A 72,089-nucleotide genomic window follows, 5' to 3' on the forward strand; every position below is an offset into this window, starting at 1 on the left:
CAATTGTGTAGTACTTGCTATTAATATGACTGTTGCATCACATATGTTGTTTTAACATAATGTACACATAGCAGATGCATACGGTGAGATACATCTGGGAGAGTATACACAACCATGAGGTTTACACATGACAGGAATATGGATATATACATATAACAGGTTGATATATGTCTACATGTACATACACATGTATACTCATGCATATGTCTGTATACACATCTGTATAGTGCAACATATATATGGCCATGTTTACATCTCTTCATATGTACATATATGTATATGTATATATATATATATATATATATATATATATATATATATATATATATATATATATATATATATATATATCTTTGTATATGTATGCACATCCTATGTTTACAGTATGCCAATATATATAGATATATGTGTAGATATCTATAACTATATGTGCATACATATCTATTCTAATATACCTATTACTGTCAATATATATGTAGATATCCATAAGTATATGTATATATGTGTCTCTATCTGTGTATGTGTAGACATATATTGCTGTGTATATGTATATATCTGAGTGTTTATATATATATATATATATATGTGTGTGTGTGTGTGTGTGTGTGTGTGTGTGTGTGTGTGTGTGTGTGTGTGTGTGTGTGTGTGTGTGTGTGTGTTCATATACATATCCATGTATGTATGTTGATATGTATATGTGTATATACCTATATAGATATATGGATAATGATATATGCATATATGTCCACCATATGTCCTGAACATGGAGTGGAGCCCTACCTGAGCCCCAATAGTCCCAACCTTTTAGTACAAGGGGATGTCAGGTATGTAGTGCAAGTATATATGTAGACTATTGTTACTGTGATAGGGGTTGTCTTCACAGATGTGCGTGTGGGAGGTCATATCTGCTTTTAACATGTGCACCATTGGCTAGTGACAGTCATCCTAATGACATCATAGTACAGTACCACTGCTAGCACAGTAATGATCCTGTGGACTACAGCAGAGATATGGCCAATAAATGTGGACAGTCTGACACACTCTGGTCAGTCCAGGGGTATACACAGAACTCCTTAGTGCAAGACATGTGGACCAAACCTGACAATGTGGATGTTAACAGCCATGTAGATGGGTATAAAACATAAATACTGGTATACATTTGCCCGCATAGCTTATGCATTTACACACCCCTGTCTGTCCTAACACATAATAACTGCTGGTACAGAGGTGCCATGGCCACATACTTCCCACTTGTTAGTGACATATATCTGTACAGCATCCCACTGCTTTGTCTGACATACATGACTGTTATGGTGGCCTGGCAGCAGTACATCTGGCAAGTTTCTGGACATAACATCACACTGAGTAAGTACACTAAGCTGCTAGGCAAGTAACAAAGCACTGTGCAGGCTACAGGCAGACTGCCACAACACTGGGCTACATTTCTTATGAGGGAATACACATGTACCTGCATATATAGCAGGCTCTACAGGCAAGTCACATCACAGAGTAGCAGACACCTGTGTGAAAGTGCATAACCTCAACCAATGTGAACACAGCCACATATGGTAGCTAGCATAATATTACAGTATATGGACTATCTGATCAACACCATATTAATGTGTGCCACTCATACACTAACCCTACATATACTGGGCCACTACACAGTGTGGTCCGATGCCTGTCTGTGGTATGGGACATGTGTCTGTTTGGCCCTACAAACATGTAAGCCGATAGGATAACATACAGTGGAGCAGCGTGTAACATCAGATAGAACAGGACCAAGAGCAATGACATCTACCACAGTCTGTACCCAGGCTGAGGTACATATTCACAATACACACACTGTCGGCAATCACCAAAAGTACACAGACCTCAGTACTGTACACATAACCACAGTATGCCCAGGTTATGTCCTCAAATAGAACACCTACTATACATATCTTGTGTCGCAGTCTGATATCCCACTGGCCTGTTATCAGATATGATGTCAATAAATTATGGTGTACAGGACATATGCACCTCTTGCTGCATGACATATGCACACAGGTTGACAGAGTTGTGGCTGGAGGCACAAACACAGGATCAATACTGATATGTTACTGTGATAACCTCATACATTTACTGTTGTAACAGGGTTTGTTGCAACATATGTCCTATGAGGGATATGAGGTCAGTAACTCTCATGTCTGTCACCATGTACTGTCTGCAATCTTCACACTATGCTTCTGCAGTTTACAGATAGCTGCTCTGTGGGTAACACAAGAAACAAAAGGCACCACACACTGCCCAGTCTGCAGATGACCCTACAGATGGGAGTTTTCTCAGAAACATAGCACTGTCATGACAGGTATTAAAACATGTAGAACAGCCATATCCACACACACCCTGTTAAACCAACATTACTCCAAATGCAGAATAGCAACAATTACATTCTGTAGTCATGTCAGACACATCCCCTACAAAGTGTTGACCTGTTTTCACAGTGTATGTTGTTAGAGGTAAATCCCCAATCCATCTGTGATGCTGTTTGACAAACAACAGATCTAGGTCCTGCTCACAGTGAATGAAAAGGCCCAACACCAACATGATGTTCCTAGATATTGGAGTGTGTTTCCATGCAATTGGCTATGGGAATGTTACCACAGCTGTTGAACATGCAATCACCTAGAAGAGGGCTGAAATTTATGCAGAGGCCATCAGCTGATCATGAGCATCACTTACAAAACACATGCTGGTGTCTAAGCAAAGCAGGTGTAAGTCTCCACATCCACCAGAGAAGGAGTGAGAGAGGCAGACAGAGGCAAAGATAAGTCAGGAAGGGGTGGGAGAGTAAAACTTAAGCACGTTTGTGTCACACATCTACCAGTACAGGGTATCAAACCCCTGATTGACTATGTATTGCTATCACATGTCTATGCACTTATTGGATGTGCCACATATGTTACATGTTGAGGAGCTCTCCAAACTTATATGTGATGGTGAGTGACATCTGCAACAGTGATATGGTAGCTATATGATAGGTGTAGTACACGTGCCTGTCCTCATGAACAGGTATCAGTGTCAACACAGCCATACTCTCTCAGGAACCCACACAAATATTGTCACACTTGGCCTGGTCAGGAATACAGCTCACTGGTCAGTTTGCGACAATACAGTACTGTGCAGGTATCACATGCACCACAGGGTTTATCCGGAGGTTATATGGGCACAGTGTATGTGGAGGTGTCTGACATCAGACAGCATGCTTCAGTATGCCAATGGAGGTTGTAGTGACTGTGAATGTGGTCATAAGCATCATACACCACACACACAGACACAGGGTGTCAGTACTGACATGCATGGGTGCATTGCTTCACGAGTGTGTAGTGGTTGACTGTGATAGAGGGCTATACAAGGCTAGGTGATGGGTATACCTTGGCAACAGGCCACATGACAATAGTCTGCAGTGTGGCTCAAGGGTGTAGTGTAGGGATTGGCCCACATAGGTGAGTATTGTATTCACCATCCAGTCACCTGGGTAACTATTGTGTGTGGCCATTGCTCTGCATTGCTTGCCATGTATGTGTTTTTTAGTCCATGACATGGACAATGTCTGGGATGTGCACACATCCCACATGCATGTACAATGACATGTGGAACTGTACCTGGGGTGTCCGGTCCATGTTGTGTACACAGATTGTTATTATCAGATGTGCCAGTCCTGGCCTCATGTGGTGGGAACTGGTAATGGACAGCAGGTTGACCCTGCACCTACATTGATAGCATGATACAGGTATTCCCTGATGTCAGTGGCATCTGTCCATACAGGGCAAGTGTTTAAGGCATGGCATGTCCTTTGTGGGTCACATTTGATGGCACCACATGTGTTGCAGGTGTCCAGTGGGGAACAGAGTGAAGGTGCACTGTCTGCATGTAAGTGCCTATTGGACTGATGGACAGGGTGTCATGCCCTCTGTAGCCCTCTGCAATCACACCATGGTTACTATCTGTGGGCAATATGCAGGGTATTACCAACATAGCGGTAGTTGCCTAGGCAAGTGTGTTTGCGTATGAGACATGGGTTGAGAGTGTTCTCTGGGTAATACAAGGGTTGCTAACTTTGTTCACTAAGTCTTGATGTCATATGTAGGGGTATGGATTGACACCCCAGCCTCTCGGCTATTTCACATCTGTTATCCCTGCAAGGTGGACATTGTGACATATACTAGGGCCACCATATAAGAAATTTGCAAAACCCACTCCACAGTGAATGCAGTTGTTACACACTCACAGTCACCTCCACACAGGATTTGAATGACAAACACATACACACACACACACACCTGCCATGTCTGGGATTAGAACTCCTACCTAACTAGTTTATTACAGTACAACACTACACAGTTAGAGCGTACACCATGGCAATTACTGGTGTACTCCTTCCACAAAGTTATATTTCACAGTGAATGACATCAGCAGGCTTAACAAAGTAGGACATTTGATCTGTAGTGAGTGTGACTAGCCTAAAAAGCATTGCTCTCTACACAGACAGAGACACATACAAACACACACAGTTGCCATGTCTGGGATTAGAACTCCTACCTAACTAGTTTATCACACTACAGCATTACACAGTTATAGGACATGCCACAGAGATTACTGAGCTACATCTTTCCGAGTGGTGTATTTCACAGTGAATGACATCAGCAGCCTTGCCAAAGTAGGGCATTTGAATTGTAGTGAGTGTGACTAGCCTAAAAAGGCATTGCTCCCTACACAGAGACACACACAAACAGTTGCCTTGTCTGGGATTAGAATGCCTACCTAACTAGTTTATCACACTACAGCAGTATGCAGTTATAAAACACACCACAGAGATTATGGGGCTACATTTTTCCCAAAGGTGTATTTCACAGTGAATGACATCAGCAGCCTTGCCAAAGTAGGGCATTTCAATTGTAGTGAGTGTGACTAGCCTAAAAAACATTGCTCCCTACCTAGACAGACAGACACACACACACACACACACACACACACACACACACACACACACACACACACACACACACACACACACACACACACACACACACACAGTTGCCATGGCTGGGATTAGAACTCCAACCTAACTAGTTTATCGCACGGCAGCAATACGCAGTTATAGAGCACACCACAGAGATTACTGGGCTATGCCTTTCCCAAAGGTGTATTTCACAGTGAATGACATCAGCAGCCTTGCCAAAGTAGGGTATTTGAATTGTAATGAGCGTGACTAGACTGAAAAGCATTGCTCCCTACACAGACAGAGATCAACACACACACACACAAATACACACACAGCTGCCATGTCTGGGATTAGAACTCCTACTTAATTAGCTTATCACACTTCAGCATTACACTGTTTTATGACATGCCACAGAGATTACTGTGCTAGCTTCTTCCCAAAGGTGTATTTCGAGGTGGATGACATCAGCAGGCTTGTTATAGTAGGGCTATGGGGAGGGCAGTGTATGTGCATGGGCCATAACCCATTCTTCTAGAAGTTGACACACCACATGCAGGCTCATGCAGGGTTATATTCCACAGGTACGTGTATACATGGGCTTCATTTGTTTGTGTGTGAGCATGCCCAGTTTGATCTTTCAGTATGTTGTTGTCTGGCATTGCCTTCTTTTCTCTAAGTGTGTGAGCATACCCAGTATGCCCTTCTGTATTGAATGTGTGGATCCATTCCAGGTAGTTTGTACTCCAGTGCAGACCTTTGTGCTGTGCACCTACAAGTAGAAAACTGTTGCTGCAGGGTATCCGTAGATCATTTTGCAATATGGGGGCAAACTTTGCAGGGGTAGTCTGTACTGTAGGTGATTGTGTCTGTGCTGCTTCTGCTACATGGTACAGGTGTTAGCAGAGATATTCGGCCATGTGTAATGTTATACACTGTGATGTTTTATGTCCTCATATACTGTCAGTTGGAAAGGGTGACTGCAGCTGTGTCTGGTATTGTGGGCAGATGCCTACATATTCATGGTAAGTTATGCCATTCTGGAGAGGGAGCTGCAGACAATTGCTGCTGGGTCTGTGTATCCTGTTCAGCACCTTAGTACGGTGCTGGCAGAGGATCCCATACTTGTACATCCATCAACATGACAGTATGGCCTTATCTTGCTGTGGCAATACCTCACAGCTGTACAGATTCACACAGGTTACCCAGAGGCAGGGGCCATGAGTCAGGACATTACCCCTATTGTGGTGTACAGCAGGTTTGTAGCCACCCATGTATCTGTTTGCAGCCAGGAATAGTTTGTGCACACAGCTGTGTGTTGGACGTTGCACATTCCATGCTGCCCGTGCTCCCACCCCCCCCCCCTATTATTCTGTCCTCTTCCATACATTATGCATACATTCTCTGATACTTTCCCTAAGGTAATCACCTCATCACAGCTGTGTTTTAGTGTTAATCCACAGTTCATGCAGTGGGACATGGTGGACATGTTACTGTGTTTTTTTCCACAAGGCCTTGCATATGGCTTATGTGGAGTGTGTTATGTTGTTATTTGGCATTGGCAGTACGTGTGAGACACAGGCCTTTGCCAGAAGCCTGTAAGCCATTTGGTGGTGATGCGGGCCAGCTGTGGCAGGCCTTTGCATTCTGTCAGTCCTACAGTCTCAGACCATCATGCAGTATATTCCCCAGGTGTTCATGCCCAATCTTTCTATCAGTCTTGATCAGGTGGTGTGGATGCTGGCAGGGTGCTACCTATGGCTAGGGAAACACCTGCATGGGACACCTGCACTGCATCCTGCATTCTTTCGCTATTGCCATATACAGGTGGGGTCATATTGTACCCATTCCCAACAGCAGGGATACGTCCAGAGAGGTACCTGTGGGTGGTGTTTGGGTGAGTTGGGTGCATGTGTGCTATGGACACTACTTGGATCTGATGCACAGATATGCATGGGGCATTCCAGTTATGCTGGTATGTGCAGGTACATCAGCTGTTTCCCAATATATCAGTCCTACCACCTTTGTGATCTGCAAGTATTCGGGCAGGTATTCCCCTACTACAGGCCCAGATAATGTGATGCATACCTGTATGTACAATTCCAAGGGTGTGTCCATTTCACAGTTACACATTATATACTGTATGTCTGGGGTACTTTCCCCAGTGTACTGCTTGTATATCTAGCCCAACAGCCACGCCATGTCAATCTTTCAGATGGTGACACATATTACTACCATACATTTACAGTGGCTTACTGCTAGCATGTGTTATACTGGTGGGAAATGTCTTTGGCACTGCAGGTATGAGGCCTTGGCCCTGTCATCAGCACTAGTAGGCAATGGCCACCAGGTCATACCGCAACTTGCATATATACTGTCCACTCTCACACAATACGACACATACACCAACCTAACACACACATAGCTGCATATTGTGCAAATGCTACAATCTATCCTGCTAACTTGGCCACCTCTAGGCATCTGTGCTCCACTGGTATTATACATACACATACATGTTACTACATTTCTACATAGGATTGGGGGAGCACACCTGACTGTTACTATATTTCTACATAGGATTGGGGGGGGCACACCTGACTGTTGCTACTTGTCTAAGTAGTGTTGGGTGGGGAACACCTGACTGTTACAACATGTCTACATGGGATTGGGGGGCACACCTGATTGCTACTACATTTCTACATAGGCTTGGGGAGGCACACCTGACTGTTACTACTGTCTACATAGTATATGAGGGGACACACCTGACTTTTTCTACATAGCTACACAGGATTGAGGGGGGCACACCTGACACTTGTACACATTTGCTATGACTGTACTGGTATGTGAGGTACTCCATTTCATTCTGTTTTCAAACCTATTATGCTGACTAAAGGCATGTCAGTGCACAACAGGTCTTACATTTCATTGACCTACATATTAGTTTCTGACTTCCTACCCTTCAGAACTAACATTCCACTACGTGACCTGATGTAGTCTGTCTGTATAGGCCTGGGGGAGGTTACCCATAGGCATCATTCACTGGCCTTAGCACAGCCTTTTTTATGTTTGTCTACACCTGTTATGCTGGCTGTGACTGTTCTTGGGTATCCTAGTTGGCATGCGTGTGTCATATGGACACACATGTGTCCCAGCACATTTCCTGCAGTGGGTTTTGTCACCGTGTATAGTACTGGCTACTATGGTGACACCCGTATTTGTTACAGATCTCATGCTGCCACTATAGATGTCTACTATCTGCTGGCATCACATTCAGCCACCCAATTCCCTTGCATGCTCACATCCATACCATAGATACAGGTAACAATGCATACTACTACATTTGGCAATTGGTAGGTTGAGTGACTTACCTTGTGGGTGTGCCAGTATTGAGGGTGGTGCTGAAGGGCTGCCTATGTCAGATGCACATAGTACACTCCCTACACATGGCTGAGCACAGGTAGTGTCATGTTTGGCATCCCTTTTACTGAATGTGCAAGTCAGAGAGAGGTGCCATTCCCTGGGTCACTCCTGTGTCAGTGTATCTGTTATGTGTTGCCTCTTTGCCATGGCCAGGGCATACTGGGCATGCCTCCTTCTGTCTACTGGGGCAGGCTCAGGTTGTTCCTCCTCTGAGTCACTCTGTGCCTATGCAGGCCTTGGCAATGATGGGGGGCTGTGTGGCCCTGCCCCGTGCTGTTCCTGCTGCAGCTGTTTCCACAGGATCATATTGTGTAGCATGGCACACACGACGACAATTTGGGTACATGTAGCTGGTGAGTACTGCAGGGCTCCACCGGATGTGTCCAGGCACTGGAACCATGACTTGAGCATCCCAAACACATGCTCTATTATAATTCTGGTTTGTGCATGTGCCTCATTATGGAGTTCTTGTTCGGGTGTGTGTGAATTTCTGATGTGTATCATCAGCCATGGCTCCAGTGCGTAATCAGCATCCCCACTAGGTAACCGTAAGGGATGTCCCCATAGGCAAATCTCTGGTACAGCTGCGTCAGATGCCAGCTGTGGGAATTGTGATAGCTTCCAGTGCAGCCAGCACACACATTCATTATTATGCTGTGATCATCGCACATGACCTGGCAGTTGAGGGAGGGGAAGCCCTTGCGGTTGATGTAGACTATACCCCGCTCACCAGGTGGTGCTTTGATGCATATGTGCTTGCAGTCTATAGCACCCACTACCTCAGGGTATTCTGCTATTTGGTGGAACAGATGCATATTGCTGGCCAATGCATCGCGGGTGTTGGGGAAATATACGTGCTCACCGGCATGTGCTGACATGGCATCCAGGAACTGGTGGAGTACCCTGGATGCTGATGCCTGTGAGATCCCCATCATATCCCCAGTTGGTCTTTGGAAGGTACCTGTAGCTAGTATTCTTAAGCCTACACATACCTTGATATCCACTGGGATGGGTTCCCCTCTATTAGTTCTGTGTGTCAGGTGTGGCTGGCCCAGCTCAACAATTTTCTGTAGTAGTTCCCTGTCCACCCTATAGCACTCCACTATCTCCAGCTCATGTCGCCCCTGGTAGGATACCCTGGGTCTGTACACTCTTCTCCGTCTCCTCACTGTGGGTTGGTTGACAGGATTCACATCCTCACCACCCTCAGCCTCTTCCACATGTTGTTCTATGATAGCTATTGCAGCCCCTATCATTTTGTTGTTTTGTTTGTTAAAAGTTCCCTGCTTGTATACACTGGTGGTGTAAAGTATGTGGGTAAAACCAGATGTAAATGTGCTTGCATAGTTTATAGCAGTGTTCTCGGCTGGGCTTGTCTGCTGCCTGTGTAATTGGCTGATTCTGATACCTTTCACCTTCCAGCTATGCTAGTTCTCCTAGATTACCTTCCTACTGCTGTTTTCCCTTCCCATTGCCTTCCTGTTTAAGCCTGGGGGTGCACCATGCAAACATAGTGCTCAAATGTGCACAGAGCTGCTATTTCCTGGTTTACTTTTTTTTTCCCCTTTAAAACCTGGTGCACAGCGCACACACCTGCTTAGGCAATGTAAAGAGTGCTAGGCAGTCTCAGACACACCCCCTTGCTTAGCTCTGCTAAGCTAAAGGCAAACCCAAGCCACAGGGCTCCAATCTGCTTACAGTATTCCTGACACCCCCCCCCCCATGATGTTAACTAACTATTAGGCTTGCACCAAGCTATTCCTGCTCTTACACTGTTGGGTGCTGACTAGCATGCAGGGGAAATCTGGGATTCAGTATAATTCCCCTCATTTGCATAGGATTCCCTGCTGATGCATAGTTACATGTCCCAAACTGAGCCTCCCCCCTTAGCAACCATTATCCACTGGCCATGTTGTCTTCTGCCTGCCATTGAGTATAATGGCAAAATAGCAATTTTGGTTACAATGCTTATTTTATGTTTTTTTTTCTTATTTTCCACCCAATCCCGTTTGCGCGCCACTGCCCTACCCTTAAACAGCCTAGATCGGCTAAAAAAAAAGTAAAGGTTGATTTTTTTTATTTTTGCAAATGTTTTTCTTGCCAATGGCCTTATAGTTGGCCATTTGCATGCTTTCTACATGATATTCACTCTTTATTTGGAGCTGTCATGGCTCCGTTTTGTAGTTTGCAGAAATGTACTCCATTACTGATGGAGTACATTTCTGCAGATTACACTAGTCCTGCACAGCCAGTTTCCAGCTTTCTGGATCTCAAATTCACCTCATTTGCATGGATTTCTCCTGCAAATGGGGTAATTTGCATACAGGGGCTGAGTCTGTGCAGGACTAGTGCAGGAGCGCTCGTGCATATCCCTACAGGTTATTCGTGGATTGCACAACAGACATATTGCAGGGCTTGCTGAATCCGGAGGCATATTTGATGTGGGGAATTAAGACCCTGTCCATTATTCTTTGTAATTTGCAGTGATATCACATAGTCCAAAAGGAAAGACAAAATGAGGCATGGAATTGCAGAAAGAGTCATTACCAGGTACATTGCAAGTGCTGCGAAGAGCACTTCTGGCTAATGTCAAAGACTGAAACAATACTAATTTCATGAAACTTAATCATGCTTTGATTTAGGGATGAGGTCCATTCCCATCATGGTATTAGAAACCTAAAAGAGTTGTAGAAATGAAAAAAGACAGTATACTTGAGTAATCAGCTTAGTGTTGAAAAGTTTGAGTTTCCCCTGGCATCCTCTTTGTTGGATACTATCATAGTTAAGAATCTTATCCAGCTCAATCTTTCTCTTAATTTAGTTACCCTGAGTATTGTATAAATATCATATTCTAAAATGCTTTTTAGCTTCATTAAATCACTGCAACACTTTACCGTTCCATGAGGTTTTAGGACAAAAAGTATAGGACTTCTCCTCTCATGTTTAGATTCCTCCATCACCCCTATATTAAGCATTTTTAATTCCTCTAGTATAGACTATTTCTACTATTTCAATGCCTCCAGTACTCTGTAAAGATTTAAGTTAACTGTTTCATGTTATACTCTCAACATGATGTTGAACCATCTGAATGTATGCCCTTGTTTATTAACAGGGCCTCCATTATCTCTTAATCTTGCCACTTATATGTTGATTGCAATGCAGGCATAAGGGGCAGTTCTCTTTTCCACCAGTTCAGTCATCCTCCGCCATTAATGTAACAACAGCGAGCTCCATTTATTTCCCATTATTTCACAAAACTGATATGGAAATCTCTTCTAGGCTTTTTTTTTTCAGTCTGTCTAATCTTATAGTCTACATAACATAATTTGTTCCACTATTTCAAGGGGACCTTGCCACCTAGCTAACAATTTGTTTTCTGCTAAGGGAAACAACATGAACAGCCAGTAAATGAGTTACCTGACAGATGCATTTCTATTATATACTCTTTGTTGGGTAACCTGGACTTTTTACTTTGCAATAGGTACACCAGCTTTCAGCTTGGCTTGTAAGCCATTACAGTGCTCCAGGATACTTTTAAATGTGATTTCTCTTCTTTTCAATTTTCTTTGGAAATAACTAAAGGTCCATATGGTACCTGCCTATAACAATTCAAAATAACACAATCTTGTCATGACTTGTAAAACTTCTTTAATGGCAAACAAAACCAGCCCATTTTTTTTTTACCATTTATTCAATAACATTTCTCAGTATGGATTATAATGTTGAGTTAAAACATTCCACTAACTGACTTGTCTGGGTATGGTATACTTAGGTTTTTAATTGCTTAGCTTTATTGATTTGGCACAGTTGATGCATTACTTTGGGCATAAATGGAGACTTCTGGTTTGTAAATATTTTGCATGGTATCCCTTCTCTGGAAAATAATAACATTAACTTCTCAGCTATACATCTAGAATCAGCCTTACACGGGATTATGCCTTCTGTATACTTAGTTGTTTAATCCAAAATAACTATGATGTATTGAAAATCATTGCTGGGTTTCTCTAATGGCCATCAATGTCCATGGCAATGCTTGCAATCAAATGGCATCTCTGTGATGGCTATTGGAATCAAAGCATTTTTAAAGCCTTGATGATGGGCATTCTTATGGCATTTAGGCCATTCAGCCAGAATGTTTTAACTAATTTCATTATTCAAGGCCAGCAGACCCTGAAAATGATCTATACCCTTGATTCTTTCCATTGCAATGAACTCTTTTGATATATAGTTATTTGCCAAATCTAATTAGTAGGTTTCTATAAGGCTTTGGCACAAATAGTTAGTGCATTACATTCTCTTTCGCCTTACCTTCTGTGTACAATTAATAAACAGACTGAGGAGTAACATGGGTGCTAGAAAAGCCACTAAGGAAGGTTGTGAGTGGACAGTCTGTCTGGACTTACTTATTCTGAAGGAATGGAAGAAATATGGCTTGCTCTGTATACACACACACACACACACACACACACACACACACACACGTGTGTGTGTGTGTGTGTGTGTGTGTGTATGTGTGTGTGTTTAACTGTTTGGAATGTATGGTGTGTCATGCATGAACTATCTATGAAATATCTTGTGCTGCAGGTTTAGGGAATTAGTTAAATGATAAATTGCAAAGGTAAGTTGTTTCAATATGAATGACAAATATATATATATATATATATATATATATATATATATATGTGTGTGTGTGTGTGTGTGTGTGTGTGTGTGTGTGTGTGTGTGTGTGTGTGTGTGTGTGTGTGTGTGTGTGTGTGTGTGTGTGTGTGTGTGTGTGTGTGTGTACGCGAGCATGTGCGTGTTTGTATGTGTGTCAAAATGCTTATGAAGACTTAATGTGTGCTAAATAACAAAATGAAATAAATATTTTATGTATCATATAGCAGAGTGGCTGCTAACTTTAAATGTACTGTCCTGGAAGGAGTGGAAGATCATCTTTTAAAGAAAACTGTGCATAGGGGTATTTAAATGACATTCTCTGAGTACACTGACAATTGTGACCCTTGAGTCTGAGAATTGGTGCAAGGAGGATTGAAGATATTATCACATATACTAGAAGGGAGGCAATCTGGATGGTCTCTCTGTGAGGGAAGGTACCTGGCCATTCAGAGTAGATGCTAAATGGATGTAGTACTACCTGGGGAAGAAAGCAAAATGGCTTTGCAATTCCCTATTTCTAGAATTAAAGTTGTTCTATTGTTCTATATTGTTAAAACCAGGAATATTACTATTTTATTCCCTTGAGGTCTTGGTATGTATTGTTCTAGTTTTGTCAAATTCTCCACCAGAGTCCTGTGCAGTAAAGAATACTGCATGCAGTAATTTATTGTACTGAGGAAAAGACTGCCAAAATGAATCAACTTTATATATATATATATATATATATATATATATATATATATATATATATAGAGAGAGAGAGAGAGAGAGAGAGATAAACACACACAGGAGCTTTGGTGTGCTATACATGTGATCTATGTAACAGCTTCTCCCCGATGGTTGAAGGAATCATTTTCAAGAATCATGAATATTGATGGCTTCAGTATATTGCAGCTTTGTGACATTCTTATTCAAGCTATACAACCTGTTGAGTTTCAGAGTGGCCAGCAGTTGGGCAGGCATCTTGACAATCAGAGATCCGTCACCCTTCTTCTTACTGAAAGCCTAAAGATATTTGATAATGTAATGACTCTTGTTTCTAAAATCTGTGATATACACAGCAGACATCAAAGCTGTTGTTATGACATGTGAATCAGAAATTAACAGAGACCTGTAAAACCTACCTTTATAGATCTTTTTCTGTTATGGCCATAGAATGTGACAAGGTGAGAGGTTCTCTACAACTTCAGCATCACAAGATATTGGTCTTGTCTTTCAGAATAAAGGTATATGAAAGTAGACAGAGGCAGAACAACCTGCATTTAATGAGCCTCAAAATGTAGACAGGTCCCATCATGTTTACTTTTGTGATAAAGCATCTCACCGAGGCACTACACCTGTCACCAAGTGACCCTACTAGTATGAAAAGAGCCTTGTGATCCAACTGCCTGCTTCCACTGCATCCTTGATAAATGATTTTTATATTGTTTAATTTTATAGCCTAGCAATGTTAGGTCAGTGTTAGGAAGAGGAACTGGAACTAAAATGGCAGGTGAAGTTGAATGCGTATAGCCACCCTGGATTAAATGAGTCTTGTTCAATTGGAAGTATATTGAAATTGAATAGTCTTAAGAGATGACTGCTTTGTTATTTTGATATTTTCATTACTTCAATATTACTACCAATATGTTTGATATGAAACTTGTAACCTAATATAGGGTCTAGTTTATTATTAAAAACACAACATGCTTTCTGGAAATACTATATAATGTCATTCTATACATATAATATTCCCATTATCTTTCTACCAGAAGATAATTTCAATTTTAATATTACTACCAATATGTACGACATGAAACTTGTAACCTAACATAGGGTTTAGTTCACTAAAAACACAACATATTTTCTGGGAATACTATATAATATCTTACTATACATATAATATACCCATTATTTTTGTACCAGAAGATTACAGTACTTCATTTTTTATTAGGTTGTGTTTATTTTAATACAATATTATATACATTTTTCATATTTTTTGAAATATTTAATAATAATTTTTTAACAAAAGTATATATGTTTTAAACTAATAAGTGTACATGTTTTCTGTTTCCTTCTGTTTTTATCGTTTTCATTAGTATTATGAAAATAGGATTTAGCCATTTGTTAACTGTCATTGGTGTTGCTGCTTTAAATTTGAGTTAAGCTGCTAATTGATAGAGGTAGGTTGATTGATCAACCCTTTTTTATATGGTTCATATTGTCAGTTGCTGTGTTTCTGAAGAAGTCAGCCCACAGAGCTGACGAAAAGCGCTTTAAACAATAAATAGTTTTTGTCGACTGTCAACTGCTTGTTCATGGTTTGTTTTATTTTTACAATGTTAGGTCAGTGCCAAAAAGAAGGGCTGACTCTTCCCAAGCTGAAAATTGGAGGTATTGTTAATTCGGTACTATGCTGCAAAAACCACCAAGAAGCACTATGCCATCTCAGAAGGAAGACAGCTTTGCTACAAAACAATTTGCATTCTATCCTAAAATATCCAGCTACCCTTTTAGTGAGATGGGTCAACCATAGTTAATTTGCCAGTCCAGAGCCAACGCTGTCTTTCTGCAATCTCAGCTGATCTCTGATTCATATAGGTTCATAGTTTCATAGGTTGGTAGTAGGCTATCAGCCCTAGGGCCTATACAAGCCTAGCCATAATAATTCTCTGCATATTTCTTCCCACAATATTTACTTCCCTGGACCCCTGTCTAGCAGGGTGACTGACGTGATCCCCAGGGTGAATTTCCTATCACCCATCCAATTGAAAAGGTTCCTTTTGAAAAGGGCCAAGGAGGCGCTCTGCTTGACATGTATGGGCAGTCTATTTCAGAGTATGGGGAGTCTCTGGGTCAGGAACCTATCCCTCCAGCATGTTTTGTTCATTGTGATGACAAAGTTTAGATCCCTGGAGCGTGTGGCTCTGAGGGATTGGGATTTCTTCATATGGAGCATGTCCAACAGCTCAGGGATTGACATGGCCTTGTATGGTAAGCAGAGATTGCCTCTGAGTAGACGATATGCCACAGAGTATAGCTGGAGTTTTTTTAGGTGGTCAGCATAGGGCATCTGCTTTAGGCCTGTGATTCTTTTAGTGAGGTATTTCTGAGGCCTTTCCAGCTGCTGCAGATGTCTTGTGAGGTACATACCAAATGGGGCATTGTCCTCTATAATGGGTCTAATGAGGGATGAGTACAGTGGGACAATGACCTCCTTTTTTCTGGATGAAAACCCCGTAGATGAGGTGTGCCACATAGAAGGATTTCTTGACTGTTGTGGCGATATGGTTATCGAAGGTGAGACCACTGTCCACCTGTGTCCCCAATTCTTTCATCATACTTTCAGTGTTTTGTGTACTGCCACCTATGTGGTAATATATGTTTTTTTCCCAAAGGGAATAACTATACATTTCTTGGCATTAAGCTTGAGCCCATGGCTCTGGCACCAAGCATCTGTTTCTGTAAGGCCCTTTTGTAGAATATCCACATCATTCGGGGATTCAATAATGGCTCCCAGTTTGCAGTCATCTGCGAACTTTGTTAGCCAGACTCCTTTAGTCTTGGCCTGTACTTCAGAGAAGTAGATGCCAAACAAGAGCGGTCCCAGGACTGAACACTGTGGTACTCCACTTGTCACTTGTCTGGAGCTGGATTTGGAGTTGGCTACTTTTACAGTTTGGGTTCTGTCAGTAAGCCAGTTGGCAACCCATTGAGTGACACAGGGATTTATGCCCAGCTTAGTAACTTTATCTATGATTCCAGAGTGGGGGATGGTCTCAAAGGCCTTGGTAAGGGCAAGATAAGCTGTGTGGACCGTCTTATCCTCGTCCACAGCTCTGGAGACTGATTCAAAGTCAATCAGGTTCAGGAGACAAGATCAGCACTTCATGAACCCAAACTGGGTGGGGTCCAGAGTTTGAAGGTTGCCAATGTCTTTGTTTATAAGTTCCATGATAATGCATTCTATGCCCTTGCAGATCAGGCTCATCAGACTGATGGGACTGTAGTTCCCCGGATCCAAGGAGGATCCCCCCTTGTGGAGTGGGATAATTGTAGCTGTGCTCCACTCAGTGGGCACAAAGCCTGAGGTGAGGCTATGATTAAACATGACAGTTAGGTGAGGTGACAGTTCATTTTGTAGTTGATCTAGTACACAGCCTGAGATGTCATCTGGTCCCATGGATGCTGTATTCTTAGCTTTGGAGAGTGTGGTTTCTACCTCTGTGGCCGTGATTACCGGAATTTGGCAATCTTTTGGTATTGAGATGGGCCCTTTAGGTGGTGGTGGTGGGGGGGTGAAGTTGGCACTAAATTAATCTGCCAGGATATTTGCAACATCCTTGGGATCAGTATATTTAATGCCATTCTCTTGTAGCTCAGAGCAGATCTGAGCATTGCCATTTAGATTCTTGACATAACTATAGAATGCCTTGTGGTTGTCTTTGGAATCTTTGGCAATTTTATTTTCATAACTAGCTTTGGTGGATTTTCTGAGGGATCTCAGCTTCTTACTGTGGCTGGTAAGGGAGTTTTTTGCATCCTGGGATTTTCCTCTTTTCTGCAACAGTTTATTCCTTCTGTTGTATAGTTTGTTTATGGCAGGGGACCACCAGAGTCGCTTCCTTTTTTTGGAGGAGAGTGTTTTGGTTCTATTTGGGATAGCATGATTCATGCACGAGTGGATGTGCTCGTACAGTGCCTTAGTGTAGGATTCAGCAGTCGAACTTTCAGCTCCTGTCTGCATGGGTGTCATGAAGTTTGTCACTTCTGACTTGAGTAGCATGAAGTTGGCTTTGGAGAAGATTTTTACAGAGGTTTCCTTACTTGGGGGTGGGATGCGGATGCCAAGGATGATTAGCTTATGTTCAGACCTGATAAATGAGGGGGTGACACTGGTGTGGAGCATCTATCTCCCAGCTTGGTAATGACCAGGTCTAGGATATTGCAGCCCCTGGTAGGACAATGGATTAGTTGATCCAGGGTGTTGGAATTTATGAATTCCAAGAACCATTAGGAAAAGGTGTTGGTACCCAAGTAGTTTTCCCAGTTAGTGGCAGGGTAGTTGAAATCACCTAGTATTAGGATGTTTGGTTGTATCTTACTATTTTCCAGTATGTTTAGAAAGGTGTAATGAGAATCTTGAGGCATGGTGGGGGATCTGTAGCAAGCTACAATTTGGATTGTAGTCTTACCTAGTGTTACTAGCACCTGGGGAATTTCAGATGCATTGTGTTGGGCAACTAGCCTAAATGTGTGAATATCCTTGGTGAATATGGACACTCCTCCTCCTTTAGTGTTTCGGTCTTGGTTTGGTGGCTGAAAAGTGTGGTGAGAGTTGTAGCCTGGTATTGCAGGGGTGCTCTCTGAAGCCTTGAACCAGGTCTCGGTTACTGCACAGATATCGATGTTCTCCATTTTTAGGAGTGCCTCAAGAGAGTGCATTTTGAGGTTTAGATTTCTAGCATTGAGTAGCATTACCTTCAGATTTTGCATGCTTGCATTTGTTACAGTGAAGGTTTTGTCCTTTGAACCTTGCCTAATAAAAGCACTATAAGGGTGGCAGGAGCTTTAGCCAGTAACCTGAATCACAGGGGTGACAGGTGCGGACAATCTCTGGCAAAGCATCATGGTTTGTCGATTATGTCGTCCTAGGTAGACAGATACTGGATCCCCTTTGAATGACACCAGAAGCTTAGCCAGTTGTTGAAGTCCATCATTTTGTCCTTATACTGTGGTATCATTCTGGGCAAAGGCAGGATGCTACGTGGGGCTAGGGTCATACCTGCCTGGGCCACATGAGCTGAGAACTCTTCCATGTCTCTTTTTGTAGTTCAGGGAGGTACATCTCAAGTCATTCACTCCAACATGGGCAATGACAGAGTTGTATTTGTACTTTTTGTGGAGTGACTTAAGTGCATGCGTTATGTGGCAGATCCTGGCACCCAACAGGCAGCTGACTCGAATTTTCTTCTTGTTCATCCTGGTGAGTGGGACATCAGTGTGCCTGACTATAGAGTCACCTATGACTAAAGTGAAGAGGGTACTTATCTTGCCTTAGGGGCTGTTGTTGGGTGGCACACTGGTGTTGTGAGCTATGTGTTACTTTGGTTGGGACTGGTGTTTGTTTGCATTTCAGCTTCAGAGGTCCTTGTTGCTTGGGAAGGTTAATGTTAAGGGCCACTGCATATGTGGGTTTAGTGTTGCTATGTGTGGGTGTTGAAGGTGTGGGTTGTGAAGGGCTATATGCTGCTTGAGGTGTAGTGCAGGTGTTAACCTTCTCCTCTTGACTGTCTAGCACAATCTTGGCTGGAGAGAGCTTTGGTTACAGTTTTGCTATGCAAGTGCATCTCTCGCAGGTTGTAGAGTTGGGTGGTAGGAGAAGATGGTTGTCTCTGTACATGAGGTAGTTGCTGCATTGCCCCAGTATGCCCAGATTCACCAGGTGGACAGGAGAAATCACCAGAAGCTGACCCTTGGACATGCCTGTTTAGGTGCTTTTTTTTGTAAAGTACAAGAGCCATTTTCCCTTACCTTTGCAAGGTACTTTGCAATTATAATAACAAACCACGAAGCAGCAGATAACATACCAAACTACCAAGACAGCAAAAAGATGTCACAAATCTTGTTTTAAAAACTTTAATAACACTGTAGCACCTCAGCTTAAACCAGCCTTCCTGGAGTTACAAAATATTCACCACAAAGCGTTCATATATATATATATATATATATATATATATCTATATATATATATATATATATATATATATATATATATATATATATATATGTATATATATATATATATATATATATATATATATATATATATATATATATATATATATATATATATATATATATATATATATATATATATATATATATAAATATATATATATATATATATATATATATATAGATATAGATACACACACACACACACACACACACACACACACACACACGCACATATATTCAATTAGATATAATCAATTGAACAATAATCTAATTAATTAGTCATTTATATAAAAAATAAAAACTCTTTAAAAGAAACACCCTCCAGTTACATTCATTGTTTAAACCCCCAGGAGAAAGTGTATTAAATTTTAAAATATACAACGTTTCTTTGTATAACAATTTATTTTTTACTACCCCCTCATCAGTCTCTAAAATCTGTTCCAAAATACAAGCTCTTAATGACAAGAAATCACTATTGTGACAGGTATAAAAATGTGTAGCTATAGGACTCATAACATTATTATTTTTAATGTCCCTAATATGCTCCTGAATCCATAGCTTAAATATTCTTTTAGTTTCCCCTATATAGAACAGATTACAGGGGCAAGATAATGCATATATTACTGACTTAGTCATACATGTAAAAACAGAAATGGGACAAAATCTAACACCATTAATTCTTTCAAAACACTTAGTGATGTTGGGGCAGGCTGAACACCTTCCACAAGGGAAGGTGCCACACTCTAAAGGATGTATACTTAAAACTCTTCCCCTGGTAGTACAAATGTATTATGCACCAACATATATTTAACATTCCTACTTCTTTTAAATGAAATACTTGGAGTTCTATAAAGATTTTTTGCAGCATCCATATTAATCAAATAGGGCCAATAATATGTAATGGCTTCTATAATTTTTTCACTTAGAATATTATAGACAGTAACAAAATAAACCTTTCTACCATCATGCAATGTTTTAACCTCTTTGTTGCCATTTCTCTTGTTAACAAAGAGCCTCTTAAGGGTTGAATAAGTATCAATTAATTTATATAGGGCATTCAAAATAACATTTTCATCATACCCTCTCTGTTTAAAATTAACACAGGTATTTAATATTTCATTTTCTAAATCAGTTTCATCATTACATAACCTATTCACCCTTAAAAGTTCATTATAGGGTAACGCTTCTATACTATGAGGGCGATGGCAGCTCTTACTGTCCAAGATATTACAATCTCCAATTCCCTTTTTGTGTATACTAGTTATTATGCTATCATTCCTGATGGTCAAAGTGACATCTAGCTAGTTAACCGATTTTCCCATCTGTAAACCATCAAGTTTTATCTGAAAACGATTTATATTTAAAATCATTAATAGACTGAAGGGCCATTTCAGCACCATCCTTACATAAAAAATGACATCTATATATCTACAATATAAAACAACAAAAATTATTAAAAAAACTCAATCTATACAAAAATTCAACTTCAAAAAGGCCCATAAACAGGTTAGCATACATGGGTGCAAAGGAAGCAGCCATGGCAGTACCTTGTAATTGATGGTAAATGAGGTTATTAAACTCAAAAAAAATATTTGTCAAACAAAAATAGATGAATTCCATCACATAATTGCTCACCAGACTATCCACCAAAAAGAACTTCACAGCTTCCATTCCCAACTCATGGGTAATGTTTGTGTACAAGCTTCTCACATCTATAACTATTCAATAATATAGCAATAACCCACGCCTGGGTGTGGGTAATGCTAAATTTACCCACGGTTGGCGTGGTTTGGTATTTCTACGACATTATTTAAGAAAAGAAACTGTTACTTTTCTTAAATAATGGCATAGTATAACCTGTTTACTGCCCTTCTGCAGATGTCTGGCATGTACATCAGAGTTGTAGGTTGGGAGAAAGCAAGATCTGCTATGTTAAATGAGTTTAACATAGCGAGAGACTTAAAATAAGCAAGCAAAGATGTCCGTGCTTTTTATTTTAAACTGTATGAGTGTTGTTCTCTAATTTAATATAAAAATAAACAAACAAAAAACGGACTTGCTGTTTTCTTTTTGTTTTTAAATTTTTTATTAGCTATAGTTTAATTAATGGTTATAGCTTTAAAATGAAAAACGACCCTGTTACGTTGATTTAAGTTGTCTCGCCATGTTAAACCCTGTCCCACATAGCGACCCAGTTACAAAACGACGAAGTTTTACGGTCGGAAAAACATCTTTCGGGATAGGGATCATGGTATAATATAGCAATAACCCACGCCTGGGTAATGCTGGATTTACCCACGGTTGGTGTGGTTTGGTCACGAGGGCGAAGCCCAAGTGGCCAAACAAAGCCAACCGTGGGTAAATCCAGCATTACCCATACCCAGAAGTGGGTTATTGCTATTATACAATGACATTATTTAAGTAAAAAATAATTACTTTTCTTAAATAATGGCATTGTATAATGCTTCTTTGCTGCCCTTCTGCAGCTGTCTGGTATTCTGCGGCAGTTATGATGTACTGCACATGCGTATGCCTACGCAGTACATCAGAGCTGTGGGCAAAAGCAACGGAGAAAGCAAGATCTCCGTTGCTTTTTAAAAACTGTTTCACTATGTTAAATGGGTTTAACATAGCGAGACAGCTTTAAAAAAAGCAACGGAGAATCTCCGTTGCTTTTTTAAAGCTGCATCGCTATATTAAACCCATTGAACATAGCGAGACAGTTTTGAAAAAAGCAACGGAGAAAGCAAGATCTCCGTTGCTTTTTACAAACTGTCTCGCTATGTTAAAGGAGTTTAACATAGCGAGACAGCTTTAGAAAAAGCAACGGAGATTCTCCGTTGCTTTTTTTAAAGCTGTCTCGCTATGTTAAACTCGTTTAACATAGCGAGACAGTGTTGAAGCAACGGAGATCTTGCGTTCTCCATTGCTGTAAAAAAAAAAGAGTTATAGTAATGGAAAAAGTCCGGGCGACTGGACCTTTTTTCATTACTATAACTCTGATTTACAATGTGCATGCTGACCAATCAGCGTGCACGTTTTTGAATATTAATGGGGGGGGGTTGTTGTATAATAGTCTTTATTGCATTTAACATCCTTCAGCTTATCAAGGAAGTGAAACGTATCTTTAATATAAGAATTTAACAACTACATAATACAAAAGATATGAATGCAGAAAAATTCCCATATTATGAAGGAAATAGTTCTGTGATGCCACTATAGGTCTACCGGGGGGACTAACATTTTTATGAGTCTTTGGCAAGCAATAAGACTTAGCCATAGAACTTCCCTCAGTATTACATTTGTAATAAACATCCTGTCTTGTAAAGTAACCTAATCTCAAAGTTATTTTGCAGTTATAGGCTTAGTGCCTATGATTAATTTCTCCTTATTAACAAGGAGAGTTGAGTACTTGTATCAGTTTAAGGCTTCCTAGTGCTTTCCAGCAGGTTCTAGAGCAAGTGTTAGTCACGGGGCGTCAGATTTTAGTGCTACTACTTAGAAACCAGCAAGTTCTAATGGAAAATTTGAAGAGCAGACTTTCTGGCACCTGGAATAGTTTAACCGTAGCCCTGCAGTGCTGCATGATGTGAAAAATGCGCAAACACACGTGTTTTTAAGCCAGAAAGTTGAAAGGGATAGAAATCAGCCCAAAATGGCTAATAAAATTACTATTTCAGAGCTGGAAACCACTCCTCTAGTGTTAGATAGGCAGTACAATGCTCACCACTCCCACTGGTAAACAGTAGGACTTCCCCCTACCACAGCAAGGTCTGGATAGCTCTGAACACAGAACATAAAGTCCTGAAACCAGCAAAGCCTACCCACGTGACCACTCATTGTGGATTTTCCTCTCTTTCTCAACAATTCTAGTGTGTAACTCACATGTTGCAGTTTGTAGCTGTATTAGTTTCAGTGGGAAAGTCTCATCTGAAAAGACCTTTCAGTGTTAACAGACTCAGTGAGGCAACTACTGACTATCTCCCCAGGAAACCTGGAACCACAAAGCCCATGTCTCAATAATCAATTCTTTTGAAAAAAATGGCAGAATCATTTTTCAAGTAATCGAACTACAAATCAAGGTAACTAGCCTATGTGTGCAATTTCATTTTCCAAGCCCAAAACTGGATGGGGGCTAAATAGTCCATCTTTCAATAGCTTTGGTCGTAAGCAAGCACATGACAAAAATTTCCCAGAATGGCCCAGATCCTGCTTCAGTGACTTAGGACATCTTGAATTCCAGTAGTTGTATTCCCTGGGTGGGGTGACTTGCACATATATTTCTCATGATGACCATGCAATAGTCTGTGCATCTGTACTATGGCAGAAGATACATTCAACTGTTATCAGAGGATTCTGTTTTGTTGTTTAATGAACTAGCAGGAATTTGAGAAGCAGTAAATATTTACATCTTTCCTTTCAAACAGATGTATTCTTGGTTTGTGAAAGTTTTTGTGCATTTCCTTCTTTATTAGTGTCATGTTGATTATGTTGTATTATGCTTTACTTTTATTTTGTAGTCATTTATAGTCAGTTGTTTGATAACCAATGTCAAAATACTTCATAATTAAAATCTATGTGCTAAAAATGTACCTGAGAAGGCAGACAGATTTTAGTTTTGTGCAAAATGTTAGGGGGTGAAATTGCCTAGACGTTATGCCAAATGTTTACAGTGTACAATGTAAAAACATAGAGAAGACAGAGAGGGTAGATTAGTAATTGCAAAAGTTATAACCCACATGAGCCCCATGATAGTTGGGGGAGTTTATGAGCCAAAAAGAGATTCACCTACATTTTTCTTGCACCTATTTCAGAAACATAGAGGCCTGAACTCTAAGACGTATCCTGCTTTCTTACATGATGATTTTAATGTTATTCAGGATTCTGTAATGGATAGAATATATTCAAAAGTTGAGAAAAATCCTAAAACACAAAACCTCTTGTAACAACTACTGCAGTAGTTAATATTCATCACTCTAAAACCTGCATGATTCAGAATATTCCTTCAAGTTTTCACCCAGTCATAGGCAGCAGTTGTATAACTATTAGGTATTGTCATGTCCGCTAGCAGGAGGTGCACTGACAGAACGTACACTACCCTGACCCATAACAGCTCATGAAGATGTAGGTATTGCTTTATTTCCCACCTAATACACTCAATGATCTATATCACAAACATTCCTCTCAACTATCTAGACTGTAGCAGAATGTCCAGATTTTTGCCTCATATTTTGGCTTACTCTGATTAAAGTTTGTGGATTTCCAGTAAATTATTGAAAATTGAATTAAATAAATAATGCCATCTATTTGAGTTTTAGACTTGATATCCTTTGGAAAATGCATTATAATGCAAAGCATTTTTTTTCTAGCAAGCAACTAGTTTCTAGAAACTTGGATAATTAGACAGGAAACTGGAAATACATCCTTGGTCTGGCATCTATAATCTCTAATGGACACAGGTAACCTGTAAATGGCTCATCTCCCAGGCCCATGCTTACACTAATCAAGGGTATCAGAACTTGTCAGAGATTTGGGATGCATGGCTAGGCTTAAAAAAAACACTTATGAACCTATGAACATATTTTAAAAAAATAATAATATTATGTACATGATTAATTGAGGGATTCAGTGCTTTTGGCCAAATTCAGTAAAGTCTACACAGTCCACTTGCAAAGTGTTTTTGGTTTCTTTAAGCAGCTCTATATGGTGCGTAGAGCCATGCATAGCCACTCAAACAAGATAAACACCATGGCATGCAAATTACAGCATAAGCAGCCGAATTGTATGCTAATCAATAAATCCAAGATGGAGGAGCTATTCCACAAGCTATAAAACAGCCGTGTAGACTCAGTGCTGGTTTTCCCTGACAATTCTAAAACTTACTGAAATACAGCCATGGGAAGGAGTCTACACAGAAACAATGTTAGGGGCTGCTGTTGCTTTAATTCATGTATATGTGCAACAGACTGAAATCTATGCTGCTGCTGCTGCTAATAGACCAAGGTCAAGAAGGAGAAGAGTTTTTAGACACTGGGTAACTAATCTCAGCCTACATGATATGGATAATTCTATAGCACTACAGGGTGAATAGAAACACACTGCAGGAACTCTGCAACCTGTTTCATCCTAAACTCATTGCCAAGGCAAACCTAGGGGAACCAATCCCAATGGAGACAAAGGTACATGTAGCACTTAGAATCTTAGCTACAGGTTCCTTTCAGAGACCAACAGGGGACATGCTTGGGATGATGCAGACATCAGTATCCAGGATCCACCATCATTTTTTGAATATTATCCTCCAAGATGCTACTGACTATATATATTTTCCCCATACTCCTGAGGATAGGGTCAGAAATATGCAGGAGTTCTACCCTGTAGCACACTACCCTGAAGTACTGGGTGCCATAGACTGTAGTCATATAGAACTTAAGGCACCATCTGGGGATCAGGGACAGCTCTACAATAATAGAAAGAGCTTTCACTCTATTAGCTGCCAAATTGTATTGTCAAGGGAATCATCTTAAATGTATTTTCTGGCAACCCTGGCAGTTACCACAATTCACGTATCTGGCACATTTCCCAACTGTATCAGGTGTTCACTAGGAGGGATATCCCACTGGGTCATTTACGGGGGGGATGCATGTTATGAACTGGAACTGTTGCTGATGACACCCATTAAAAATGCACACACACCAGTCGAAGAACCCCATAATGAAGCATATGCTCAAATCAGAAATATCATAGAGCATGTGTTTGGGATGCTAACGTCCTGGTTCCAGTGCCTAGATACATCTGGTGTGGCCTACAGTACAATCTATGGACATACTGAAATATTCACAGTATGTGCCATGCTGCACAACATCATCCTGAGAAAACAGCTTCAGCAGGATCAGCATGGGAAAGGAGCACACATCCCACCACCAATGCAAAAGTCACCACAACCACACACAGGTGAAGAGTCAGATGGGGAAGCAGCAGCTGTTGTGGATGTAGGCAGATGTAGATATGCTCAATATGCCCTTGCATTGCCTAAGAGACATCGCATAACACACTCACTCACCACCTAAAGCCTAAAAACTTCCTCCTACACACATGCATATAGTGACATTGATGCAAGCAGCACTCACAACCTTTACCTCCCCATGTATTATCTGTGTATTGCTTGCATCAGACAGAGTTAGCCCTGAGCTAAAACTGTTGCAACTGCTGGATTTACAAGGTAAGTGTTGAGCTTAGAGTATATTGTGTAATAATATGCATGACTGGCATATCCTTGCATGTTGTTAATTGGTAATGTAAACAAGTAAAAGGTGGGAGATTTGTACAGAAATTACCGTAACATGTGACAGAAGAGACTTATTTGACTTTTATATGCCCATTATTATGTAGTAGGTCTCAGGCATCAAATATTCACACAAGTTGTACCTCTCAAAAGTAGTGATGGTCACTGCATGCCCTCAGTTTAACACCATCTGTTTGTACTAGAATAATCATTAAAGAGAGAAGTTAGAGAGTAATGATACACATTGCAGTTTCAGACTTCTCAACCCTCACAAGATCATTCACAATAAAGTTGGAAAATTTTGATGCTATCAACTGTCTAACATTCTAAGACCAATATAAATCAAAGGTACAATTACCAGTTCAACTTCATAAATGCAGATATTATAAGCATTAAGTCAGCTATGCACCTTGCGCATCAGACACAAAGTTTATGTATCCTTGCACAGGGTGTTGACGGGGGGTGGGGGTCAAGAAGCCTAGGCTGAAAGAAAAGGTCATTGAGTGTGTGTGAGTAAGAAAGAGAAGAAGGCAAACATTTGGATAAAGCAACAAATGGGCAGTGAAACAAAATGAGTTTTAAACTGCATGGCTGAACCGAGTAACTGTTGTGTGTGTGTCTGTAGGGGTCCTTCAGAGGAAATTGGTGTGTGAGTGTCTTCATGAACACACCCAAGCACTGCGCTAGCTCTGTGTCTTGGTATGTTGGGCAGGTGTGAGCCATGCATAATAGAGGTGGTAGTTCATCGTTGTTGTCCCCGACTACGAGAACTGGCTCTACCAGGAGTTGCACTGGCACATCCACACCCACAGTCTGATGCTCAGCTGCTACCTGAATGTGACTGATGTCTCCTGGATGAGGTCCCCTCATAAGTATACCTAGGGCCATGACCCCATGGCCTGCCATGTCTAGGTGTGGATAGCTCACCCATTGATGGAGCAGTGGAAGTACTGCCACTATGGGAGCATGATCGGGCATGGTCATATTGGTTAACAGCAAATAATGTGGCTGGCCTATGCCCATGAGGATGCTATCCCCCTCCAAGCAGATGTTCCATTACAGATACCCCTCATTCTAACGTGTCATTCATCCAATCCATTGAATTGGAAACATGGTGGAGGCAGTCACGTATGTCAGCTTGTGCCACATCTACAATCCTAAGCATTTCTCTGTACCACTTATGGGACTGTGCCTATGCCTCATGGCAACCCTAATAATATGTTGAGTGGCATGGGAACAGGCACCTGGATCAGGTGGAGGATGGACAGCAGGCCCCCTCCGAGCATCCCTAACAACCCTCCTGCATGGCACCTTGCCCACACTTTGGTTACATCCAGAGTCAACAGGTACTGAGGCAGCACCAATTACACTGCCCTGATTAATTGTCTCACCTTCCCTCTGTCCAATATCTGTGCACTCACTGGAATGGGTAGGCATTGGCCTATTGGCTGCGTCCGATGGAATTTCAGGGGATGGCTGTATGTCAACCTCAGTGTCAGATTCAACCTCTGCACCCCCAACTGTGTCTCTGTTTGGCCACCATCATCATTAGAGTCAGCTTATCCTCTCATCAGGTAGTAGAAGTCCCACACTTCCACTGTCAGGATCATCTGTGATAATAAGCAATAAAAACAGGAATCATTAATACCTAGACTATTATAGTCCAATATATGCTTACAAAATAACAGTGCTGCGACTATTAGATAGTGCAACAATACACACAACAGTCCTGACATTAACATCACACACTAAAATATTTCTTTAAATTGCTCATCAGCTTACTATGTGCAGATGATGTTATCCTCTGTATGCTAGTAGCCCTGGAATAAATTAAGCAAAAGGTAAGGACAACATCATCACAGTTAAAAGTAACACAGGGAGTAATACTTTTCCCCCTTTTATATGTCCATTAACTATGCTTTCAACAAGAGTTTGGATGACAACTCCAACCTAAGCCCATGTGTAATCAAGCAGAATGTGTTGTTAACTGTAGCAATCTTTCAATCCTTCCCACCCAAAAAATATTGTCAAACAGAACTAATGTATTGATTTAAACTGTTTTACTATACAACGGTATTTAACAATTGAGATACAAAAGCCTACCTGGAAGATCCTCCTGGGATAGACTTGCTGTCACTGAAACAGTAACACCAATGCTAAGGACATGCTATCCTGCACTTTCCTATGAGCTGTCTGGATCCCTCATGGTGGACAGGAACTCTTCATTTGCTGTTAGTGGTGGCTCTGTAGCAGGCCCATCTGGTATCCATCCGATCATGGCCCACTGCAGCTGCTCTCTTCTGTACAGATGAGATCATGTCAGTGGCCCTATGGCACACCTGGTCATATGTCCTGCTGTGGCTATCCACTGCATTAACGTATGTGACAATCTTATGTCAAATCTGCATTCTGCCTGACATATCTCCACATCCTCTCAAGCAGGAAGGCAGCATTTCACCCAAAAGCTTCAACAATGACCTGATTTTCAGGATCAGTGAAGGCTGGTTTTCAAAGACTGAGATGCCTGGGTGGCATAGTCCTAGGTGTCCTAAAAGAGAACAGAAGGATAATACCCATAATTATCAGATAACTACAAAATAACTGTTCCCAGATAAAACAGACAAGGTAGGATTTCAGTATTACCCACTGGAGAAGCATAACACAGTCTAGAGATTTGAAATACGAACAACAGGCTGGATGCAAAAGAGAGAGACCAACAACAGCAACATATCCTTGTTTGAGCCATAACTGAAATGCAGCTTTCCCCCCCTCCTCCAAAAGAACACGCAAATGACACATTTTGCTAACAAATCATATTTAAAATGCTAAAAGTGCTATCAAATGAACTGTTCCTGAAACATGTCTACAGATATAACACAGAACATTCCATGTTAAGGTACACTTATACCTGTGCAATGCCCTGACAAACATGTCCTTAACATCAGTACACTTCTAGCTAATGCATACAAATACAAGTCTAAACGCTTTTGCTAATCAAAAAAAAAAAAAAAAATATATATATATATATATATATATATATATAAAACTATTAAACATTTTTTCTTAATTACATTTCAGCATATGCAGTATATAGCTGACAAAAATGCAAGCATACCTTCTCAACTTCAGTAATCCTCTGTGCAAATATAACCCAAACTAATAGCCTCTTTTCAGTGTTCTCCACATAAACAAGTCTCCTCAACTTCAGTTTCCTTAGCTACACATTTACCTTTTTATGGTGTAGAATCAAGGCTGTCATCATGGTGAAGATGCAAATGAGGTCTGAACTCATTAGAATTGTTGAATCCCAAATACTTGGCTCTGTGTAGCAAATGGAAACATTGTGCAGGCACTCTCAGTGTTTGTTTTTAATGGATTGCAACTGTGAATGATTACTAGTAGGGAGAAGGAAAACACAACAACAATGCAGACTGCCCTACTTCCAGTGGGTGTGTCAGGTTAGACTTACAAGCTGTTGGATGTAAGTTTGTCACGGTTGGAAATGAAAGTAAGCAGCACACAATTCACACATTCCGTTCATTAACATCCAACCTCCACTTCATTTGTTGGCAACTGCATAGCTTATTATTGTAATTTAATATCCTCCCATATTTTAAGGACAATGATATAGAATGGCTTACAGACTGTATGTCTCAGATTGTATGTCTGTCCGACACTTACACCTGTTGCCACAAGAATGTTGAAATAGCACAAACAACAAACAGAGAGAGGTAAGACAGAGTTTGCAATACTCATAACTGGCTGTGTGATCACTTAGTGCAATGCGTCCCAAATTAGCAAGTGTACAAATAAAAGTTGTATGGTTTCATATTACTGTAGACAGTGTGGCAGTTGGTTGCATGCAGAATTTCAGTTCCTTGCTGCAAAGCTGTTTGTGTGGCAAAGAGGGCTAAGGCACTCTTACTGTGTTCTGAAGGGTAGAGTTCAAATCCAGACTTATGTAGAAATGTTTCATGTGTACTAACAAACATTTTGTAGCATTTATTTCACAAATTGCTTTGCTTCATTTTAACTTATTTTCTCTTTTATTTATGTTTCAGTTCACTGCTGGAAATACATTTGTGTGGCAAAGAGGAATAAAGCACCCTTACTGTGTTCTGAAGGTTCATTGGTGTGAGAGTTCAAATCCACACCTATGTAGAAATATGTCATGTGTACTAACATTTTGTAGTGTGCATATCACAAATTGCTTTTCCTCATTTCAGCTACATTTCCCTTTTTTTTCTTTTTTTTTTCATTTTCTTCTTCTTTTTTGGGGGGGGCATTGTTTGTGTGGTGCGGGGCTTAGTGCAAGCACAGGAAATGGAGAAAATGAATATCAAGCTTGACTGTGCTTATTCCATTTGCTCAAAGTGAGGCAGTGTGTAGGAACCAGACAGAACACCTGCAGGACAGCTGCAAGCAGGGCATGTGTTAAAGGGCAAATGTCAAAAACAATACATTGTTGCAGTTTCTCTATTTCCTCATGCAACTGCACTTAGCTGCATTGTGTGATGGTTAGCCAGGTTCCCTAGCAGCTGCAGCCATTGAACACCTGCAGACAGGACACAGGCAGACAATAATTGAAACTAAATGCATTCAATTAATTCTATTAGATACCACGCAAACACACTAACTGGCATTGCATATCAGTTAACACAGAGACCTTAAGAATGATTAAGAAATCAGAGAATATCATGTAATTAGTCATTTGGCAGCAGCTGTAAGTATAGGCCTGGACTACAGATGGTCCTGGGTTCTAGTACAGGGTGTGCAACCTTTTTTTACTATTGTGACAGAGCAGTTTATAACAATGAAATGAAAAATAGACAAGTGCTATTTCAACATTCTTGTGGCAACAGGTGTAAGTGTAGGACAGCCATACACATGGTGCTGGGTTCTAATGCAGAATATTCCATACACTTTTACTGTTGTTCCACTTCCCATTATATTCACTTTCACTTATAACGCTTGAGATGATGGAGCTGATATGAATTATATGTATGATGCGTGAGACACCATTATTTTGTTTTCAGATGTATGACTGAGGGTATACTGTCTACTATAGTTCTATAAGTATAATTTGGCTATCTGGACTTGCATGGTCTTCACAATTACCTAAGATACATATGCAACTGGATCTATTTCTAATAACCTTGTCAGGTCACACACATACATGTGTAATAGCTCAAACTGTCACCTGTATTTATGTATGATTCCTCTGCATGTCTGAGGAGCATTTCTTCTGTGGCAAAGAAGGAAAATCATCCCTCTTGAAAAAAATATTTGTACCTTATACCTAGGTTTGAATCCCATAGTGTAAAAAAAATATCTCAGTGTATAAAGGCAAACACAAATGTGTCAGGATATTACATTTGTTTCCAGTGCATGTCTGCAAACATTATTCACCTAACAGTTACCTTCCAAAGCCCAATATATATTTCCGGGCTACATCAATAGACACCCCACAAACTAAGCGAAGTCTCAGATTAACCTTTCAAATTCAGTTTTTGAGTTCCTCCCTGCTTGTCACTGCTGCACTCCATTTAACATCATGCAATCATAGTTGGCATCATTGCTTGAGTTTGCATACTACCAATCAACATGATAACAGGAATTGGTGGGAAAGCATCAGTTTCCATTGCTCTTGTTCGGCTGGTAGACATGGCTGCCAATGGAGAGGAAGGTGCCACATTTAGGGCATAAAGGTTGGGTGTCCAGGGGTCCAAGATATTGATTGGACTCCGGTAAAGCACCAACGCCAAAGACTTCTGCAGGGGGACTATTCTGGCTCCCAGTACAAGTCTAAGGCATGGAATAGCTTGGCCCAGGCTGTATTCAGTGCCACCGGTATCCCATGCAATGGAGACCAGTTTAGGCATAATTTCCATGACCTATGCAGGACAAAAAAGGGACACTCTGAACTGTTGGTTCTATGAGTTTGAGACTGCAGACATTCCACAACTGTGTAAGTATGTCAATAAAAGAGTACTTGTAAGAATTAGAAAGCTAAATATTGGCAAGACTGGTATGCATACTGTTGTTATGTGCTTTCCTGTTCTTTCTCCAGCTCCCAACAAAAGTGAGTTCAATCAACAGGCTCATGTTGCCTGATTGGAGACAGTGAGGGAAGCAAGTGGTATGCATGCAGCAGAAGAGAAGTGTTATTGTAGCTTTAAAAGTTAAAGATAGCTTTTTTGGTCTTTGATATAGGTGTATCAAATTAAGCATGAATATCCCAACTGTAAAAGCAAGTATGCATGCATTAGACTTTACTACAAACCAATTGTTAGAATCCAATATTAGACTGTAGTCAGAGGTTGTGAGTTCAAATACTACAATTCCCAACTATACAATGCTGTTATGTCTTCAATAATATTTGCAATAAATTAAAAACTGTATATCAGTGGCACAAATGCAGTGTTGTACACTATAATCTGTAAAACTGGAGCACCCATATGTGCAATATATGCACATTTCAAGGATTACTTTCAGCAATCAGTTGTACAGTGTGTATCTGTTATGACATATAAACTCTAATACTTCAGATAAAAGAGTGTATAATTGTGTTAATGCATTGTATGTCACATATGATGGTACTAATTTGATCTCTTTTTTCTCTCCCCCCATCCATTATCTCTCTTTTTTAATTTCTATTATGTGTCATCAAAATGTCTCCATCTCATCCATGTGTACCATATCACTAAATGATACACAGCAGAGAGAGGTAGGCCAGCCACACTGGGTCAGTCTGGCCCTGCTCCACTGGCTCCAGCACTGATGCCCAGAACATCTGAGGCCAAGCTGGTAGCACTGCCTCTGCTGTCCCTGCACTATCTGTGCTCTCAGGTAGTACTGACCCAGTTGCTGGTGGAGTGGTACCTTCTGGGAGCAGTGGCGGAGGTGGTGATTTCATCACCCACAGGGAGATGCCAGGGATGGTGCATAACATCATGCACAGCATGACTGCTGTACACCTACACTGGATGGAGAGGCTGGTCTCCCTCAGGTCTATAGGAGGAAAAGACATCAACCACTCCATCTGCCAGTGGAGTAAGGGGACAATGATGACAACCCAGTGGGTGAGGACTTGATTCTCACTGTCTCCAAGCTTGATGTCCATGAGGCTAAATTGTCCTCTCCCTGACCCCAATCATGGTGTTCCCCAACCTTTTGTGTCCATCACCATCCATGTCTCTTTTCTTGTTTGTTTTGTTCTTCACCTACCCAACTTTCCTGCCCCAGACATACCTACATACCTTGCACAGCTGTCCTCTCTTACCGAATTTAAAAAAATGGTAACCTATCCCACCCACAAAAGAAAAAGAAATTGCCCCATACATAGCTCTCCATTTTGCATGTGTCTTGGCTATACAACATGATTATGTTGTTGTCATCCCTGTCTCTGGAGGTGACAGTCCAAATTCATCCAGTATTCTGTACATATGATTAGTTTTTACTCTTGAAGAAATGGATAGCTATGGTTCTTTCCTACCTTCCTCCTGCACATTCCTTTATCGATTTTCCTTTGCTCTTCCCCCTGCTTGCTCCGCATTTCACCACTTTCCTAGCTACCCCTTTTTAACACCTATAATCTGGTCTAAAAATCAAATCACACACAACACACATAAGTAGTAGTAAAAGCAATTGTCCCCTCCACTTTTTCGTCTCTATATTTGTGCTGAATTTTGCATCATGTAGCAATGACAAGTGATGTTCAATGGTGGTACAATGCTGTGGTTATTTCCATGCAATCCTGCTTAACCTTGTTGCACTATGCCAACATACAGCAACTTATGTACTTTAAAGAATTAATGCCACTGCATTAACACTGATTATGTAAAAGTATTTAAAAGTCTTACATACATCTGGGTATGAACTCAGTATTATCTGTGCTCAAAAAGGAAATGTGTTAATGCATTTATTCCTCCTGCCAAAGAGTCAGTTAAGCAGCAGGTGTGTTTCATAAACTCAGTACTAACTCTCAGACTTTAGCAATGTGGCTCGTATTTGCACGCTGCTTAACTATGCGCAAATAGGGAAATTAATGGAAATATGTATCTCGCATGCGCAAACACTTTGCCAACCATTGTGCCAACCAATTCCTCTGCGAAGTATGGAAAAGTAATTATTACTGCTGTTTACTGTCCATTATCTGTCTGTAATAAGAAACTACATGTGGAAACATAACAAACTGAAGGCCCTATGTAACAATGTGTCACATAATACAACCTTGTGTTGCCTCCCCCCAAGCACTGTAACCCTGGGATCTCAGTACTTTTTTCACAAATATATCACCTACACTACAGAAATTAATAACAAATGTTGTGTGCCATGCAAGGCACATCAATCTTTTAACATGCAGAACTATTACTATTGACCCATAAGCCTAAAAAGCCTTATCTGCAAGGCTAGTGAAGGGTTCAACAAAGACCTTATCCACAGGGACATAGGTGACCTTCAACACACTTTATCAAACCCATTTTGGTTTTGTCAAGGGTAGATCTTGCTTATTAAACCTAGTGGACTTCTTTGATAATGACCCCATAGATCTGAATGAGGGATAACAGGATATAGCACTATGTTGATTTATCCGAGTCCTTTGATATTATCAATCATTCAGGTATCATAGAGAAATTCTCACATCTGGGGATTAACCCATGCATTACTAGATGGATAGCCAACTGGCTCACCAACAGAATACACACTGACAAAGTTGGGCTCTGCAACTCCAGCACTAGACAACTTACCAGTGTAATGCCACAAGGATCTGTGCTGGGCCCTTAACTGTTTGGAAACTATTTCTCTGAAGTCTAGGCAAAGGTAGATGGCCTGTGGCTTACCAAGTTTGCAGATGACTGTCAACTGGACACAGTCATATGAAATCATCCAGCTATGTTAACATATTACAGAAGGGGCTGGCACAGACAAATGATTGGTGCCAAACACATGGACTGAACCTTAAAGCAAAAAATGCCTTATTGTACCCTTTGTCAATGAATTAGTCCTGCTAATTATGATATACATAGCACCCCTCTAAACTCAAACACAGTGTTGCAAGACTTGGAAACACATGTTGATAGCAATCTACACTTCAATCACTATGTGTCCATAGTGGTGAGACACACATTCTACACTGTGCACCTCAAAAATAAAGCCATATTATCCAAGACCAGGAAGGTCATAGCTCTGCTGTACTCTACCCTTATCAGACCACTAATTGAATACAATGCTCCCTTCTGACTGTACCTCGCCAGGCACCTGCAGCAACTGGAGAAAACATAGAGGTTTTTGACTGGGAGAATCCAGGGACTACAAAACATGACAAACAAGGAAAGACTGAAAAACTTGTCATTGTACTCAGTATCATGCGGGCTGCTAAGATGTGACCTATGTCTGGCCTACAGAGCAGTCTAAGAGCCTGTCCTAATGGAAATGCTGGACATCTCAAATTAAATGGGAGAAGAATAACTTGCTCTAGGGATTTCAACCTAGCCTATGATATAAAGAGAATGTGCTGGGAAGACAGGTATATCAACTAGCGACTTCAACTCCTATGTAATAGGCTCCCACTTCATGTAAAGCAGTGCTCCTTAATGGCACTATTCAAGCACAACCTTGACAACTGGATGGGTGATTGTAAATTCACCACTGGGGAGGCACTTACGTTCCTCATGGACAGGGATAGTTGGTGCAATCACAAAATCACTCTGCTAACAATGACTAACTATGCTCAATAAGGGTACTTGTGTTTTTACATGGCTATGGTTGTAAACAGCTTAGGGCCATTAGGCTAGTAACCGCCTATGAATCTATGAAGCTATGAACCTATGCAGGCCTCCTAACATCTTTTCTTCAACATGCACTGCTGATGTCATCCACTATAAGTTGATCTGCAGTCTTGTAAAAGTCAGACTTATGCCATGGTGTTTGCGTGAATTACTGAGTTCCATAGTCTGTGTACTTAGACAGGTAGGGGTTCTGTTCTCACTGCAGTCAATGGTGTGTGTGTGTGCATGTGTGTGTGTGTGTGTGTGTGTGTGTGTGTGTGTGTGTGTGTGTGTGTGTGTATGTGTGTGTGTGTGAGGCAGCAGAAGTAGCAGTATGATAGTTGTTCAATCAATTCCATGGATAGATAGTGCTTTGATACTCCCCACATACTCTGCACTGTACTACTACTACACCACACTCACACCACACCACCACTCAGCTCCTCTACACCATCAGAACCATCCCACCCCTAAGCACTCCCCATATCAACTATATTACTCAAATGTTCTATGTAAATATATTTAGCAATTAAACTGCAACACCATTACCTATTACCCTAGTAGAACAATCATAAACTTTTTGAGAATATAAAAAACTTCATAAAAACTAGAAAACTAATAATCTCATGCATATCAAAACTAGCCTACCATATCAAAACCACTCCCCTAACCCTACCATCTATCCCAACCCTCCATCTCATATAATCAGAAACAAAACTCTTCCCATATTATATAGCCAAGAAATAGCCATACAAGTAAACTAAAATTAAAACTAAAGTATATCCAATATTATCCATGAACTCCCACCAACATCTTGCCTCCATGAACCCAGTAATCTGACAGCTTACTGGCTAAAACCTCACTACACCATTGACCATTATAAAACCTCCCCTCCTGGTTTTATACATCTACGTTGACGACTAAACAAAAAGGAGGTAGTGTAGCTATAATATAAAAATAAAATCTAAACTGCCAGATCTTAAAAAATAATAATCCACATCCAGGCAATGAAGAAATATAAAATAATAATATATCAAATTAGCGAAAAAAAACCATCAAAATATAAACACCTACTGCTCCAACCCTGCAACACATCCCTCCCTGGCCAAACCTCCCTCCTCCCTCTACCCACCATCTCCCCACCACCACTACCATCATAGGTGATTCACATACCAACTCCCAATCCTGTTCTCTGTTCTGTCAACAACAAACCTACACCCATCACCTTTCACCTCAACAACAACAAGCAACAAGGATAAATAAAAACTTCAATCTCCAAAACTCCAGGTCACTCTACTAGACATTAGAACCCCCAGTCATATATAACATGGATACATATAGAACAACTCCTCAGTGATCACTCCCCATGATCACTCAAAAAGCCTCATTGAAATACCAAGACCTGTCTGTAAATCTATAATTAAAAAAAGTAAAAAAAAACAATAACCACCTCACATTCATCTCATCCCTACTGGCATGTAACTCATTCATCCTCTGCATACCTCTAGTGGTAGAGATGCAGCACCTCAGCATCAGATGATTCCTGAACATCGCGCCCCCATATGCCCCATAAGATTTTCCAGGAACCAAAGCACAGCCCTCCCCATGGCTGCAGAAAACCACTAAGTCAGGAAAAGCAAAACAGAAGATAAACAGCGGGAAACTGGCGGCATAAAACCAAAAACCCTGCAGAATGACACCCTGCAGCTTGTGGGGAATTCCCACAACAGCTAAATAAATGGGACAAATCTAACAGTCTGCCTAGACTCCAGACTCCCACACAACCCAGCCCAAAAACAAGCCCCAAACTCCATTCTCCCCACCCAGGTAGCAGGTAAATCCCTCTACCTAAACTCCTCACTCCTCTCCCAATCACTTAACCTCATTGCCCCCCCACTTCCACACTTCACTAGGCCACTATATCACTGCTTCTTCCCCCTCCCCTCCCTCCACCGCCCACTCCTTCAACTAGTAATCTCCCCTTGCCTTCTCTTTTCTCCTCCCACTACCTCCCAACATAAAAACTTTAAATAAACTTAAACCCACCAAATTTTAGCAGAACAACCCCTGATCCCAAGTGAATAACGCTTCCAGTGATGCTGGGCCTACCCAGATCTTGTTTCGAAGATAATTCCTGAAAGTTCGTTTCACATTTATGAGAGAAGTCTCAGATATAATTCTCTCCTCTCCTACCCTCACCCAGAGACAACCTGCTCCTATCGCCTTATCTCTCAGACTCCAAGAGAATCCAGAGATGCATACACTCTCCTCAGGTACTACCTCCCTTCCAGCACCCTCTTACAACATACTATCGCGCCATCCGAACAAACCATAGCACATATCTTATTTTCCTTTCCCTACACTATCCTTACCTTCAGCATAAAACAATGGCCTTCTCTCTTCTGACCCTATCCTTCTCCTATCTAAAGCATTTGACAACAACTGATCTTCGTCCTGAATAACTCATCCTCTAACCTAAACTTCTCTGGTCAGTCCTCAATATACAGAGTTACCTGTCTGACCCGCCAACTCCCCGTTTGATGGCAGAATGACATATCTCTAACCTGTTTGTCTGTCTCCATAGGGGTTGGACAGGATCACATCTTTGTTCCCCTACTTTCTCTAATACACACCAAATCTAGCCTCTGCAATCTCCTACGCAACCTCATCCCAATACTCTGAATGACTCTACATCATCTGCCAACAATCAGTCCCCAAAACAACTGCAAACTTCACACAGGAAAACTTTTCCTCTATTGCAAAAATAATACTCAAACTGCCCAAAAACTACTCAACCCAAACAACCCACAACTACTCATCAAAACAACACAAAACAAAACTAAACAGCTCTTCCTTTAACATCACAGCAAAGACACTTACTAAAAGCCAACACTCCACACCAGGTGCTAGGAATTGAAATAGACAATAAAAACTACATTGACATTCACATATCAATTGTCCAAAAAAAATACAAGCAAAAGCATTATAGAAATAGACAATTTCTATTTCACAGCAAAATTCCACCTTATCCACCATCCTAGCTTATGCATCTCAGTATATATACAACCCCTCTACCATGTGATCCTCTATCAGCTAGAGAGACCTAACAAAAAAAATCAAGCAGCCACTCCGCATCCTACGCAGGAACCATCCTGCACCACTTCCTCAACTTTGCTGGCTGGGGCTGGCTTGAAATTCCCTACCTCCTCCTTTCAGTGGTGGCATCAACTCTCACTGCCCGCACATCCACTAAATGTTACTTCACAGATAAAGATTCTAATTGTCTACTGATGTACTGTGTGTGTGTGTGTGTGTGTGTGTGTGTGTGTGTGTGTGTGTGTGTGTATGTGTGTGTGTGTCGAGCCCAAAGAGCAGAAGTATGTACCCTATAGTTACCGCTTCAATTCCATGGATAAATAAATAAATAAATACTTGCACATGCCTACTTATCCATTTCATACAGGCCTTCCAACATCTTCTATCCAACATGCCCTAATGATTTCACCCACTATAAGTTTACCTGCAGTCTTGTAAAAGTCAGATGTGTGCTGTGACGCTTGCTTAATGTACTGAGTTCTGTAGTCTGTGTAAAGTACTGAGTTTTGCAGTCTGTGTAATTAGGTAGGGGTTCTGTTCTCACTGCAGTCAAGTGTGTGTGTGTGTGTGTGTGTGTGTGTGTGTGTGTGTGTGTGTGTGTGTGTGTGTGTGTGAGAGATAGTCTGTCTGTGTGTGTGTGTGTGTGTGTGTGTGTGTGTCTGTGTGTGTGTGTGTGTCTGTGTGTGTGTGTGTGTGTGTGTGTGTGTGTGTGTGTGTGTGTGTGTGTGTGTGTGTGTGTGTGCGTCTAGCCCAAAGAACAGAGGTGTGTATCCTACAGTTACTGCTCCAATCCCATGGGTTGATAGTGTTTGGATGTTTTGATACTTGCACATGCTTACACATCCATTTCATGCAGGCCTCCAATCATCTCTCCAGCATGACCACCTGATGTCAACCACTATAAGTTGACCTGCAGTCTTGTAAAAGTCAGACGTGTGTTGTGGTGCTTGCATAGTGTACTGTGTTCTGTAGTCTGTGTAAATTACTGAGTTTTGTAGTCTGTGTACTTAGATAGGGGTTTTGTTCTCACTGCAGTGAAGTATGTGTGTCTAACCTGAAGGGCAGAAATGTGTATCCTACAGTTACTGCTCCAATCCCATGGATTGACAGTGTTTTGATACTTGCACATGTCTACACATCTATTTCATGCAGGCCTCTCAACATCTTCTCTCCAACATGCCCTGCTGATGTCATCCACTATAAGTTGACCTCTAGTCCTGTAAAAGTCAGACTTGTGGTGTGGTGCTTGAGTAAAGTACTGAATTTTATAGTTGGTATACTTAAATAGGTAGGGGCTCTGTTCTCACGGCAGTCAAATGTGGTTGTGGGGACGTGTCTGTGTTCTAGCTTGACATTGCAGAGATTTTTACACCAGCATATGGGAATCTGTTATTACCATATTCTCCACACTAGACACTGGTAATGTCATCAGGTATACCTGATTTGTGAATATGCACTATTCTTACCAGGGCAAGATCAGGGACTGACCTGGAGCCAGGCAGACGTCACCTCATCCTATATTATCCAGATTACAGTGACATGGCTTTCAGTCTATCCACATGCAGTATATCATGGCATGTTTTGCAGGCCCTGTGATTTCTTGGTGAGACACACCTGTGGTCTAACTAGCTGCTGCATATGTCTGGTGAGGTACACGCATAAGACAGAATTATATGCTGTTGGTGTTCTTATAGGTTGATAGGTCTTTACTAGGCTAATGGCCACAAGGGCTATTTTAAGCCTAGCCATGCATCCCAAATCTCAGCCAAGTTCTGATACCCTTGATAAGTGTAAGCATGGGCCTGGGAGATGAACCCTTTACAGGTTACCTGTGTCCATTAGTGACATAGTTGCAAAACCAGGGATGAATTTCTGGTTTCCCATCCAATTGTCCAAGTTGCACTTGAATTGGGTTAGAGGGGATCTCTGCTTCACATGGATGGGGAGCCTGTTCCATAGATGGTGTAGTCTCTGGGATACATACCTATCTCTCCAGCAGGTCTTATATATATCACAGACAAGGTTTACATCTTTAGAATGGGTAATTCTGGTGCTGTTTGTTTTGTGGATATGCAGGAGTTTCATCAGACTGGAGTCTGACAATGCCTTGTATGCTAGGCATAGATCTCCCCTCAAAAGCCTGTAGGATACAAACACAGGGATAGGGCCTTGAGGCGGTCTGCATAGGACATTTTACTTATGCTCTGTATTCTTTTAGTGAGGAACCTCTGTGGACATTCCAGTTGTAGGATATGCCTGGTTTGGTACATACCAAAGGAGGAAGTGTACTCAATGATAGGTCTGATGAATGCTGAATACAGTGGAACAATGACTTTCTTGGACTTAGATGGTGTACCTTTGTTTATAAGTTGCGCAATATAGAATGATTTCCTCACCACTGTAGACACATGATGGTCAAAGGCTAGATTACTATGTGTGTCTCTAACTCCCTGACTACTCGGTCAAATTTAAGGGGTGTGTTGTCAATATGATAGTTAACAGGGATGGTTGACTTCCCAAAGGATACTATTATGCATTTCTTGGCATTTACATTTAGTCCATGGCTCTGACACCAGTTGTTTGTATGTGTCAGCCCGTCCAGGAGAACATTTGTTTCATTGTGAGATTCAATGACAGGTTCTAATTTACAATCATCTGCAAATGTAGTCATCCAGAGACCACTGATATTGGCCTTGACTTCTGAGAAGTAAATGCCAAAAAGGAGTGGTCCAAGGAATGATCCCTGAGGGACTGCACTTGTCACTGGCCTCTTTGTAGACATGGACTCTACAGTTCTAACTTCCTGGGTCCTGTCTGTGAGCCTGATACCTATCCACTGGGTGACATACAGGTTTGTACCTAACCTCTTGAGCTTGCCAACAATGCCCGAGTGGGGTATTCTGTCAAATGCCTTGGCCAGATTAAGATAAGCAGTGTGAATGATTTTGTCCTCATCCATTGCTTTGGTGACCTTCTCACAGAAGTCTACTTGGTTGAGTAGATATGGTTTTCCCTAGATGAAACCAAATTGTGTTGGGTCCAGTATCTGGAGATTTCCTATATCTCTGTTGATCATCTCTGTGATAATTCTTTCCATGGCTTTGCATAAAATACTAGTGAGAGTTATTGGTCTGCAGTTTCCAGGGTCTGTAGCTGGCCCACCTTTGTGCCAAGGGATGAATGTTGCCATTCTCCATTCATGAGGCCCAAAGCCTGTTTGGAGACTACAGTTAAATAGTAATTCTAAAGGCCCAGAGAGATCATGTTTCATGCTATTTAGAAGGCATCCTGGGATATTGTGTGGGACCATTGATGCAGTGTTCTTGGTCTCAGAAAGGCCATTAAGGACCTGCTCCCTAGTGATAGTAGGGGGAGTTATATTTGATGATATTTTCTAAGGGAAGTTTGAGGGGGAGAGAGGAGTAAAGTTGGAGCTGAATTTATCAGGCAGGAGGTTTGCTATATCTTCTGGCTCAGTATAGGTCGCTCCATTTATAATGAGAACTGCACACAATTATGTATTCCCTTTGAGGTTGCGGGCATAGCTAAAGAATGCTTTGTGGTTGTCCTTGGCCTGGGAGGACAAACTTACTACAAATTTTGCTTTGGTAGATGTTATTTGTCCTCTGAGTTGTTTGTTTAGTTTGATTAGAGTGCTTTTATCCTGCTGAGTGCTGCACCTCCTAATTTTTGCCATGATTTTTTTCCTCCTGTTATACAGCCTATAGATCTGATGAGGTTCAAATACAGCATTGTCATACAATCCTACATTCTGAATATGATGGCATGACTTATGATGTACATAACATAGGCTTTCAATAACAGGGTAGACACTTTGAGGTTAAAGTTCAGATTTATATTTACGTGTGTTCCCAGTGCTTGCATCAATGTGTTTCAGCATAGCGGGACTGTTGTCAATGCTATAATTAGCAGTCAATTCCACTTTGCCGAAGGACAAAATAAAGAAACATTTTTACATTTATTTCTAGAGCATGTGGCTTTGTCACCAACCATTTGTCTGTGTTAGCCTCTACTGTAGTATGTTATTATCATAGGTGGAGTCAGTGATTGCACCCAGTATGCAAGAGTCAGCAAAAGCGGTAAGCCAAATGCCATATACTTTAACCTGAACTGTCAAGAAATAAAGGACCAAATAGAGATCTCTGTAATATGCCAGTGGTGACAGCTCTACTGATACAGGTTGATTCATCAACTTTCACAGTTTGTGTTCTGTCAGTGAGCCAATTGTTTACCCATCTAGTAATGTATGGGTTAATCCCCAGCTGGATGAGTTTCTCAATGATACCTGTATGGGGGATTGTGTCCAGACCCTAGGCATACACACTGTAGTACCTTCATCCAACCCTATGACACAGAATCAATGGGCTGTGACAGCATCATGGATCACCTATTGTGTGACTCAGCACATACACCTCCTGACATGGATGAATACACATCGGATGTAACAAATCCTCCACATAGAGTATGTTCCTGTAGAAGGGTGTACATCAACATACATTCAGATGATGCATATATGTATAGACACATCCTGACTCTCCTCATATGTGAGGTAGACCAACATGTCATCATGGACTTTTTCCAAATGGGCACTAATAATATCCCAGCTGTGTGCAACAGACTTGTGTGAGTTGTTAATTCTACATCATGTGTGTTACATCTGTTAGATGTCCTCAAAGAGGTCATTGAGAGGATGCATGATGTCAGCACTGTCATCTTTTTGAACTTGACAAGCCCAAGCAATTTGACACAAATCCACACTGAGGTATTCACTCAACACTGTTAGATGTGGCCATAAACACCTGTATCACCAAATGGGGAGATCACTGTATCACATACATGGCATGGAAATATGTTGAAACATGTGAAGTGAAGTATATCTCAGGTCCAGTGATCAGGTCCATACATTAGAGTTGTTTGCTAGGCACGTTCCTAGCCATTATTTAAGTGGTGGACATCACAAATTACATATCCATCCTGTGTCCAAAAAGCTGTCAAAAGACTACAGATTGTGAGCAATCATTGACTCCAGCTGTGACTTTGGTATAATACAGACAGTATCAAAACACACACTAAAGATTGCTCCCACAGCCATGACAGCACCTGCAATGACACAAAAATATGGGGGGATTTGTTACATCAGGAAAACAAACACACAGCCCAAGTATAATGTAGACATTGCACCCTATAATCAGACCAATAGGTATGTGACCTGTGTTTGGGGTAGATGTTATGTGGAAGGTACACCAGCATGTGGTCATAGTGCTGACTACTCCCTTGTATGTGACACAACTTCTGAGTATGTGAAGGACATCCACATCACAGAACATAATACCTCCATAGTTCACAGACTTCATCACACCAGTAATTGAGTACAATGCACCCTTCTTCATGTACCTCACTACATGTCTTCCAGTGATATGTAATGAAGTGTACCACCTTTGTCACAGTGAGCTGTTACACATCTTATTGGCCATACCTAGGTATTCTTTTTGTGGCATAAACATTACTGTCTGATGGTGCAGAAAGCCCATCAAGGTGCTACACCAGATGCATTTGTGCTACCACAGTGTCCCTCCTAACACCTCCATAGCTGTTACAGTGTCAGGATGGTGTACGTGATTACCCTCATAGAGTGCAGACATGTCATAATAGTTGTAGAAGTGTGTTTGTGCAGAACCCTCTCTGATCACATTAAATCACATATGTTATGTCAGAGATGTGTAATTACTGGTGTTGTTATTCTGATATTGTCCATGATTCTGTGTGTTTCTTCTAATGCTGTCCATGAGCCTTTACCTGTGTCCCACTCACTGGAGACCTCTGCTGAGATTGCACTCATATACAGGCAAATCAGTATGCACAGGTTCACAAAATTCAACCTACCCCAATTGTATATAACATCCCTGATAGATGTCCTCTGCATTGTTCATGTAAGGATGCTTATCTCACACAAATATCCTCCCCATTGCTATGTCACCTTGTATGACAGTCATATGATATATATTTTCACTGTGCGGTCCCTAGTGTACCATATTGATATGTGATTGATGCGGCTACAACTGTCTTCCATTAACATGCCCTCATCTGCTGTATATTAAGTTGTTTCACTTGTCCTGTTTCCCTGTATTCATTCCTACAATTTATCTATGTGTGCCTATTCAATACACACATTTCCCCTGTGATTTTACATGGCAGTTCATGTACTATTACAGATCATTTACACAACTTCAGTACAAAATGCTAGGAATGGATTTCACAGTAATCTGAACTGTAGATACACTGTGCTGTGCTGTCCTTGGACCATATACATAACAATCATACCTCTCAGCTATCAAGATTTTCACAGAATGTCCAGATTTTTGTCTTTATATCTTTTGCTGTGTTCTTTATCAAATTTGTGGTTTTCTGCCATATCAATGGGATGATCTCAGGACTGATGTGACTCAATATTTTATACATTTGAGTTTCAGACTTCAAATCCTTCAGAACATGTATCTTAACACAAACCCCTGTTCATTCTAGCAGATTTCTAAAGAGCAAATATGCCAAATATGTCCCTATTTCTGAGTCATTTTCCCCCGTTATGTTGGTCTTTGTCCAGATGTCTTGTACTAAGAGATTGACAGCTATCTGTTAAGTCCTTGTGATCATTGTGGCATGCTGCACAAAATCACGGATTGCTACTTGTGTTCACTTACACAGTTTTCTGGCCAACAGCACTGTTGACAATCATACAACCTCTCTTATTCACTTTTAAGTGTTGTGCGAGGCATGAATATGCAATGAGAGCTGCTACTTGCCCCACATTACCATGCACACATGCAAACTGCATGTAGGCTTTGTGTGAAGGCTACATGGAGTTTAATGAATCCCAGCATTTGTCATTTTTTAAAGCAATACACCTCTTATTACCATGATGAGAGCAACTGAAGCTTGAGAACAAAGATAGTTGCAATGTAGAGTAGCTTAGAGGCTAACTCGAGGTATTTTAGCCAGGAAAATCACAGAATGGGAATTAGCAGCATATGCAGAGAGGAAGCATACTGAAGTTCAATACAAAAAAATGTTGCTCTACTAAAAGAAGCTAAGGTTCTGTTCAATGCTCTCCTGAAAAAAAAAACTCAACATTTATTTCCTGAAGAAGTCAGCAAAATAGGCATGAGTGCTGAAATGTAAACTGGTCACCTTTTTGTCTAATAAAGTTAAGGAGTAAATATTATGAAGCTCCATTAATTAAGAATGTGACAAACGAGGAACCCAGCCTTGTGGTGCAGAGGGATAATGCCCTAACTGTGCCCTAGACTTCCCATTTTTGACAAGGTGTACAAGCACTGGAGAAACCAGGGAGGGGAGGGAAAGTTTGAGTGGATGATGCTGGCTCATCCATCCAGGTGGAACACGGGTATCCTGTCTCTCTGCAGTTGCAGAAAAAAAGAGCAAAAGGAGCTTTGCTGACCAAATGGTGTGCTACTAGGTCCAGAGATTGCACATGCACTGAAGTGTGCACGCACCTCCTAAAGGCATACAAAGCAGTGCAGCATTTCTGGGGCAGGGGGGGGGTTAGGACTTACTTACTTTGTGGAAGAAATATTATGCTGTACAAGCATCCTTGATGTCCTCACTGGCCCAAGGCCATGTGGGTATAGTAGACCAAGTGAATGAGGAGAGGAGAATGAAACTGGCACTGGACAAGCAGTCCTTGCTGAAAGTCCTGAATATTAATAATGCCTATAGCATCTTTTTAGCTTCATGTGCTTACACTGTGTTGGATGGAGTAGAACCCCCAGCTGATGAAAGACAATGTTGGTATGACCGAACATGTCATTAAAAATATTTCTAAGTCATCATCTCTTATTCTACTCAGTGATGTAGTACAACCAGTAATATAAATACAGATATTTGCTTCCTATTATTATAGATAATTGCCATCAATTTATCTACTGGTTCTAAACATATACAGAACTTTAGAAATGCTCCTCATGCTTTTATGAGAACATCACTGTTGTCCTTTCAAAGCTTGGTCAGAATGGGGACTACATTTGGGGACTATGACACTACATTTTTAATTAATATGGAGAAATGACACTACATTTTTAATTAATATGGAGAAACAATATACTGTATGTCAGAATTCTTACTGAAGGACTTAAACATTTTCTTTTCTTCTTATTAGTACACCATAACTCAGCTATGTAACTGAGTGACAAAATGCAGATCAGTTGTGAACTCAAATTACCTTATAATAGACATCTCAAAAGTTGCCTGGCCATACTAGGCCTATGGAATTTGTTCTGGTAGTTAGCACAGAGGACTAAGGCTATGAGCTGGGTTTGATTCCATCAGCGCTCATTTGCCTATCATGTGACCTTGAGCTAGTAACTTAACAAGACTGCACTTTCAGGCAATTGGGAAGATGAGCTTGGCTCATTAACAGTCTCTTGGACTGCATGTTTAGTAGCTACCTATGAGAATGTGGTCGACTGTTCCGTGGAGCTATCAATAGGATGCTATGATGACCCTATTATCTTATAAAGCTTCAATACTGCTACTAGGGTGCTGTAAAAATTGGCCTTACAACAGTTACTATCACTCTGTTTATCTCTGCTGTCTTTCATCTTTCATCTTCAAAAGCATACAAGATAAGGATATCATCTCTCTCTAATCCTGGTGTATAACAGCTATAACACCGCTCTCACACTACATAAATTCTACCCTGAACTTCAAAGGCTGAGATCATGGTAGAATTGATGCTACATTATCACTGTTTCCTAACAGTTATTTAATGCTCCACTCAGATCCAGTTAAGGATATTTCTAACTTGCTTAATATTCCTGAAACCTGGCATCATTTGACAGGATTGTATGTCACATAACCAAGACAATGGTAACTCTGGTTGCATAGGGACAAAAGCACAACTGAGCAAGGTTCAGCTAGCAGCTCAGGCAACTTGCAGAACAGCAGGGTGAGATAGGCATTACCATCCAAGAAGGGAGGACAGTTTTAAGGATCTTACCCATACACTGATCCCTAGTGGAGGCCAGGAATGTGTGGGTGTGTGTTGGGGGGGGCATAGTCAAACAGTAATTAGTGTGGGGACATTGACAGAGCTGCTATGGAGGCAGGCTGATACATTGGCACACCTCCATCATATGCCTGTTCTCAGGATATTGCTAAGGGACCATATGGATGGAGGAAAACAAGTAGGACATAAAAATAAAAAAAAACACGGTGGATGGTATGATGGAGAGACCACCTAGGATGCCCTTATGATATGTGTGGGACCCAGACTATAAAGGAAGATATCTGGGAGTGTTAAGAAAAGACTGGTAGACTGAGTCATGGATGTGAAACACTAGGCTACAAAGCTGCAGGGTGATGTAAGGGGAGCTAAAAATTTTAAAAAAATACCCACGTTAATAATATTCTGGTTAATCACCTGGCATATGTTCTTTCTGTGCTGAACACTGAGCTTTCCATTGTTTCATGTAAATCACCTCTCAAGCTTTTAAAGTTTGGTTATAAACTGGTATGGGAGTTAACGATAATCTGTGCATACATCTGTAGACATCTGAAGCTGTCAGTCTCAGGAGGAACCAATGTCCTGCTTGTATATTGTATTGGGTACTACATCAAACTTTTTCTCACTCTCCTTAATTAAGCAAAACTAAGAAGCCATCTCTGTAGTTTTTTGAGACAATAAAAGAAAAAAAAAAGATCACTACTAAACTATTTCTGAATGGTTTGAAGCTTTGCAGACTATCTTTCACTCACCATTAAAGTCTTTCATTAAGCTTAGCCCATTCCTTGTCTAACTAGTAAGCGTCAGCTATCTCTCTACCCAAAGTATGCGCATTATGCAAAGGATCATAAGTTCATAGGTTGTTACTAGGTTAATGACCACTACAGCCTTTAAAAGCCTAGACACACACCCCAAACCCACTTGGATCTTGAGTATCATGGGTGTCTATAGGGAGGGGGTATGCTAGTAGGGCGGTGACTAAGAATTTGTAAGGGGGGTTAGTTAATATAATACTTTCCTATTGATGGCTTCTGTCCATAAGGGACAGGATGGTCAGAGCAGAGGAAAATTTTGATTTCACATCCACTTGTCAAGGTGTTGTTTGAATAGGGTCAGGGTGATCTCAGTTTTACATGGATGGGGAGCCTATTCCATAGTGAAGGAATCCTTTGAGACACATATCTGTTTCTCCAGAATGTTCAGTTTACATCACAATTGAAGTTCAGAACCCTGTATCTAGTGTTTCTGGTGCTGTTTGTTTTGCACATGTGCAATAGATCCACCAGGGCTGAGTCTTAGGAAACCATGTAATCCAGGCAAAGATCACCTGTCAGCAGCCCATAGCAGACTGAATACCAAAAGAGACAGCCTTTAGGTGATCAGAGTAGGACAGGGTATTCATGCCCTGAGTTTTCTTGGTGAGAAACCTTCGTGGGCATTCCAGCTTTTGAAAGTATGTGGTTAGGTTGCCAAAGGGGGCATTGCACTTAATGATAGGTCTGATATGTGCCAAGTAGAGTGGTACTATGAGTTCATTGGACCTGGATGCCATTCCCTTACCTGCAAGTTGGGTGACACAGAATGATTTTCTTACTATCTTAATTACATATTGGTCAAAGGCCAGATTGCTGTCTACATGTGTCCCAAGATCCTTTGCTAGTGTGTTGACTCCTAGGGGTGTTTTATTGATGGAGTAATTAACATGGGTTGACAGTTTCCCAAAGGGAATTATAATGCATTATTGGCATTACGTTTTAAGTCATGGCTTTGAGACCAGTCATTTGTCTGTGCTAAATACTCTTTCAGGATGTTGGCATCCTGGGGAGAATCTATAATAGCTCCCAATTTACAGTCATCTGCAAACTTGGTTAAGCAGAGGCCTTGAATACTAGTCTTGACATTTGAGAAGTATATGCCAAACAGGATTGAGCCCAGCACAAATCTGTGGGGTACTCTGCTGTTGAATGGTCTCACTTATCCTGACTTGTTGCATCCTGCTTGTGAGCCAGCTGGCAATCCAATGAGTTATGCAGGGATTTATGCTTATCTCAGGCAGCTTGTCACAAAAGTCGGTCATTGTGTTGAATGCTTTGGCCAGGTCAAGATACATAGAACCTTTGTCAGTTAAACTGGTGATCCTCTCAAAGAAGTCTACCAGGTTAAGTAGACACAGCCTTCCCATAGCAAAACCAAATTGGGATGAGTCTATCGCCTTTTGTTTGCCAGTGTCCTTGTTTATCATTTCCATGATAGTTTGGCACATTGACTAGGCATATTAGGCTTGTTAGACAGATGTGTTTGTAGTTCTCTGAGTCAGTTGACTTTCCACCCTTGTGGAGAGAATGGCTGTTGCAGTCCTCCATTCACTTGGAATGTAGTCTATTTTGAGGCTGTTTTGAAGATTGCTTCAAGTGGTCTTGATAGGTCATGTTTTAGACTTTTTAGGAGGCGATGGGAGATGTTGACAGGACCTGCAGTGGCAGTGTTCTTGACTTTAGCGAGTGCTGCCAGAACCTGGTGCCTGCTAACAGGGAGATTGAAGATTGTGCTGAATTTACCAGCAAGTAGATTTGCTATGTATGTTACCCTGATCAATGAAGGTGGTACCATTCACCACCAGTTCATCACACTGCTGAGTGTTACCTTTAAGGTTCCAGACATTGCTCAAGAAAACCTTGCAATTGTACTTAGCCTGTGAGGCTATCCTGACCTCATAGTTGCCTTGTTGGACTTAATTAGACATCTTAGTTTCTTATTTAGTTATATTAGAGAACACTTCACATTGACAAGTTTGCATAGGGACTCTGTGAATAATTTTGCATAAGTGGCTATGATCTTAGGGTTAGGTTTAGCTGGATTTTCTGGACTGATTTTTACTTCAAAGGAGATAGAATTGTGATCTGACCTCAGTAGTGTGGACATGACGGGGGGGGGGTGCAACACTCTCCCATGTTGGTGAGTACCAGATCCAGTATATTTGATCTTAAGATTGGAGCATCCATAATCTGTTTGAGGGTTTTTATGTTAATAAAGTCCGGGAAGCATTGTGCCTGTGAGTTTGAGGCACTGTAAGTTTCACAGTCTATAGAGGGGGTAGTTACAGTCACCCTATTTTTTGGTCGGATGGTAAGCAATTCTAGTAGGTTTAGATATTAGTCAAAAAACTCTAGGTACAAAGATGATGACCTGTAGCTAGCCATCATATGATGAGTAAGCTTATCTGTCGTGACTTGCATGTGGGTGAGCTCCATGGTATTATCCTGTTTAACCAACCTGGAGGCATATATATTGCTAATGTAGATCAAGACACATTCACCTTTGGCCTAGGTTTGTACTGTTGTTGAATGGACAGTAATTGACCACAGTACACAGCAGTAATGGAGAAAAAGGGAGATCTGATCTTTTGCCAGATAAAGTATTTCTTTTTTCTCCATAGCTATGCTGTACTATAGTTAATAGTTAAAAAAGGTGTGGGGGTGAGTCACTCCAACACTTCCCTTTTTTCAGAATCAAATTCTTTAGTTTAGTTAACATTTATTGTATTACCTACAAGAAATATGTAGGACATCCATATTTCTACAATTATACCAAAACTATGCAGACCATCTTTTTGAGATTTAACTGGTCGCAATGCATGGAGTATTGCTTTCAGGTTATCAACTGCATTTGGAAATTAGTCTGTGAAACACCTACAGATTTTTTCATGGTTACTATTTTTTTAGCATGTAGAGACATATTCATAGTTATTGCAAAAACAACCCACTGATGTATCATACATAAGATTTTACCACTGTTGACTTTCTGGCTATAGACATAGTAATAAGTATATGAGGACTTTCAATATGTGTACAAGGTACTGTTTATTAACTACATTTGTCCTTATGATATCCAGTGCAAGCTTGGTTTGTTGAAGTTATCATATATTTTTATGTATGTAATAACTTACTTCTTAATCAACCAACATGTCACAGAATATCCAGACTTGTGCTTCAATATTTATGGTCTGTTTCTCATAAAAGTTGTGGTTTTTTTTCTGGTAAACTGCTGAGGATTGACTTCAATAAATAATGACAGACATTTACGTTTTGGATTTCATATCCTCCAGAAAATGTACGCTAATGCAAAACTTTTTATTCTAGCATCTTTTTAAGTTTATAAGAAAAATATTTATAATGTTTCCCTGAGTATGGGCTTTTGATATCCCATTGTTGCGAATGTTGTTCAGAAGTGTTGTACCAAGAGTTTGAGAGGTATATGTGACATACACTACCATCTATACAAACTTTTTACTCTCCTGAGATTCTAAGTTAACCTTAATTATTTATTTAAATGTGTTGAATGGATTGGAGTGCTCCTCCAGATGGACCCATGTCAGTGGACACATTCAAGAAAAAGAAAGACGATGTTGTTGGAAATGAACAAGTAATAAAAAGAGGTACGACTGTTACAAAACACTTTTTCAATAAACCATTGTTACAATCCTTGCAAAGCTGCATTTGTAAACACTACATTCAGTGTTAACAATGGGCAGCACGTAAAAAGTAGGATGTCAGAAAGTATGAACTATTATACACCGAAGACTAGACATCTGACATTATTGTAGCTTATGTACTTAAGCATTATGCACAATATTTACATCATTTGCATATTTATATTTGTTGTTAGTGTGAATGCTCAGAGTTATCAGGAGAAGAGATAAGCTTAGTACCTATATATGACATTTGAATGGAATGCAAAAAAGAAAATAATTGCTGCAGTGTCTGTTCTGGTCTGCACACAGTTTTCTATGATGACTGCATTTTTAATCATATGTTACTGACCACATACCTGTGTTAGCCTCATTAGCCATATTAAGAAAATTCCATCATTACATTCATCAGTGATGATCAGTCTCTCAGTCCTTGACAACCTAATTAACTGTATCTCATATGAAATTTCATCCATTGCCAAACTGTCCCATCTATTACTGACCACTGTCCCATCATCTTTAACCTTAATCTCTCCACAAGTTCCCTTTATGCAAATTACTTACCCTTCCAAACATAAATCCAAACACACTCTATTTCTTTATATCTCTGACAAACATCATGGCTTCTGGTTTCAGAGATGTGTAACAATCATTTTTTTTTCACCCAAACTGTTGATATTGCACTCAATGTGGACAACAATATTTGTTTACATAACCAAAGGATTTCAATTACTAGATCAAATACTATTGCTTAACTCAGTTATTTCAACAGGAATAAATCCTAAAATCCTGTCTTGGTTTATAAACTTCCTACATAATAAAAGGTTTAAGGTGAAAATAGGGGGTCTATTTTTTCACTGTTTCAGCCTCTTCATCAACACATACTGAATGAATGTATTAAACTACGATCATTCAGAACAGTGATTTCTTTCCCTGGGAAAGAAATTGCTTGCCCTTAAACCACAAACACACCACTTCAAACAAAACAAAGTGGGGGGCTTCACCCCCCACACCCTCCAATGTGGGGGGTTGTGCCCCCACCCCCAACTAAATATACCAACTCCAAGATCGCACTACAGTGGAGAAAACAGCAAACTAAAATGGATGGTCAATCGATTTCCCAGAGAAAGAAATCGCTGTTCTGACCAATCGCAATTTAGTGCATTCGTTCAGTTTGTGTCAATCAAGAGGTGTTTGCTGAAACGCCTCTTCGAGATTCTGATATAGACCCAAAAATAGGATCTACCATGCCCATATCACCAAGGATTCCGACAGTGCTTCATTTTGTCCCCATATTATTATCAGTATTATTAAATAAAGTGCAGTTTGACTTTTTATGTATAGCCTCATCTTCTATACTGATGACATAATCATTTATAAATATAATCCTTTTCAATATAATATCAAATCATGGTTAGTACAAGACTGATATCAGCTCTCTAACTGACTAAAAATCATACATTAATCCTTAGCAAAAAAAAAAAGAAACAGTAATAATTTATGTATGAATCAAAATGAAAATCTTGCTTAGTTCTACAAAGACTGAAAAATATTATGACATAATGTGATGATCAAGACCACCAACACCACCAAAAGACCACTGATCCCTTTACACATCTGGATACATGATGAAACCGGCAACCAAACTTCCAACACCACATAGTATTCACTAAAATAACAATAAATAAGCTTCTTTTCTGGGTCAAATGAATGTCCTCCTTCATATCTGTAGCTAACAGTAAGGCCATAGGCAAATAATCACAGTTGTTCAGTTGGAATATAAGCTGCTTATAATCTCAGCCGCCTGCAAAAAAGACTTTTACAGTCCACCAAACTACTGTCAACAGCATCTGACATTTTGTCATGCTCTATTACCAACATCCCTGTTCTGTTACCAAACAAGCAAAATGTCTGCCATTTCACATTTCAAAAAACTTCTAATGTCATCACTCATCTACGTATTACTCAACTAAATCTGACTTCTACCATCAGCCATCTAACTCAGTTGGTGTACCACTGATTGCAGTCTAAAATCCCTCAGTTTCTACTCTGCAAAATCCCAGGACTGAGCTTCAGTGTACTAACAACAATTTTATTCCACAATTGTCCACCAAATAAGGCATTTCCACAAAAACATTCTCAAAATTCAGAGGTCAACAACAAAAAAATAACTCTTACCAAGGGAGGCTTCTGCTCATGTTTTACACATAATGAAATAACAAAACTGATTTAACTCTAAATCCCCAGCCTAACTAAGCCATCACTACAATATATAGGTACAGATGATACTAAACTCTGCCTTAGTTAGCCATCACTACAATATATTGGTACAGGTGATACTAAACTCTGCCTTAGTTAGCCATCACTACAATATATAGGTACAGGTGATACTAAACTCTGCCTTAGTTAGCCATCACTACAATATATAGGTTCAGGTGATACTAAACTCTGCCTTAGTTAGCCATCACTACAATATATAGGCACAGGTGATACTAAACTCTGCTTTGTTAGCCATCACTACAATATATAGGTAAATAATATATAGGTACAGGTGATACTAAACTCTGTCTTAGTTCACAACCTCCCCTTCCTCTGCTTGTTTTCCTTTTCCTCATTATTGTCACTTCACTGCCCTTTTATACTCCAGTTTCCCCCATACAAGATATGACACCTCCCCCTCCTAACAACTCTCCCTACCTTAACCTCTTCTCTTCCAACTTACTGTCCTCATGTATTATATAGTCTTTTTTTTTTTCTTTCTGAAGTTACCTGTCTTCTCTCCATTTCACAAACTGTATCACACCTACCTGTGAGTAACATAGATATGTATTTATTTATTTACTGACATTTGTTTACTGGGAAGTCCAACTGAGCATGTGTCCCTTTTTTTAGTGGAGACGCAGATATATTATTATGTCAACCAGTCTTGTAAATTTTATTAAAACTGTCTAATTCATTCCTGTAACAGCAGATAACAAATTGACTATCTCTGTTGTCTACTAATGCAGCTTTATTGTTTGTTAAACATGCTAATGTTTGTTAAAATACCTACTGTTTGTTGAATATGCTATTGTTTGTTAACCATGCTATTGTTTGTTAAATGTACTATTGTCTGTTAAACATACTGTTGTTTCTTAAATATGCTATTGTTTGTTAAACATCTTATTGTTTGTTACATATTCTATTGCTTGTTCTGTTATAATTTAAATCATAGTTCTCCAAAAGACCAAGTCTGAAAATGGTCTATTTTGACCATGGTCTACACTAGCTAACAAAATAAAATAAAAAGATAGGTAGGTACATAGGCAGACAAATAGAAAGATAATGCTGCTTAGCTCTGAGTATGTTTGGTTTACATACCACTTCATTTGTGAAAGTAGGCATATTACTTAAAAATTGTCCCCCATTGGAGACTTGAGGTATGTATTTATTTATTCATTCATTCATTTGTGAAGATTCTTAAACATATGCTTGAATCAGTGACACGTATGCACAAAACAACATCTGGTTATCATACCAGTGTTTTTGGTGCAGGGACAGTTTTATATAAAGGTGTTTGATACAGCTGGCTTCTGCATATAATGGCCCGTGATTGACTGTATCGAGTTGTATAGCTGACAAACATGAAGTAGTTATTGTGCTGTTTACTAACAAGGATCACTTTTTTCATATTGTGTGTTCAGACTGACCTCTTGACATAATATGTTGAGACAGCTTGTTTAGCATTTGCAATACTGGTGTTATCTTGATAGTGCAATTGCTTGTAAGAAGACTTCCATTAATGCAGTTTTAAACTACATGGCACCTAAGCAAAAGTAAATATATTATATGTAATGTGAAATGGCTTTTTCTTAAATTTTGGTTGATATAAAAGAAATTGGTGGTATTGTTGCAACTGCAATAAGTTTCAATCTCAAGTTTTCCTGTATAGCTTTAAAGGAAAGTACCCTAAGCATGCTAATTGTATTCCTGTTTTGTCTAACATCATTTTTTAGTCTTCTCCATTTGTCTGAGCTGAAATAAAGTTAATAGATTTTAAACATATATGCACTACATGTAAAATATATTTGCATTTGTTTCATATTCTATCATTCAATAAATTGAAAACTTGCAAAAATAATATATGAGTAGAAGACAATTAAATGTGTGTGTGTGTGTGTGTGTGTGTGTGTGTGTGTGTGTGTGTGTGTGTGTGTGTGTGTGTGTGTGTGTGTGTGTGTGTGTGTAGATATATATGTGCATGTGTGTATGTGTGTCAGTGTGCATGTCAATGTGTGTTTGCGTGCATGTGTAAGAATGCAATATAAATATCTCTTCTCCCTATCTATCTCTCTCTAGATATATATATATATATATATATATATATATATATATATATTTTGCATGCTTATATATTCTAATTATTTAATTGTGTTGACATAGTTTGTGATGCAAATGTGTAATGATAAGCACATTATATGTGAACAAAATCTTCTATGTCATTAAGAAATATCCTTGAGAACACGCACAAACATATATTTTATTACTTAGCTATGTATATTAAAATTACCACATATGGAGCCACATGGAGGAAAAAAAAGCTCAGTATGCACAGTTATTTTCCTTTTGGTGGTTGCCAGCTGTGACTCAAGTAATTCTGCATTTCTCCCATTAGTATGAAAATCAGTTGCACTCCTTTGTAATGTTTTAGCACATGCCATCATTTGTATAAACTATTGCAGATTGTTTGACCTGAAGTATACTGTAATAAAGGATACCTACTGTGCATCTCTGCCTCTACTGCTGTTTGTCAAGGTCATACACAAAAGTTCATTCTGTTCTTGCCTTGTTAACATTACTGATGGCAGACACATTCCAAAAATGATTGATCTTCTCTAATACCTGCTGTTCTATCTTCCATTAGAGCATTGCAAATTATTTTATCCAGATCTGCTTATTTAATTGTAAAATAAAGTTATTCAGTCAAAAATGATACTGAATGTTAGCAAAATATTATTTCTCATTTAATTGAACGGTAGGATTAATCCAGAAATATTCTCCAGACAGTATAACATTGACTTTAGAAATAATAATGCTGCATGTAGCAAGTTATAAATCCCAGGAAGAGAGTTATGGATTTAAGGTAGATTGTTAGTACCCTGCTTATGGACTGATTACTCTACAGGGGACTGCTTAAGTATCATGTCATGGATTATGTTTCTCCAAATAGGAAATCAGAACAAGGGGTACAACCAGCTTTTTTGTTTGGGTGGGGTGGTTCAGGGTAGCTAGTGCTGTTCTTTCCCAACTAAAAATTACCCTTTATGAGAGTGTGCCCCCCATCTCTCTGACAATGAAAACATATTCCAAAGCAACAATGGAGAAGTTAGAAATATGTGATACTAAAAACATAAGCCTTTAGATATTTTTTTTTCTTTCTGAGTGGTTTGTTTCAAATACAAGTACTACACAATCTTTCTAAGAAGAGGGAGTGAGACAATGTCCTATTGGCACATGACATTTTTAACATATGTATGTATACACGGCTAGAATGGAAAAAATAGTGGTCTCAAAATGTGATCAGTTACCTTTTTCAAATCAAACTAATTCATATTTAAAGAACTTCAATAATGCTCTCCTAGAATGCTGCCCTTGCCTAGTAAATGTCTTGGTGAAGGTAGTTGCTCACAGCGTCACTGTACAAGGAAATGGTGACTCTTCAGCATGGATGGTTTGTTTGCTCAAAGCTGCAGTGAGTTAGGCCTTCTGGCATTGCTCCACTGTTTTTGAATACCTGCTGAGAGACTACAAATGATAAGTGCTTATTTTAAACTGTTTCCTGCATTTTCTGATTAACTAATACAATATGTGCTGCATATCTGTTTGTTTAATGTGTGCTATTGTATTTTACTGCATTTCTAGATTGTCTGCTAATTGAATTCCTCTTACAGCTGTAATTCATGTTCATCTGCTTGTTTTATTCATTCTACTTGTTTGATGCATTTGAAAAACACTAGCATATACTAGGTTCAGGTTTTTGCTGAATCGAGCACTGTTTGTGGCCTTTTGAGCTTGTAAAACAGTTAATATTTTGTCTGGAGAGGCCCCCTTTACCCTCGTGGCAGGAAGTTACAGTTTAGACTGATCCAGCTAGAGTTACTGTTGCAGGGCTCTGTTTATTTGTTTATGTTTTGATTGGATAATTTGAACTTTGACTGTTTCCTGTTTTTCTGCTTTAAAAAGTCTGTCTTTGAAACAGTTTGTTCTTGTTTGTGCCTGTTTGGGCATCGCACAAGATTGAGCACTACTGAGTGTAGGGATTGATTGTTGCAGATGCCTGCTCTCTAGCCTAACAAATATTACCTAAACCAGAGCTCTTCACCCCTAAACCTACTAACACCTTTACTTGCTGTATTCCCTCTTCAGCTGTTATAGGCAGACCAAGAGTATTCCTGGGACCATGAAATGTCAGTTTCTCTCCTTTTCTCCTACCAGCCTGGTTGACATGGGTCTACTGGAGCAGTGTAGCAACTGCCTTGTGTACATTGACAACCACCTGCTTGTAAATCCTTGCAGTACCATATGTGAGAGACACACCTACATTACTAATCTAGAATCACAGTTCTCTTGCTTAATAGGCAGCAACACAAAGCGGGTTGTCAGCCCACCTACCACAACTCCTACTCAAGCCACACAGCATACACATAGACCAACATATGAGGAGCTATTCACAAAAAAATATCCCTAAACACCAGAGACCTCCAAAACATATACATACTAAACCAATATAACACTCAAAGCACACAATACACATAATGACACAAGCACAAGTGTCTCACCATCAAAGCCCATAAGGCAATCCACATCCACTCCAAATATCTTGGTCATAGCAGACTCTATAGTAAAACACACAGACATCCCCCTCACTGAGCTGAACAAGGAGAAAGTCGCAGTCAGCTGTCTTTCTGGTTCCAGGATTCATTAGATCATGCAGGCACTCAAGTCTCTCAACAACAAGTAGCATTATGATTTGATCATAATACATGTTGGTGTGAACGACTTGAGATGTGCCTCCCTGGACTACATGAAGAGAGACATGACTGAGCTCTCCTACTATGTGTCACAGAGAGGTATGTTCCTAGCCTTAAGCAGCATATTACCCTAGCCTAGTATGATATCACAATATAAAGAGAAAATCATTGACTTCAATAATTGGCTTAGGTTCTTGTGTCATTCTAAGGGGATTCTATTTCTCTCAGCCTGGGATAACTTGATCGATAAACCTCAATGCTTTGTTAGAGATGGTCTTCATCTGCCACACCTAGGATTTTGGCTACTGGCAAAGGCTCTTGTCACCCTCATAGAGCCTTTTTAGGCAATGTCACAAGGTCAAAATTCCTGACCTAAGCTTTCATCAAAAACAACCTCAAGGTTATGCTGCTAAACTCTAGGAATCGTAATACGAAACTACACTCACTGGAAGCATTCCTCACCTTGGAAGACGCTGACATCTGTGCTGTCACAGAGATCTGGTTTAAGGCTATGGAGAGCACCTCTGCCATACTGGGTTACACCTCCTACCACACGTTCAGACCACAAATAGAAGACGTTAAAACTAAAGGAGGGTGTGTATCAATAGTCATTAAAGATAAACACACCCCCAGATTAGTTAAACAGTATGAATCTCTGGAGACATTTCAGGTGCAACTAACTATTGGTAGAACACCTACTCAAGTCATTGCTAACTACAGGACCCACTCCATGAGTCAGGACTCCCATTTTGCCTACATGGATCTACTGGAATCCATCAAGATACATCTGAACACCATGGTTCTGGGTGATTTTAATTACCCATCCACTGACTGAGTAAATTACTCTTGCTCAAACTCATTTGCATAAAGGTTCCAGGAGTTCATTAACTTTAGCAGCCTGGGCCAGCTGAGGGACACCTCAACTATGGGCACGAACATCCTGGATCTGATGCTAACCAATATGGGGGACCATTGTAGCACCCCCACTGTGAGGTTTTCCCTTGTCAGATCTGACCACAGATCAGTCTTATCCAAAGTAACTATCACACCTGACCACCCCCAGCAGCAACTAATCTAAAAAACTGCTCCAAAGTAGATTATATCCATCTAAGGGATGGTGCACATAGCTTCACTGCACCTTCCCTCAGATGGAACTAGCAACTATGCCGAGTCCTACACCAATGTTTTTTACAATGCATTGATGTGGCTGTACCTGATAGGAGCAAAATAAGTTCTACAAGGAAGAGCAAACATACCTGGTAGACAACTGCCATTACCAGGCTTTACAACAAGAGGAAGAAATTGTTGTCCAAAAGTAAGAGGGAGCATGCCATAAACTGGAAACACTCCCTCCTCATCTTAAACAAGCAAATAAGACTTCTCGTGAAGTCCTTCAAAGCAAACTATGAATCCAAATCAGCAATCTCAACTAAGGCAAACCATAAGGCGTTCTTTAGTTACATCCGTAGCTAAAAGGTAAGACCTAGATTTGTGCCAAACTGGTAGTTAATGATACCACATACACTGAGCCTGTCAACATAGCAAACCTGTTAGCTGACAGGTTCTGTGAAAATGTCACTCCCCTAGCTCCACCACATATACACCATGACATTCCTTCCACCAGTCCCCCACTTTGTGCCTCTAGAGAGCAGGTGATATACACCTTCTCTAAGGCCAAAAACAAAGCATCTATGGGAGCTGAAGATAACATCCTAGGCTGCATCCTACATGGGCTCCAACAAGAACTAGCAACACCTTTGGGTACTCTTTTCAATCATAATCTAAGCTCCAGCTTCATCCCAGCTGAATGGAATATGGCCACCATTATTCCCATGCACAAAGGTCGAGCTTCCACTGGCTGTTGGAATCATAGACCTATTAGCCTGACTAGCCTTATCTGCAAGGCCATGGAATGAATCATCATGGACCTTATCAACAAAGATATACGTAATCTCCAAACATTTGACCCTATTCAGTTTGGATTTGTCAAATGGAGATCGTACCTGTTAAACCTGGTAGACTTCTTCAGAACAGTCCCAGAGCCCTGGAAGAGGGGAAAACTGTGCATACAGCCTATCTGGACTTCACCAAGGCTTTTGACACTATTCCTCACTCAGGCATTATTGACAAACCCACCCATCTAGGTATCAACACTTATATCATTAGGTAGATTGCTTACTGGCTCACCAAGAGAACCCATAAAGTCAAAATAGGGGAATCCTCATCCATCAGCAGACCTTGTAACCAGTGATGTTCCACAGGGATCAGTCCTGGGACTTCTACTGTTCAGAAGAACTGGGAGCAGTCATAGAATTCTTCAATGATGTTAACATCCTACAAGAGGGTCTTATGCAAACAAATGATTGGTGCCAATGTCACGGCTTTAAACTCAATGAAAAAAAAAAATATTATCATCCCTTTGGTAAGAGCAATGTTCTGGCTAACTATTACATCAATAGAAACACCCTAAGCATGCACTCAGTGGTGAGAGACCTGGGCACACAGGTTAACAGCAACCTTAGCTTTGATCACCATGTCTCCACAATGGTAAGAAGGGAATTCTATATTAATCATCTCATAAATAAGGGCATTGCCTCCAGAGAAAAAGAAGTCATAACCTCCCTGTACTCTTCCCTCATCTGACCAGTAATTGAATACAACTCCCCTTTTGGTATGTACCTTTCCAAACAACTGTAGCAATTGGAAAGACCACAAAGGTTCCTCACAAGGAGAATTAAAGGTCTTCAGCATCTGCCCTATGTGGATCAGCTGAAATTTCTGTCATTTTACTCTGTTTCATGCAACTACTCACAGGCGATCTCTGCCTTGTGTATAAGGCAATCTCTGACTCTGCTTTATTGGAATTGCTGCATATCAGTAAGTCCAATAGCTCATGGGTTATTGGCTCTAAAGACCATAACCTGGTATGTGACATTAATAGAACCTGTTGGAGGGACAGATTTGTCCCCCAGAGGTTACCACACCTGTGAAACAGACTCACAATTCATGTAAAGCAGAGCACCTCTTTGGCCCTCTTCAAGCACAATTTGAACAACTGGATGGGTAACCATAAACTTACACAGGAAGTTCCACCTGTGTCTCTCTTGGACAGGGGCAATAGGTGCTGATCATGGAAACAAGGGCAGAACTAGACCAGGCTTGTAAGGATCCTAGGGCCATTAGCCTATTAACTTCCTACGATCCTATGATCCTGTGGATGGATCATTGCTATAAGCATGACAGCACACTCTGGTGCCTGAGATCGGTTCCCAAATTTGTGACCTCCATATATACTAAGTCTAAAGGTATCTGTATCATTTTGTAGCTGCAATGTTTGACACTGGACCTTATTAAGAAAAAAGTTAGCTCTAGTTGGCATTGGCTTGCAGTAAGTTTCTGAAGAACCAATTAATCACAAATAGAAGTTAAGTAGGATAGCTCCACATGAATCTTCTATGAATATGAAATTTTCTGTGGCCACCTGAAATAATTTTTGAGAAAGTTCAGCCACCTTTCAGAAAAAACACGTACTCCTTTCCTTCAATTCGACTCCTGAATCTTATACATCCCTCCCTTTTATTATTTTCATCTTTTCCTTCACATTCCCTTGACTACTCAGGCCTAGTATGAGTTAACAGATGTACCCTTCTGTTTCATGCAATAAAGCTAGGTCTAAAAATGCTAACCATTCAAAATCAACAGTGGAATTCCAAAAACTCTTACACCAAGCTCCCTAGAAATCTTTGAAGTAATTAGGAGGGCAATCCAGCAAACAGTATTCTTGGATGAAATGCAAAGGAATGGTATTATTCACAAGGCAGATTTTGTCCAATGAACAATGCAGTGTCTATTGGCTTTGCATACATTATGATCACACATACAGACGCACAAGTTGGAATTCCAAAAATTCTTGCACTATTTTTATTCTAAAGTTTTTGGAGTAATTAGAGGGCAATCTAACAACATTGTTTGTGTGTCATATGCACATGTGTTGTGACACTGACAAGACATATGTTTATCTAATGCACTAACACACAAACAAAAGAAAAAATGTATCTACCATTTTAGTGATTCGTTTTTGTGCATAGACACATAGATATGCAACTATTTATATTGATGGAAATGGCATGCAGCATGCTGTCATGGATAGTTGTGAACAGCCTTCAATGCTAAGAACAGAGAGTAGCATAACTATGAGCAATACACAAACATGGATAAATATGCATCAGTAACCACAAGAGGTGCCTATTATAAGCATTGCAGAGCTTTTGCCAGCTTCATTAAACAACTTCCAAAATAATGCTCAGAAATATAGACAGTGACACAGTATTCAGGTTCTCTCTTCCATGCAAAAGTGTTTCTCAGCTTTAACACATGACAACAGCACTTTTGCCATGTACACAATCTATACAGATCTAAAACATGATACAGCCCAGTGGATGGCATACCTTGATATGAGGAAATTATGCTTTCTTCTTATGTAGAGGTAATTATCCCATATATGTGTTTACCTGAAATACTACAGACTTGCATAAAATATTGGCACCATATTTAGCTCTCTAATGCCATAAATCATTAACAGACCTCATTAGCAAGAGATATTTCAAAATCCTGTTCTCTAAAAACAGTATATCTTGACAGAGACTGATTGCACACGGTGCCAATATTCACGAGCACTTGCTGATCCAATTTTTATGAGCCGATGTCTGCAAATTTTGCAGGATATGCTAGTAGCTTTTTAGTAGAGTGATGAAGCCTTAATAATGACTGATACTTGGATTCATTTATGCAATACAGACACTTTATAGGACCTCTTGGAAGAAGCAATCTATGAGATTATGCCTCCTCACCTCTGTTTAATGGGAGAGATAATTGCAGTATGATGGAGGGGGGTAGGCAGGCTGTACTAGAACCCCTAGGCCTTATTCAAGACCAGAACCATAAATGGCAGCTGGATTAGGTGAATAGACAGTCCATAAAGAAGCACTGTCAGTTTTGGAGGGGGTGGGGACACATCTAAAGACATGTCATTTCTAATAACTCAGAGTCACCTTATGAATAATGCTAGCACATGGGAGTACAGAGCCCTAACACTGATGCAATTCATTCTCTGTGAACATCAGTGAAAGCTCCCAGGCTCATTCTCCTCTTGCACCCAGCTGCTGACCACAATACAGACTGGTTAATTACCTGAGATATTCAGAATAACTTGTTATCAGATAGTGGAAGTCTTAGAGGGGACATGCACCCACAAAGATCAGCCCAACCAACATAATTTACACAAATCTGCAAAAAAAAGGAAATGTGTATGATGAAGGACTTAACACCAGAGTGAGTGTATACGCAAAAGCTTACACTTTGCAGTAATGTCGAAAATATCAAATATAGTTCCTGGAGTATGGTCATGTCTGGATATATATAAAGCTGTTGCATGTCTTAGTCATCAGTATGACCATGTGTAAGTACAGTATTGAACAGTGTACCATGTAAAGTAATCGACAGCAGCAAGATGGTAGAGGTTCATGTATGCTGCACTGTGATGGTTTGTGAAACTATAACAACACGCTAAGACCACACGAACAGTACAAGATGTTATGTTATCCCTTATCGTGTACTATTATAATATGCTAGTAAAATGCAGTTACATGAGTATGGGACAGAAAAGACAGCATTTGCAGTTGTGGTTGATGTATTAGCTAAATATGCATGAGTACATATTGCATGCTTGCAGAAAAGTTTATATCATTACTTAACAATAAGCATGTGAGGCACAATGTACTGCCAGCAGTGGCATATAGAGGTAATATAAAAAATGTTCAACATGCATTATGTTTTCCAGACAGTGTAGCAACCACATGTGCAATTAATATTATATCATTATAATATGCTCCAGGCATGTCTTTTCTTCCTTCCTATTGGTTGTGATCAATATATTTGTGCAGTTAACTGAGGCGAGCATTTGCAAGAGTATCTACAATGTTCATATTATTATGGCTAAACTGGAGTTCTCATTCTCTTTCTGTTCCTTGAGTCCCTTTCTCTTTGTGTAGCTCAAGTTGTTTTGGTAAGCAGTTCAAAGTAAAGGTGATGCAACTCACATCTATTCAGACCTCCTGATCCTGGATACAGAGGTGGAAAAAAGATGTGTGTAACTATAGTTGCATATTACTAATGAGTCATTGTCTAATATATGTATGCATGTAATTTATTTATTTCAGTTTAATAACTGGGTTAGTGGTCCGGTTGACAGACCTTTTTCAACCATAACCTGGGCACCATGTGAAAGACACACACAGAAAATTATACACAGACAAAAATTTACAGATTTGTGCATATTACCATAACATAGTAACATAGATTTCTTTGAAAGTGTGACCAGGCCCATTCATCAGGGCAAATCTGTGCATACAGCATACCTCGACTTGGCAAAGGTTTTTAACACAATCCCACATTCAGGCATTACCGATAAACTTAGAAAACTGAATGTAGACCCCTTTGTTGTAAGATGGGTTACCAGCTGGCTCACAAACCAGACATACACTATCAAAGTGGGTGACTCCACATCAACCAGCAGACCTGTTACCAGCGGGGTGTCACAGGGGTCAGTGCTGGGCCCCCTACTGTTTGGATATACTTCACAGAAGTTCAGGTCAAAATTAAAGGGTTGTGGCTGGCCAAGTTTGCAGATGACTGCTAACGAGGTGCAGTCATTGAATCCCCAAATTATGTCAGTATACTCCAGGAGGGTCAAACACAGACCAACGACTGGTGCGTTAGTTGCAGTCTCAAACTGAATGCAAAGAAATGCATCATCATTAACTTTGGCACAAAGAATGCCCCTTCACACTATCAAATCAACAACAATGCCCTAAGTACCCATGAGGTAGTAAGTGACCTGGGATCACAGGTTGACAGCGACTTTAACTTTGACCACCATGTGTCTACTGTTGTAAGAAAAGCTTTCCACATAGCTCACTTGATTAGTAAAGGCATCACCTTGAGAGCTAAAGAAGTTATAACCCTCCATACTCTGCAGTTATCTGGCCCATAATTGAGTATAACACCCCATTCGGTATGTACCATACTAAGCAACTGCAGCAAATAGAGAGGACTCAGAGGCTTCTAACAAAGAAGATCAAGGGCCTCCAGCATGTGCCTTACAAGGACTGACTACAGTCCCTGTCAATATACTTCATATCGTATGGACTTTTTAGGGGACACTTATGCCTGGCCTCCAGAGCAACCCAAGACCCAAACCTAATGAACTTACTGAATATCCCTAAATCAAATGGGTCTATGGATACCTGTTCCAGGGACTTAAACATGGCCTGAGACTAAAATAGGATATGCTAGAGGGACAGATTTATCTCCCAGTTCCTGCCACGTCTTTGGAGCAGGCTACCAATTCATGTGAAACAGAGCACCTTTATGACAGTGTTCAAGAGGAACCTGGACGAGTGGATGGGCCACCATGAATTCATACTGGGGATAGCAACCACAACCCTCCTGGACATGGAGTTGGAATTACTATTTAACTGTAGCCTCCAAACAGGTTTTTTCCCTCATGGATGGAGAAAGGCAACAGTCATCCATCTGCACAAAGGTGGGCCATCTACATACCCTGGAAACTACAGACCCATAAGGCTCACTAGTCTTATATGTAAAACCATGGAAAGAATTATCATGGAGAGGATCAATAGAGATATAGTAAACCTCCAGACACTGGACTCAACCTAGTTTGGTTTCATCAAGGGTAGATCATACCTAATCAACCTGGTGGACTTCTTTGAAAAGGTCACCAAAGCAATGGATGAGGGCAAAATCATTCACACTGCCTACATTGACCTGGCCAAGGCATTTGACACAATAGCCCACTCAGGCATTGTTGACAAACTGAAGAGGTTAGGTACAAACCCGTATGTTACCCAGTAGATAGCCAACTGGCTCAAAGACAGGACCCAGGAAGTAAGAATTGGAAAGTCCACATCTACAAAGAGACCAGTCACAAGTGGAGTCCCTCAGGGATCTGTCCTTGGACTGCTCCTTTTTGGCATTTACTTCTCAGAAGTCAAGGCCGATGTCAGTGGTCTCTGGCAGACTAAATTTGCAGATGATTGCAAATTAGGACCTGCCATTGAATCTCACACTGACACAAATGTTCTCCAGGAGGGGCTGACACAGACAAACAACTGGTGTCAGAGACATGGACTAAAACTAAATGCCAAGTCATCCATCCTTGGTAACTGTCATATTGGCAACACACCCCTTAGAGCTGACCTAATAGTCAGGGACTTAGAAACACAAATACATAGATAGTAATCAAGCCTTTGATCATCATGTGTCTACAGTGGTGAGGAAATCATTCCATGTTGAGCAACGTATAAACAAAGGTATGGCATCCAAGTTCAAGGAAGTTATTGTTCCACTGTATTCAGCATTCATCAGACCTATCATTGAGTACAATACCCCCTCTGGTATGTACCTAACCAGGCATATCCAACAACTGGAATGTCCAAAGAGGTTCCTTACTATAAAAATACAGGGCATAAGTAATATGTCCTATGCAGACCACCTCAAGGCCCTATCGCTATATTCTGTATCCTATATGATTTTGAGGGGAGATCTATGCCTGGCATACAAGGTATTGTCAGATCCCACTCTGATGGACCTCCACAAAACAAACAGTACCAGAATTACCCATTCTAAAGACTTAAACCTTGCCTGCGATATAAATAGGACCTGCTGGAGACATAGGCATGTATTCCATAGACTACCCTGTCTATGGATCAGGCTCCCCATCCATGTGAAGCAGAGCTCCTCCCTAACCCAATTCAAGTACAACTTGGACAATTGGATGGGAAACCAGAAATTAATCCCTGGTTTGGCACCTATGTCTCTAATGCAAACAGGTAACCTTTAAATGGTTCATCTCCCAGGCCCATGCTTACACTTATCAAGGATATCAGAACTTATCAGAGATTTGGGATGCATGGCTAGGCTTAAAAAGGCCCTTGCGGTTGTTAACCTAGTAAACACCTATGAAACTATGGGCAGTCATCACTAAATGCAGTCTTGGGTATTGACTAGTACTTCTATGGTATTACATTGGGTTGAAACAGCTAGGCTTAAATGCCCTCCAGGTAGATAGCCTAGTAATCTCCTATGATCCTATGAATAAATCTGCATGTTATTTACAATTATAAATGTGATATTATTATTTAAATCATGTACAATTAAGACAGACCTTCAGCCATCAATAATTTGTTAAAAGTATGTTTGCACAAGAAAGATAGAACTACAGTTTGTTCTGCAAGGACTAGCCAGTGTCATGGAAGCCAGAGCATTTATTGCCCTTAAACAGTTGTTCGTTCAGTTTGTGTCTCTTGTTGCCTCAGTTCTGCAGAGATGATTCCAAACAGCTGGGCCTATTCTAGAGAAAGCTGTTTCTCCTGAGGAGGTATTAAAACAAAGTCTAATGTAGCTAATGTTATCTCCTTGGCTATCTCTGTGTATTTAATCAGCTTGATATGTAACTTTGTTTTCATGGGGGACAACGTCCCATTTTTCACTTGCAGATTTGACATCTGAAGTAGATGTGTGGCTATGTCATTTACAAATAGCCAGTAATACTGCTGTAGACGTCGGCAGTGATGAGTTAGGGGTTCTGCAAGAAAAGCAAATATGCAGATTTTGTTTATAGAGGAATCATGTCTCCTGCCATGTAATGATATGACTTCTGTTACAGATATGTCTGATATTTTTATTAATTGCCTTCAGGTTGGTCACTGGGAAAGTGAAATGGTTGGTAGACTCTTTTCACCCATGACCTAGTACCATGGTGTAAGACAAAAACAGAAAATTGAACATAGAGTAAAGAATGCATCTAGTATGTTATTTACAGTTCTAAATCCTATTATTATTATTTACAGTATTTACAATTAATGTTGATATTCGACCACAGTTTATTTGTGAAATGTATATATTCACAAAAAAAAAAAAACAATGTCAATACAGCATGAGCTGCCAAGACTAAACTTTGTCACAGCAGCCAGAGCAGTTGGTCTCCTTAAACCACCATTCTTTGCTTGTTTCTAAATAATTGCAGTAGAAGGTGTACTGTTAACTAAGGTTAACTGTTAACTGTTGTATAGTCCTAAGATGGAAATACCTAGTGCTAATGTATATAGCTTATATTAAAAGAAAATTATATAGCTATAAACAAAGATTCCTAGGTAACATACAAATTAATGGTATTGACACCTCTAAGCTATGTACTAGTAGAAAAACTGGTTATTATCTCAAGACTCATATATCTTATTATAGTATTGCTTGACAGGAACCACAGCACAACATCCAGTAAAGCCAGAGGACCAAAACTGCATTGCATAACTCCAGGTAGCATAACTGCATATACCCCACTGTAACACCCTAAGTGCATCAACTACACCCTTCTATCATGCACCTTATAATACAAGTGAGAGTGCACCAGACCCATGACACATTATTTAATTGCCTATAAACACATGCAAATAAGCAAGAATACAGTATATTTAAAAACTGAAGAACCAACAACCTGTTATTTTACATATCCTTAATATCTACTGGTCATGTCATTACTAAACTGTTTGCATTCACATAATGCATGGTGAATATATTTAATTTTACCTGGTCTAAGATATACTGAGTATCACATGTCTCTATTCAAGTAATGAGATAACTTTTCCTTCAAGTATGGAACAAGTACTCGGGGTTTATTGAGTAATATGCTAATCATGACAGTTCAGTTTTTTACACTGTACCAGCATGACAAGGCCTTTTATAAAAGTAAAAGATACTGGTAGTGCACCTACCATTACAGCACGGTACATTATTATTACAACTATCTTGTGTGTACAGTAATTCCATTAATAATATGTATGAACCAACATCAGCTCTGTGTTACAGATTACATTACACTCCAGTACACACATACATACACACACACGCGCATACACACGCACATGCATACACACACACACACACACACACACACACACACACACACACACACACACACACACACACACACACACATGCACACACATACACACAGTCATACTGCTCAAACTACCACAGAGTATATCCAGGTTTGGCCGCACTGCACTGTACCCTAACTGTCTGCAATATACAAGAAATACATCAAACGTCCAGACATGCCTGCAAACCTGTTCATCTCTTACTTGGGTGATAAGTCCTACATCAAGCACATCTGCAGGCCTGCTCTTATTTTTTGTAAATATGTGGTGGTTCTCTGAAATGCATTGACTAATGAAGCATGACCCTTCACACATATGCAGGATTGCACTAGTATTAACCCTCCCTGCAGGCCAGGTTCATCAACTGGTATGGACTGGTGAAGACAGGGTGTAGAATAAGAGAGAGACTAGGAGCCAACATTGTTGTTCACAGACAATGGCTTGACAAAGTACTGTGAGCCCCAATCCCCCTTTATGCTAGCATAATTCAGAACGGCACTATCAACTGTTAGGCACAAACATTTCTTTATGCTACCCCACACCCATCCAAAATTTGTGACTGCTCATTCTCCTGCACTGGCCACAGTTCATGCTGAGGCTGAAAGAATGGCTTGCCTCATGCCCC

This window comes from Protopterus annectens, chromosome 1.part0 (assembly GCF_019279795.1).
Source record: "Protopterus annectens isolate FY-2018-M chromosome 1.part0, PAN1.0, whole genome shotgun sequence".
NCBI classification, from domain to species: domain Eukaryota; kingdom Metazoa; phylum Chordata; order Ceratodontiformes; family Protopteridae; genus Protopterus; species Protopterus annectens.